This window comes from Malania oleifera, chromosome 2, assembly GCF_029873635.1.
Source record: "Malania oleifera isolate guangnan ecotype guangnan chromosome 2, ASM2987363v1, whole genome shotgun sequence".
Taxonomy (NCBI): Eukaryota; Viridiplantae; Streptophyta; class Magnoliopsida; order Santalales; family Ximeniaceae; genus Malania; species Malania oleifera.
The window spans coordinates 117,593,056-117,665,144 of record NC_080418.1 but is presented as its reverse complement, the minus strand read 5'-3'; the positions used below and the strand labels follow the sequence as shown (position 1 = coordinate 117,665,144).

The following is a 72,089-nucleotide window of genomic DNA, read 5'->3' as shown; positions in this document are numbered from 1 at the left end:
ATAAATGAAATGTAAAATGAGGGACAGTAAAGTAAATGAAGCAAAAAGCATAAAGCATAAAGCAAAAAGAAAAAAAGGGCGCTTTAGGTTACTTTTGGGGGGAATATAAAAAGAATAGAATAAGGTTTAGAGGAGAAGGGATGTCGTGCACAAAGAGAAGAAGGCCATGCACCTACCAAGCAAATTGGGGAGACCTCCATTCGGCCATAAGGGGATTTTTGTCCACTTTTCTACTTTTTTCCTTTCTTCTTCTCCTCCTCTCTTCTTTTGTATTTATTCCTTTACTTTTATTGTCATTTATTTTTATTATTTGCAACGATTTATTGTTATTTTAATTTGTTTCAAAAATTTCGGAATGCAAACATGTTAGGCTAGAGTTTATCTTAAGATTCAAGGAGTAACCTGTGGATGTTTTGTGTTGGATTTTCTCCTATTCCCTAGAACTTTATTATTTAATTTAAAGGATTGTATTACGTTTTATGTTAAAATGCTCTATTTTGTGTTTTGATCAATTGTAGACATGAAGACACAATTGATGCTTGAACTAGTAACAAGATTTTAATAATTTCCTGCAAATTCTCTATTCTGGGTTTTGATCAGTTGTAAACGTGAAGATACAACTGATGCTTTAACTATTATTGTTGAATTTATTATACAATCTCTTAAGTAATTTGGAATATACTAAAATTGCGGGCTAGAATGTTACATTATCTGATCATGATCTCTGGGAATGGGTAAGTGATTGAGAGAATAGGAACTTAGAAGAATATCCATTACCAAATCAAAAACAAACGAAACTTGCTTCTTAAGTATTTAATTAATTGTTTCTTTTAATTGCAATTTAATTTATTTGCGTTCCCCTTTCATTATTTAGTTATTGATAATTTTAGATCTTTAGATTCATCACCATCTTCAATCATATTTGTGTGTAAACCTCATTATTTTTATCTTTCGTTTTTTTTTATTTTTATTTTAACCCGTTAGTTAGTTATTCGTTTTAGGAATCCCTATCACCATAAATGATGAATTGATTTCTTGGGTTATAATTGAAATGTTAATGCTTACATAATTTTCATTGTCCCTGTGAATTCGATCCTAGGACTCAACCTTGTATATTACTTTGATAGCTTCTGTGCTTGGAAGTCAAAAGCAATAAAATTAGCTCATCAGTTATCTATGCTTGTTTGGTCTTTAAATGATCACCAAATGTTGACAATCCAAAAGATTTTTCAAAACCTGATGTCAACAAATCCAGTTCTCTATGGATGATATCAATGAATCAAAATGTAAATTAAAGCATTTTATAAATAAGGCAATGAATAGGGAGGGAAAGGGATCAATACTTACCTTCTTCTCTACATTGTCAATAAGCATCTTGATGAATATATATGTATAGAATCAAGTTTGGCATTTATGAGTGTGTGTTAGAGATTAAAAATAGTGCAAATTAAATGAAATCCTTAATTAATGGACGAGTTTTGTAAAGAATTTTTTTCTTTTTACCTTGGTTTAATCATGTAATAAAGCATTAATTGTGGTTCAAGAACTAATATTAATTACTTGCTTTATTGATTTTTATTCTTAAAATTTTTCTATATGGGTTTGAATTGTTCATGCACCTAAGTTTAATAGCAAAACATGCGGTGGAGCCCTTAATCAATCTCGGGTCTTAAGATATTGTTATGAAAAACGAATGCATAGCGGAATAAAATGGTTATAGAATGCAATACTTAACGGTGAAATATATAGAACAACAATCGCGTAGATTATAATGAAAGCAATAACAATGACACAAGGAATTATGTGGTTCGACAATGCCTACATCCACGGGAGCAATCAGTAATGTGATTTTCACTATCTTGTGTCCAAAGACTTGAACATATAGAGTTACAACATATACAACGTATATATAACCCTCTTGGAGGTTTTCCCCCTTAAACCCAACCTAGCCAATGTTCCAAAATTCAACATTCGAAAACCAGTGCTAGGAACTCAAGCCAAACCGTCCACGGTTTCAGACATACCTTTGATGGTTTAATAGCGAGAGTAAACAAGTAACAGGTTCAGAACTGTTGACTGTTTCACTGAACTGGTCCAAACCATCGACAATTACAGGGAAACTGTCTGGAAACTTCAGCTATTGTTTTCTTCCATGTTTTCTCATTGTACATGCATTCCACTCGATATATGAGCCACATATCACAATAATCTCCACCTTGGCAAATATAGGCCCCTTTAGGAGAATCGAAAACATAAACTCGTTATTCTACCTGGGAAAAAAAATTCGTATAGGTTGAGACCGCCTCTCGTCTAGTAACTGGAGACAAAAACCAAGTCCAAGCAATGCTTGAACTTGTCTGTAGCAGCTTCGACTTCCACCAAGAACCCCGACTCAGTTGTAGATATAAGAATCGGAGACTATACCCTCGACTTCCAACAAATAGGCCTTCCCACAACAGTAAACACATACCCCGTTGTAGATCTCCTATCATCAAAGCCCCCCGCATAGTTTGTATTCACAAATCTCACAACCGATGGATCACTCTATTGCCTGCCGAAACACCCTATTGTACCAACATAGGAGACCTTTGACATATCCTAAATAGTCCTTGTGTACCGAGCGGTAGACAATTACCTAGATTTTCCACAAAACTATCATGAGACAACCACAATCTCCCTGCAATTCTGTTCACAAAGCCACCCTAAGATAACCCCAATCTCCCTGTAGATTTGTCCTTGCAAATCTCCAAATTAGGATTCTCCTTGACCATACCGAAAATTTTCATGTCAAAACCTTTTTCTCAATCGAGTTCCCAATTGATTAACCTCAGTCAAAGCCTTCCTAACAAATAATATGTTATCCACAAACAATAGAAACATCACCCCTTTGCATCCTATCACCTTATTCCCTTCTGGAAGTTCCACCAACTCCCATATTTGATTCTTATACAATAACTCAATTTCCTTAACCATAACACTCATCCATCTATTTTTCCCATTGCTGTGCACCACATCTTGAAAAATAGTAGGAACCTTGTTGGTAGCAATGAATGCATAATACACTAGAACATCAAATTTATACCTAAGTGGTGGCTTGATAGTGCATCTAATCCATTGTGATCGTGCTGGTCTACCGAGCTATAACTCCCTGCATTATGAACAAAGTCATTTTTGCCCTGATTCTGTGACTCCACTGCATCACATGTTCATTGCTATTACAGTTTTCTGGCATTTGTTTCTCTTCCTTTACCTAAGTACATTGCACCATGACTTTCTTACCAAAAATCATGTCTCCACTGATTATCACCTTGTTTGTCATTAGATTACACAGCTTGAACCCACCTTTCTTATACCCCAGAAAGATGTACCGTCCGGACATTACAACAAGCTCATATCTCACCTCACTAAAAATGTGCATGGATGGACATCCAAACACTTTCACACCAGAGAGGTCTACCGCATAACCTGTCCAAACCTCTCCTACAACTCTCCCATCTAGTGATATCATTGGTGATCGGTTAAATGAGAAATGCATCATAGTCATCGACTTTACCAAGAAGTTCCTTACAAACCTTGCATACAACACATCAAGCTGTCACAAAACCCCTTAAACATAACCAACGTACTCAATACTAATGTCTGACCCTAGGATCTCTCTCCTGGTATGATTTTTCACTTCACCCACAAGTTAAACCTGTAAAACATCTCTGACTTGTGCCGCTTGAAGTACACCAAGACCTTTCATGATAAACTCACGAAATTCATATGTCCACCTTGTGATGTTATCCTCACCCATTCCCCAACATTTGAATACATTTAGTTAAGAATGCCCTTCATCTTGTATGTGGTTGTTTTACACAAAACAATATTAATTAACTCATAATCTCTAGTTGTAACTCTACCTATAACTGTTGTACCTAGGGGTGAGCAAACAGTTGGTTCAGCCAAATTCGGGTAATTAACCAAATTAATCGAAAAATTCGGTTAAATAAAATCATTAACCAAACCGACCGAATTGGAAGAGGAAATTGAACCGAACTCGACCGAATTACCCGAACGGGTAATTCGGTTAACCGATTTTAACGGACTTTAACCGAAATTATTTAAAATTGATTATTATACAAAAAATTTAAAAAACCAAATCCAGCTTAATTAAATACCTTATTTATTAATTTTCCATTCTTAACCTTCTAATAATTTCTACCATAAATTAAAAATGAAGCAGCAAAAATGTCGATAAATGCAAACCCAAAAAATGCACATAAATATAATAAAAAAAGTGGAAGAAGAAGAAGAAGAAGAAGAAGAAGAAGAAGAAGAAGAAGAAAAGGAGGAGGAGGAGGAGGAGAAGAGGAAGAGTTACTGGGGTCCGGGTTTGCACGACGAGCTAGTGGCTGAGAGTCTGAGACGCTGAGGACCGAAATGAGAGGCTGGACTCTAGAGAGCCGAGCTTCCGAAGACTCGAAGAGGCTAGAGGGGATTTTCCGACTCTGAGAGGTGGTTCAATGACTCCGATGGAGAGGCAGGAGAACTGTGGCTTGCGGACCTGCACCGTTCGGGGCAGATCGGCAGAGCGCAGAGAAACTGAGAAAGTGAGAAACCCTAACTCTAATCCCCAAGGCCCAATCCCCACTATGAGTGTGTAGTGTGAACGAAGCCTTTTTTACCCCCTCAGGCCCAGGCCCCAAGCCCGAGTCGCCTGACTGCTGTTCAGTGTTCACACATCACTGCCCTGCTCGACCACCCTATTATAAATTATATTAAAAATGTATACTATTAGTAATTCGGTTAATCGGTTAACCGATATTTTTTAACCGTTAACCGAACCGAAACCGATTAATAGAAAATTTGTAGAATTTTAACCGAACAGACCGAACCAAATTTTTTACCCCAACCGAACCGGCCAATTTCGGCCGGTTAATCCGGTTAATTCGGTTTTCATCGAATTATGCTCACCCCTAGTTGTACCCTGCAGTGCATATGTAACGACCCCAAATTTCTATTATGCCCTTCATCTTGTATGTAGTTGTTTTACACAAAACAATATTAATTGACTCATAATCTCTAGTTGTAACTCTACCTATAATTGTTGTACCTTGCAGTGCATATGTAAAAACCCCAAATTTCTATTATATATATTTTTTATACTAATAATACTATGATACCATAAAACGTAGTCAAAGTCAACCTGGACCCATAGGTACCGTGAATTTACCTGTTTATATATACATGTCATCTAAGCAGTGAAGACTATATTATACTTTTATACAATACCAGAGATTCACTGTTCTACATATACACATGTCGCGACGTCCCAGAGCGCGTGTGCCCTGGGCGACGAAATAAAAGATGGATTTTAATATTTTCAAGAAAAAACATGGGATTGTCGGAGTCGTCACTAACCTTTTTGTGTGGTTAGAACACATGATTATTATCCCGTTAGGGGTAGAATGGGTCTACGTTACCAAAGCTGGGGTCGGGAGTTCGGTTACGCAAGGGAAAGGTACAACCACCCCCTACGCGCCCGTTCTTACGAAAGGTACCTAATTAATTTAGAATTATCTCTAAGTTAATCTAAAAAGTCTTTAAAATTACTCCTCTAGTGAATTTACTAATACACAAGCAAAATAAACAAATAAATAAATAAATAAATCATACAAAAAATATACGTAAATATATAAATATTTACATTTTCCTTCACAGCTAAAGGTACGTGAAGCCCGAAGGCTCATACCCCCGCATTAAAATCATAGGGATAAAAAATTAAGAAAATTCTTAAGAAAATACACTCCCAAATTTTGAAATTGTATTCAATTTTTTATAGGAAAATACTAGTATGGGAGGTTTAAATATATAATAATAGGATAATAAGTAACAAATTATCATAAGATAATATATGTATCGAGATACTAAAGACATCATAAAAGGTAATACCATATATATTAGAAATTAAAAAAAAAGAATATCTTAATAGATAATACCTAATATAAGTATAATAATAATACCATAATATTCTAGATAATAGCAACTTACCTAATGGGAACACACAATCAATACATATATAAACAAAATTACCAAAACTAAAGAAACAATCTACTCATCAAATTAAATCAAGTAACCCTAAGACTAGCAGGTAATTATATAAAGGGTAAGCAAGCTGTGAAACTATGGAAATAATTTAAAGCTGATACTAATATGTAAATATCCAATATGACCATCAAATGGGAAATTATGGAAATAAATCAAATCAAAAATTAATGTACATATGATATAAACACTAAATATACAAAATAATAATAACCCCACATGTGAACCTTAATTATGAAAAAAACCCTAAATGCAAAATAATCAACACGTATTATAATAGTAATAAATACATGACAATACGGGAAAAACGAACAGACAAAATTTTAACAATAAATATTAAAACAAATAACGAGAACAACAATAAATCAATTAACATCTATAACAAATATATGTAAACAAGAAAATTATTAAAATCCTACCACAACGAGAATAGACTAGTTAATGTCTACGATAAATACCACAATAATAAAAACTCAAAACTCAAGATAGATATATAAGTGATACTATGACTAAAAAGCAATTAACTTACTAACATATACACCTTAAAAGATCTTATGAATAATACAATATAATAGAAATATAAGAACTTGACAATATTATAATAAATATAATAATATACAGCCTATATTTAGCGTGTGCAGTGTACGTGTAGGCAGTGTGTTGAGTGTGCGTTGTGGGTGTGTGAACAAGCTGTCCAAGAGATGAAGATAAAATTACGAAGCTCAAAAAAATTAATCCAACCAGTAAATATTAACAAGGGAGAGTCAGAAACAACCGAGTAAGGTTTCAGATCGATCAGATAAGAAATCGCTGCTCGATTGGCTTCATCTAGTTGAATGTGCAGACGCCGACGATTCCACTGCTATGACGGTGAGACGGCTGTACAATAAATTAAAATGAAGTCATAAAACTCAAAATAATAATATGAATGGTGACAATTAATACGAAAGGCTCAGAAAGGACCTGGTAAATTTTCGCATTGATCGAATACGAAATCGCCGCTTGATTGGCTTCGTCCAGTTGAATGCGCAGATGCCGATGACTCCACTGCTGTGGCGGTGATACGGCTGTGCAAGAAATTAACACAAAGGGGGAAAACTCAAAAGAAGAATATGAATGGTAACAATTAAGAAGAAAGGGTTAGAAACAACCTTGTAAAGTTTCGCATTGATTGGATAAGAAATCGCCGCTCGATTGGCTTCGTCTAGTGGAATGCATAGACGGCGATGACTCCACTGCTGCAGCGGTGATACAACTGTGTAAGAAATTAACACAAAGGGGGAAAACTCAAAAAAAAATCTGAATGGTAACAATTAAGAAGAAAGGGTTAGAAACGACCTCGTAAAATTTCGTATTGATCAGACAAGAAATCGCCGCTCGATTGGCTTCCTCTAGTTGAATGCGCAGATGCCGATGACTCCACTACTGCGGCAGTGATACGGCCGTGCAAGAAATTAACACAAAGGGGGAAAACTCAAAAGAAGAATCTGAACGGTGACAATTAAGACAAAAGGGTTAGAAATGACCTCGTAAAGTTTCGCATTGATCGGATAAGAAATCATCGCTCGATTGGCTTTGTCTAGTTGAATGCGCAGACGCCAATGACTCCACTGCTGCAACACAAGACTGCAAGGTAAGGTTTTTTTTTCTTTGGTCTGTGCTCCCCCCTTATATAAAAAAAAATTCTGTAAACCCTAAAAAAAAACTTCCTTTTTGATTTTATTTTTATTTTTCTTTTCTTTTCTTTTTCTGCTTTTACTATTATGGTAATAATGAAAATAGTAATAATAATAATAATTATAATAATAATAATAATAATATAAGGATCAATAAGGTAATAATAATAATAATAATAATAATAATAATAATACTAATAATAAATAATTATAATAAAGATGCTATCAATAAAATAATAATAATAATAATACTAATAGTAATAGTAAAAATACTAAAAATAATGACAATAATAAAATACTAATAATAATAATAATAATAATAATAATAATAATAATAAAAGTGATAAAAATAAAAAAAATAATAATAATAAATATATCCAAAATAATAATAGTAAAGTAATACTAATAATACTACTGGTAATAAATAATAATAAATAAAAATACTTATAAGAAAGTAATAATGAAAATACTAATAATAATAAAATAATAATAATAAAAGGTAATAATAATAATAATGAAAAAAATAAGAGGAGACCCCTTGTTCTATTTGGTTAGGGCAAAAATAGGGTGTCTACAACACATATATACCCCAAAAATCCATCCTGTCCCCGACACGATTACTTACCCTGTAGCTGGGGTAATACCAACGAACTCCTTTATCACGAAGCTCACTCCACTCGTCTGTTGGGATTTCCTGAAATATTTGTAATGCTAAGGTGAAACATCTCTCAGTAAAGGAAATAGACTAATATTAGTGTGTGACAACGTAAGTTTCATCATAATGTAAACATATACTACAAATATATAAAACTGTAATATATACATATATCTCAAACTGAATTCAATAAGACATGGAAAACTATACTTTTAAACATAATCTTACTATATCATAATGAATTTTCATATAATTTAAATCATCTGTTAAATCTGTATATTACTAAATTCTTACCCTGGATGTATAACTGCATATCATGAGTTCACCCCCCATGATTCGGGTTGTGCGGCCCATAGGCTAGATTTAATGCTGCCTGGCCTATTAGGTTAAGTCAAACATGACATAACTACGCACGATTGCCCACCCATCCTAGCTTGCCCATCCTACTCACCGTCAAAACCTCTAACAGGTCAGTACATAGAGGGTATCTTACTCACCGCCTACACTTCGGGGCTAATCAACCTCTGACTCACACTTCGTAAATAGTGTGGTTGCACTGTCGGCTATACACCAATCTGGTCCGCCCATCCTACTCTTCGTCAAACCTTTAACAAGTCGACACACAATGGGTATCCTCTCTTCGATCTGGCTAGCTAGCAACGGTACTGCACTCGTAACATACGTAGCCATCTAGGTTTTGTTACTATATAATACATTTCTTTTCATAAATAATATTTTCATATTTTTGAAATAAAATATGGCTTTTACATATTTCTAAATAAAAGTTGTCATTTCAAAATTTTTGAATAAACTGTTATATTAAATTTGATCACGACATTTGCGTGAGCTTATCATATCACGACATCTACGCCTGTTGTATTATCACAGCATTTGCGTCGGCTGTATTAACATAATATACTAAAAAATATCTTAATTTCTATACTGATCATCATCTTTCTAAAGCTATTGTTAAATCATACTTGTTTTGTGAAAACATAAAATATTCTGACATGTTATAAGTCTGTAGTAAAATCATTTATACTCATGCCACTCAAGTGAGTACTACTATATCATATTATCTGACTTGTAAAACATATTTTAGTGAAAAAATAATATTAAATCTGAAATCAAGATTTCCTCAGTTCAACATTAGTATTCCCAAAACTAATTATTCCATATATATAATTTCTGAAATAGATACTGTATAATATACGTATTTTTTTTTTCTGAAAATACCTGACTTAATCTATTCCCTTACCTGTTTCTTGTGAAGCCTATTAAAAGCCTTAAATCACGCATGTGACTTTGCAAATTACAAACCCTGAAATCACATTAACCCCAGTTTAAACAACTCAAACTCCAGTACATTACCATCTAACACCTTTCTTGGGTTCACATATTCCAAATAACTACATAAACCCTAAACTAACTTACTTACCTTGATTTTGAGATGGTGCCCAAGAACTCCAAATTAGCAGTCTACTCCGGTTAAGTTGTAGAGAATCTCCCTAAGATTAATGTGGTGATTTCTGATCGTCGAAACGGGGAAAAACAGAGCCGAATTTGTAGAGATAAGGATGAGAAATTGTGAGTAGAGAGAGAAAGACAAAAAGAAACTGAAACCCTTGTTGAAAATCTGATTCTTGCGTATTTATAGACTGCTGGCCACATGGCTTCATCGACGAGACACGTATACTCGTCAACGAGTCGTAGAAGGGTGTTCATCGATGAAGATGATGAGTCTGTCGATGAACCCTTAACGACTTGAATTCCCTACTCTCAGTATCTTCTCGTTGACGAGACACGTGTACTTAGTCTACGAGATCTAGAAGGACGTTCGTTGACGAGAACCCTGGGTTCATCGACAAACTCCTGCTGAAGCACCTTGATATAATTCCTTTTTCCTTATTTTATTTTCCTTTATTCTCCCTTTTTCCTTTATTATTTTATTGCTATTAATTTTCCGGGTCTCTACAACATGGATATTTCTTGCTAACTTTTGTCCGTTCATCACCATCAATTTGCTTTCACACACCTTCATTATCCCATCTTCAGATTTGTAACTGTACCCGTTACAATCTAAAGTGCCCAATGAAATCACATTCTTCCGTAAATCCGGTATATGCCACATAAAGTTCTCAAAACACCATTATACATCTTAATTCTGATATTTACCATTTCAATTATTTTGTATGTATCATTATTTCCAATTAGAACATAACCAGAATTAACTGACCTGTAGGTGTTGAATCAATTTCTATTTGGTATCATGTGATAAGATCATCCTGAATCTAGGATCCAAGAATCTGTTAGACATTTTGAACCCAATGAACAAATAGCATATCACCATCACTGCTCTATGAGTCTCCTTCTTACACTACATTTTGCAGATTTTGACGAACCCTCTTGATTTTCAACATCCCTCTTCTTCCACTCTGGACACTTCAGTTTTATTTGCCCAATTTTCCCACACTTAAAACACCTTATGTCCTTCTTCTTCCCAAACTGCGACCGAGATCCGCTCCGGAACTTTCTTCTCCCACGATCCTGGTTATCCTTTATCACAAGTCCTTCACTATGCGAAATTTCATCACTGACCTTCTTTCTTTGTGAAAGCCCAAAAATGCGCTTGTTACGTCTTCCAATTCGGGATTTCTTTACTCCATGTTAGAGTTGTAACTAAGTTTTCATACGCATGAGATGTAGGTAGGGAATTCGATAACATTAGCGCCTTGTCATCTTCCTCAAATTTCACATCAACCCACATTAAATCACTTATGATTTGATTGAATGTGTTGATGTGTTGGTTCAAATTCGAACCTTCCACCATCTTAAGCCAATACAACTTTTGCTTAAGAAATAATTTATTCGTAGGAGACTTAGACATATATTGACTTTCAAGTTTCAGCCAAATAACCGTAAGAGAATCCTTTTCCATGACATGATCCAACGCATCATCGGCCAAACAAAGTCTGACAATCGCCACAACCTTTGCTTCTAATTCCTTCCAATTTGTTTCAACCATGCCTTCAGGTTGAACTCCATATAAAGCCTTCAGCATACCTTACTGCACTAACCAATCCTTAATCCTTCTCCGCCATAAATTGAAGTTTCTCGTTCCATCGAATTTAATGACATCAAACTTTGCAGAAGAAGTTCTAGAAGTTATTTACAACAATGATCTAATACCAATTTTTTGTGAAAAATGAATGTACAACGGAATAAAACGATCATACAACACAACACTCAACGATGACATATGCAGAACAACAATCACGTAGGTTATAATGAAAGCAATAACAATGACACAAGGAATTATGTAGTTTAGCAATGCCTACGTCCACGGAAGCAATTGACAATGTGATTTTCACTATCTTGTAACCAAAGACTTGAACATATAGAGTTACAACGTATACAACATATACAACATATATATAACCCTCTTGGAGGTTTTCCCCCCGAAACCCAACCTATCCAACGTCCTATAATTTAAAATTTGAAAACCTTCGCTGGGAACCCACCCCAAACCGTCGACAGTTTAATACCAAGAGTAAGCAATCGATGTGACAGGTTCAGAACCGTCGACTGTTTCACTGAATTGGGCCCAACCGTCGACGGTTACAGGGAAACCGTCGACAGTTACAGGGAAACCGTCAACGATTCCCTCCTGGAAACTTCAACTATTGTTTTCTTTCATGTTTTCTCCTTATACATGTATTCTGATCAATACATGAGCCACATATCACAACAAATGTCATGAAGAGATTTGCTTTGGTGGCTCAATTGGTGTCCATTAAGGGTGACCCAATCTTACTTTGCTATTTTTTAGCTACTTCAAGTATCACCCATGACACATGAAATTTTATTATTATTACTTTTTGTTACGCATACATAATTGGAAACCTCAAATTCTCTTTCATCCATTAGCCAAAATCATAAGCATAACCACAATTCTAGTGTCACCCTTTTTATCATTATATATATCGTGCTTCTCACCTTATTAGGGAATTTTTTCTCTTATTACTCAATTGCATACTTTCCTTCTCTAACCAATACACTCGCTAAAATGCTCATCATCCCTATATCATCCTCTATCACCAGATGCTTGAACTCCTAATGATCAATCTATTCTCCAAGAGTCTCCTCTACATCTCATTATTAGTACACAATATTCTCCCCTCCACATTTAAGAGCATCTATAAGGTTTAGAGTAAAATAAGACTAAAAAATTACTTGTATGAATGCAATTCAACTTTATCATGTTAAGTCTAGCTAAAACAACACAATTAGAGAAAGAAAGAGGGATTGGGCGAGGGATGCAGTTACTAAATAACTCTAAATTTCAACATTAGAGGAGGGTTGGACAAGTGAAGCAATTCAAATAAAAAATAATCCTTGGATGTAATTCACCTTTATGTACCATGTGTGAATTAAATTTTAAATAAGCTACATTTATAAAAGATATTATTGTGATTATAAATATTAGATTTATTTCATTATGGGAGACCTTTTTATAGTAGTTTTCTTCCTCTTTGCTTCATAAGAAAGTAGGGATAGGTAACCATTTTTCAGTTTGATTTATAATTTTTTATTTTTCAGTTATTAGTTCAATTTTTGTTCCACTCATAAGGAAAATGGTTAATCAAATTCAACCAGTATATTATATATAAAATCTTACTTATTTAAATTAAAAAATATTTAATTATAATATTATAAAATTTCAAATTAGATCCAATGGTTCATTTGGTAAATCGTTTGAAACAGTTTAATGAGTTGGGCTAATGAGTTCTACCAAAAAGTATTAACAAAAAAAAAAAGTGAAAAATTTTCCAAGACCAACTGGGCGGGCGAGTCAGTCTGAGTCATCGGGAGACCGATTAATTTCTCACTCCGCTGGACTTCCTGCCTCTCCGTCGGTAGCAAATTCATCCCATTTCCTCACTGCAACAAACAATCCAGGACTTCTCTCAGCCATGGCGGTTAGGGCCACGGTATCGCGGTTCCCCATCGACCCCGACGCCCAGGAGAGCTCGGGCCTGCCGTGGGGGGTGACTGTGACGCCGTTCGCCGGCAAGGACGAGAACGGCGCGTCGCCAGCGTACGGATCGGACGGTCACTTGCTTCCCCGGTGCGAGAATTGCTGGGCCTACTTCAACACCTACTGCGACCTCGATCAGTGGGCCTGGAACTGCTCCCTCTGCGGCACCCTAAATGGTCTCTCCTCCCAGGCCATCGCTCGCTACTCTCTTCCTCGGTCTTGCCCCGAGATGATGTCTTCTTTCATCGATCTCGAATTGCCTGGTGCGTGATCTTCGGTCTCAATCTTCTATGGAAAATAATGCAATCGAAGAGGAGAAGAGAAGGAATTTTTGTGTTCTGTGCCTTACTTTTTTCCCTTTTTTTTTATTTTTTTTTTATTTTTTATAATACTGTCTTGGTTATATGAGCTTATTGGTTAAGAATTTTGACTGAAATTAAAGGTTTCGTTTTCTTTTACACTTTGTTTGGACTGAGTGATTTGGAGAGAAAAGAAAGGAAAAGACACCATCTAACTTAGTCGTAACCATTTGCCTGAAAAATAAATATTTTATTTAAAAATTAGTATACTTTTATACAATATAGACTCTAGCCATTCCATTCACATCCTATTCCATTCAGCAAATTATAAGGTTAGGTTTGGTTTACCGAATCCCTATTCCCAAAAATAGATTAATTTTGGTATGTTAGTTACAATTAATTATATAAGAAATTGTGTTGATATTATGAAGCAAATAAATAATTTGAACATTTTATGAGTTTATAATAAGGAATGGACAAGGAATAACTATTCCTAAATTTCATTATGGGATATCTATTCTTTTTTTATTACATGTTGAATGAAATAATTAAGAATAAATAAGGAATAATTATTCCCTTAATTCCTAAAATTTAAACTATATTTCATCTTATTCTAATGATAGCTATTCCACCAAACAAGCCAACGAGTGTTACACTCAAACTTGAATGTTGCATGTTCAGGACACTAAAACAGCCTCCCCAAATGTGGAAGTGAGGTTGGGTACATCATGTCCTCACCAGGCGTGGGATCCTTGTGCATTGAGTGTCATACTTTAATTTTTTGGCTGGTTTTAGATTGCAATAATTGTGTTTTCTTGTGTTGTAGTGGAAGGAGCCGAAAAGGAAGCAATGTTGGCTCGACCCGTTTATGTTGCAGCAATTGATTTGTCCTGTAAGAGTTTGGTTTTTTATTTTTGGTGTATGTCTGCATTTATGCATTTCTAAATTTTATATAGAAAAGTGCTAATCGTGTAAAAGATTTTGTGGACAAAAATAGCCTTATCTTTGATAAATAAGACACTATATTTTAAAAGAAAATAAGATTCAGGTAAGCTATTAGATAAAATTCTAATATCATTCACACAAACAATTGATATAAGGAGTGATCTAATTTAGTGATCTAATTTATTTGAAAGTAGAAGAAAGTTCCTAATTGGTCATAAACTAAAAAAACAAACGAAAAAACTAGCAATTATAAAAATTTGGTTGTTGAATCACAATTTATAGTAATGTTTTACTCATGATGGCAACTCAAAAGTAAGTCTCTCAGATGTGCAATAAAAATAGTTAATATTGTTCCGATAAAAAAGGTTTAAATTTCATGTACAAAATTAAGTTTTACATAACTCATAAAAAAATTAAAATCAAATTTCCTTACATTGAAAATTTCAAATCCAGCACCCATGCATCTCATAAAATTGATACAAAATCTCTAATAAAATACTAATATGTTAGATATTTTGTCCTTAGATAATAATACCCCCCTTTTTTTAAATATCAGACACATGCCTATCTGTCACGGTCCGACTATTTTCACACCGTTGTGAAGGGCCGTGCGGCGCTAGCTAAAACACTCTTGCTTAACTAGCCAGCCTTTCATTTACCAACATTCATCCACGAAGCATTTTCATTAACATTCATTCAGATAGCAACGGAAACAGTAATCAATTCATGAAAGCCGTGACAAGCAAGCAGTAAACATTGAAGCAAATGTAATTCATTAACAAATCCTTCGTTGACATGGTGTACTTAGCGAGGGAGGCAAGTAGGCTAAGCACATTGATAATTGCTAGTGAGTTTTACAATGATTGATGAACACTCACCCTCCCCTAAAGAGGTTTTTATGTAATTATCATCCCAGCACTAGAAAACATCAAAGTGATCAAGGAGTCATACTGCCTTATTTGGCTTACAAAGACTCTACTAGCAGAAAATAATCCTACACTAGTATTTACATGATGAAAACCCATCCTAAGCACACGAGATAAGCGGTCACAGGCAAGCATAATGCCTTGAACAAGCTTAGCACGTGACACTATCACATGATAGAATGTTATGCCTACAAATGTCTCTTAAAATATTTATCTATCTACCTAGTCTAGTAGCCTACAAGAAGAATGTAATGCAAGACAGCGTCATGGATTTGCTGCGAAGGGAGAATTTAGAAAAATTGAAGAGAGAAGGGAAAGGGAAGTACAAGAAGAAGGAAGGTAGAAGAAGAGAGGAGAGGAAGGAGATACAAGAGAGCCTATAATACATGAAATTACACATGTACCCCTAAAGATACATGTAATTACACACCCACCCTAGAATACACAAATATTACAAAAAATCCTTTACACGTTATCCTATACCAATTAAACTACTAAACTAAGCCCAACAACCCTTGACCCAACTCTTGTGAATTAGTCTCCAACAATGGCCAACTTACCCATGGTTTGGCGTCTTTCCCTATATCAAATCTTCCTAAATAGAAAAATCCAGTCTCGAAATTTGAAATGTGAGTATTAGAAGTAAGTAGCAAACTTGGACTCTTCAAAAGCCGGTGGTTTAGTGATGCAAGAGACCACGTCTCATTGGCAGTACCATAGACTTGAACTGAGAATTGGCATTGATGAATATATTGGGATGACATACTCAACAATGGGAATGTTTGAAAGATTTTGGATGTCTTTAAACATTTTTACTTCCTCGCTTGTATTGTTTTGAAGCTGAGTGACTATTGTTTTCTTTTAGATCAGCAAAGAGGAATATTTTTAATAGTAGGATAAAAGCATCAAGGGGATGCCACCCAAGTACAATGGAAACAATGAAAAATAACGCAACCCTCATTGCAAGTTGTAAAGGAAATCAAGGATTACAAAAATGCTCCTCCCAACTAGCACATTTGTTCTATTAGAAATGATAGTTATTCAATGTTCCTTGATAATCTAAAGTGGTGAAACTGTTCCCTCAAAAGCTCTCCTGTTCCTTTCCCTTCGGCACCACCCAAAAATTAGCAAGGGGATGAGGGAAAGAGACTTTCTTCTATTCTTGTTAGAGCGTATCCTTTAACTTGTCTTCACTGTAGTTGCAGTGACCCACTTCTGCTTGACCGAGATGGCCAAGTTCGAGAGATTTTTAGTCCTAGAAGGATGTGCTCTACCATTTCAGCCTGCTCCAGGATAGTCTGAAGGGGCGAAATCATTCCCTCAAAAGCTCTTATATTCCTTTCCCTCCACACCACCCACAAATTAGCAAGGGGCATGAGGGAAAGAGACTTTTTTCTGTCCTTGTTAGAGCGTATCCCTTAACTTGTCCTCACTGTAGTTGCGGTGACCCACTTCTGCTTGACCATGGAGATGGCCAAGTTCCAGAGATTTTTAGTCCTAGAAGGATGTGCTCTACCATGTCAGCCTGCTGCAGGCATAAAAGGCACCTATTAACGAGGGGTAAGCCCTTTCTCTAGAGGTTGTCAACAGTAAGGATCCTCTGGAGAGTTGCCTCCCACATGAAAAAAGCAACCTTCTGTTGAGGCTGCAGTTTTCCAAAGGAGTTTCCAAGGGAAATTGCTGCTGCACTCTGTGGGGAAATAGATGTTTATAGTATGCGTTGACCATGAAGTTTCCTCTTTGTTTAAGGTCCACTTGGGCTCATTGGAGGTGGCCTTGCACTGGATTTTGTAAAGATGCTGTAGAAGTTTGTCAGATGATCAATTTCCAAATCAAAAGCATTCCTAATCAAGGGAATGTTCCAGAACATCCTTTGGTTAGTGAATTTTAAGAGCTGGCTAATGAGGGCATCTTTGTGATAAACATGTAAAGTAGTGTTATAAATCCAAAATATGTCATAATGCATTGTGGGGGGGGGGGTGTTCTGATGAAGCTGCATATGAGTGACTCCATTTCCAGAAACCACATTCATAGTACATCGTCCATCAATGATGAATTTGTAGACATTTTCTCCATATATAAGAAAGGTATGGATTGGCTTGGCCAGAGTATGACAAAAGCCATTCCTTTTTATAGTAAGCTGTCACCATGTTGCTGGATACACACACACACACACATATACACTGCAACTATGTATCACCAAAAGCCCTTGACACAATTTGACCATAAGATTGACTCTCAATTTCTCAAGAATCATCTTCAATTCACATGCAGTCTTGAGTAAATGCAGAAATTAAACAAATTTACATAAAAAACGCACAAATGCAGCAAAGCAAACTGAATTGCTGGCGGTGACAAATCCACGCTCCAAAGTGCTGATGCTGATGGTACGCTGATACTACAATTTCTAGCCTCTCATATGAAAATCACAGTCAGCAAAATATCATGTCCACAATGAAACTATCAAGTTGAGATCAAAATATCGTGGAAAAAAACCTGAAAATCTCATGGCTGGAATCAATTTAACATGAGTCTGGAAGTTGCAACAATTTCATGAGTGTTCTCCACATGCACAAAGCTAGCATGTGGGGTGCATGCGTTGCTGGTGAGGGTCCTCCAGCAATGAATTTTCGAGTGGTGGTAGATTGAGGGATGGTTAGTAGTGGTGGTGGCAGTGTGAAGAAATAAGTCCAGGAAGTTGGGTATTTTGAATGGGTGATGGCTGGAAGATGCTTGGCCAGCGCATTAGAATTTGCCGGTGATTGGATGGTGATAAAATTGCAGGGTTTGGGTTTTCAGGGGGTTCTGTTTAATGGCATGGGTGGTGTTGTGAAATGTTGGCTGGAAATTAGAGTTTGAATTTGAGGGGCACGACTGCAATTTGGCTGGAAGTAGGTGGTGTATTTTTTTTGGCTGAAATTTCAGAGTAAAGATCAAGAAAACCAGAATCAAGAACAGGAACAGAAAATCAGGATCAAAGAGGCATAGAAGTAAGAGAGAGAGAGAGAGAGAGAGAGAGAGAGAGAGAGAGAGAGAGAGAGAGGAGCTGAGAATGAGAAGAACAAGGGAGAAGGAAAGAGCTGCAGCAGATTAGAATAGAAATTAGACGACAGGGCAGAATGAGAAAAAATAGAAACAGAATTAAAGAGTTAGAATTGAGGGAGAAGCATAGAATGAAGAGGAGATAAGAAGATGATAGAACAAGGGAGAATAGAAGAAAACGACAAGACAGAATTATAGAAAGAACAGAGGAGAAAGTCGGAAATAGAACAAGGGAGAGAGATAGAAAGAGAAGTACAAAACATAATGGAGAAGAGAAGGGAACGAGGAAGGAAGAAGAGGGAGGAAGAAGGAAGAAATGACAGAAAGCAGCAGAGAGAGAGAGAGAGAGAGAGAGAATGCCTCATGGATTTGCTACCAAATGAGAAATTAGAAGAAATCAAGGAGAGAAGGGGAGGGAAAGAACAAGGAGGAGGAAGAATATAGGGTGGGGTGGGGGACTGACGTTAATGTCTCAATTCAAATTCATAAATAACCGCCTCCTACATGGCTTTCACACACTATTTATAAGAAAGCCTATAAAACAAGAAATTACACATATACCCCCCAAAATATATGAAGGTATAGATACACAAATATTATATACAAGCCCCCAAATACGCATAATGCTATACTAATTAAATTAAACACATAATAAACTGTTAACTAGATGCAACAATCCCTTGACTTAATTCTTCAGAATTAGTCTCCTTTACTATGGTTTGGTTTCTTCTCCTACATTAGAATGTCATAGTTACAATGATCATGATGCATTTGCCAATTTGGAGGCTTAGTTTTGCATGCAAGTTTTTTTTTGATTACGTCAGGTGTCCTGGCCTCCCTGGCACATTCAGCTGACACTCTAGCTGACACTCCCGTTGACCGGGCACACTCTGGTGGCGACACAGGGTACTCAGACTATTCCCATGCCCATGCAACAAGGCCCCTCTCACTGTGCAGGGGTAAATACGGGATTTGCTCGCTTGGGGCAGGAATCGAACTTGGGACTTAAACCAGCAAGTGGCCCATCCCAAGCCCGCCCTTGCCACCCGAGCCATTGCCCGGGGGCTCAAGTTATGTTTTTCTTGCTGCATGAGTATGTGGTCATGTTACAAAGTGGGCTTCAAAAATGTGCACAGTCTTCTATCTTAATGATGTGTTGAAATTGAGTTAATTTTTTAGATTTTTAGATGGCCAATAAATTGGAGAATGATGTTAGTATATAGAATTTTATTTTGTTAACTTCATTTAAACACTAGACTAGGAATTTGCCACAATTTTTAAAAAAATTAAAATTGGCCTCATCATGTTCTTTTCCAGTTTAGTATAGTGAAAGGTGCCATCATAGCATTGGGAGCACTATATTGCCTGAATTGTTAGGCCTTAAAGGTGAACCTGCACAAGTGAGGCGTGGTGCTAATTTCTAAAAGTGTTGTGTGTGTATGTAAATAGTAAGCTTGCACAGACACGAAAAAACAATCATAACTTTCTAGTGCAATGAAAAATGTTTTATGTTTAATTAATCGAATGTCTGCCTTGCGCAAATAGGTAGAGGAAGCAAAATAGTAGACATGGAAAATTCTGCAAAATCATGCTTGCAAGGTGCTTTGTGTAGGGTCTTTTTAAGAGAAATTATTAGGTTAAGCTGCCTAACCATGTGAAGTTATAGACAACCAATCAAATCCTTGAATTCTTGTTTTCAATTAATGATTTTTGGTTTCCAATTGGTTGTATGGAATGCTACATGGTCAGGCAGGCTAATCTGATTTTTTCCTCTTTAAAAAGCTAAGCTTTTTTATGCTAGAGCTTTATTTTTATTTTATTTTACCAGAATCCTTATAATAAAATGGTAAAGCCCCTTACTTTTAGGTACTTGCGTGCCCCAGCTCCTGGTCCTTTGCATCAAACATTTGCTGTTGTGATTGAGTGAAGGCACCATGCCTAAGTCTTCATAGGGTGACTTAGGTTGGCTTGTCTCGCTTAAGTTTCTTAGCTGAGGGCTTGAATCGCCATTATGTTGATCAAGTGAAGATGTTTTTATTACATACTTGCATTTAGGGGTGTTCCTGGGCTGAGTTAAGCTCAAATTCTCTCAGATACAATATTTTTGGTTCAATGCAAAGTCAAGCCTATGTTAAATCCTTAAGGACAAGGTTGATTTGGTTTGGTACTCGGTGGATTAGGTTAGGATGGTGACGTGGTTTAGTTTCTTTTTTTCAAGAAAAAAAAATGACACAAGAATATGAGTGAGATTAGAATTTGCAAAATGTTTGCAGCATTGAAAAACTAGTGTCTTTTTATTTATTTAGTTATTTTAATTCCATTGGAGGCCTTGTTGGGCCTATGCCACGCAATGGGATGTAGGTCACTGTCCATCCTATACCTCTTTCTATTCCCTTTCAAGGTTCAAACTCATGACCTCTAACTTGAAATCCCAAGCTATAACCATTGAGATGTCCTCTATGGGACAAACATTAGTGTCATTCAAGTTAAGTATACATGATAAGTACTTTGCATTGACAACATATGAAATAAAGAAAATCACAATTGGACAAACATAAGAATAACTTGCATATTATTGACCACATTAGTCATCAAATGCGAAAATGTCCAACAAAATGAGAAATGAGATGGGGAACTCCAATCCTAATGCAACTGCAGGATTCAATAATCTACCTAGGAAGTTCGCTGACAATACTGACAATATATAGGCAATGTGTATACACATTACCTTATTGGCAGTATGTATATTTACATTTCCTTATGGTCTTAGTGTATTACCATTTTGCATGATTTTGTACCAATGAGTTGTCATATTTTCAGTGTGGAAAAGAATTGAGCTCTTTTTCTTGTTATGTGGTTTATGAACTATTTCTCCCTGCTCCTTTTGAGCCTATTATATACTTGCATTTACCCTCTGTTTTGAAATAATACGTCTTTTTCCCATGCATTTGTAGAGTTTTGATTTTGAGATGAAGCTGATTTCTTGGTTCTTTCTGCAGCCTCAGAGGAGTTTTTGGAACTCACAAAAAGTGCTTTGTTAGCGGCTTTGGAAGGTTTGATCACTGCTATTTATGAAAATGACTCTTCAACTGTTTCCTTGTATTAGTAACATTTAGACTTCTTCTATCTACTTTCACTCTAATTACAGCTCTTGGCCCTGGATCTTTGTTTGGGTTTGCTACATTTAGCCACAAAATGGGGTTATATGATGTTCAAGGGCCTGTACCTGTTGTAAAGAATGTGTTCATCCACGCTGATTCAGAGGGCACCCAACCCATTGAGCTTGAAGATGTCATGCCTTTGTCATCTTTCTTGGCTCCAGTATGTTGTTAATGGATTTTTACATTGTTTGTTTTTTTTTCCCTTGTTGGGGAGGGAGGAGCGGAGGGTTTCATTTATTAAAGTTGTCTCGCCATTTAAAGTGTGAATTTTTTCTTACTATATGATAGGCTATTTGTGCATCTTAAAATGCTTTAATTCTGATACAGGTTGAAACTTGTAAGGATCGCATTGTATCTGCCCTTGAAACACTAAAGCCAACTACTTCTTGGGAAAGAACTGCAGCTCCAAGTCAAGGACTGGATGGTGTTTTGCTGGGTGGGCGAGGATTTGGAGTGGCAATGGAAGCTCTTTTCAGTTACCTAGGTTCAGAATATGGAAACACATTTGCCTTGGGTATGATGAAGTTTAAAGCTTATACCATTGTGCTTCCGCTTAGATATTATGCAAATGGAATTACAGCTTAGCATTGTATTTCCATTTTGTGCTTTTGTGTCTGTTTTTGAGGGAGACCATATCACTATATCAGTCTTATTTTTATCAAAATTATTACAGCTCGGGTATTTGCATTCCTTTCTGGTCCTCCTGATTATGGAGCTGGGCAACTAGACACTAGGCGATATGGTGAGCAATATGCTAGTAAGGGAGAGGATGCAGACCGTGCTTTACTCCCTGAACAGACACCTTTCTACAAAGAGCTGGTAAGTGTTTAAGTTTGAATTATGTGATATTTTGCTAGAGAGGTGTGTTTTTGGGATAAGTTATCATTGACATTTATTTCGCAGGCTGCTGTTGCTGTTCAAGCAGGTGTTTGTGTGGATATATTTGCTGTTACAAATGAGTACACAGATTTGGCCTCTCTGAAGTTTCTTAGCATTGAGAGTGGAGGCATGTTATTTTTGTATTCAAGTACAGAAGATTCAACACTCCCTCAGGACATGTGAGTATGAAAATGTAATTGATCCTGGGAGTCTGGAACTGATATTTTACATCTAAAACAGCATTTTACTTTCATTAGTTCTTCACATTTTGCTTATGAGGCAGAATAAGATAGTTCACATTTTCATTCTTCTTTATATCCAGGTAATAGGATTTGTTAAAATGATTTCTGTATGTAGGTATCGCATGTTAAGTCGTCCATATGCCTTTGGCTGTATACTGCGATTGAGGACGTCTTCTGAATTTAAACCTGGCCATTCTGTAAGTAATTTGTATTTGAAATCCTTGCGGAAATGTTGCAGTTTTTTCATTGATATTTCTTCATCCCAAACCCATTCCACCCCAAAAAGATAAATAAATAAAAAACAACAGTACTTGTTAACATTTATCTCTTTTTTTTTTTCTTTGCAGTATGGTCATTTTTTCCCGGATCCACAGTATGAAAATGTTCAACACATTATATGTTGTGATTCTTATGCTACTTATGCTTATGACTTTGACTTTGCGAACACTGTTGGGTTTTCCAGGTAGAATTATCTTTCTGCCTGTCATCAATCCTTATTATATCTGTGTGGTTCAACCAATGCTTATCTATAGAAGATATATTGCCATGTGGAATTTCATGTATGAGAGGGAAAAAGGGAGTTGGTGTCCCCCACTTGTTTCTGCTGCATCCATCTTATAATAATTTTTTTTTTCCCTCAAAATGTAGCAATTCAGTGCGGCGTGTTGATTTGCACTGTACGGTGCCAAAAAAGTGATTGTGGCATTACCACAACTTTTGAGAACCAACAAAATGGTTTCCAAAGTTGCAGTAATCTGCTGCCATAAGAGACTTGGGACTGTTCACTAATCGTACAACCCACCACAAATGCAGAACCACTCCATTCATCTGGCACTGGTGTGAACTGTGGATCCTTCTCCCCCATCTGCCATCACTGTAGAGGTGCAGATCCTGCCACACCTGCAATAACAACATGCTTATCCTACCTCATTGTCCACTTACAACCATCCCATTCCATCCTTAACCAACCCCAACCACCCCAAACCCATCGCCCATCACCAGCTTGGTTTGGGAAGGGGGTAGCTGGATCAGATTGTGCGCTTCTACAAACCATATAAAATAGTATGAAATGTGTTTGTATGTTATGTTTTCATAATTTTCAAATGTGTAAACCTAGAAACGTGGTAGATGGTGTTCAAAGCTAAGAAACTCACAACTAAAGTAGCTCAAGCGATTGAGGTTTTGTATGATAAAGGGATTGAGGTTCAAATTGATGCATTCGTAGCTCCATATAACAAGAGATTAGGTGGTTGGAAGAGTGCTTAAATGTCAATAGGGGGGTTCACATTATTCTTGTTAGTGCGTGTCTATTGAATATTTCCATGTATTTGTTACTTCTTATTCACAGTTAATGTTGATGGGAGATTAGATACCATTTCTGGAGATTTTTTAAGGTTTGGTATGATGGTAAGAGGGACCATCTTGTTAGGTGGGAAGGGGTTAGGAGACCTAAATCAGAAAAGGGGGTTTAGGGCTTGGAAGTAAGGTGTCTAAGATTATCTCTCTATTGGGGAAATGGTTATTGAGGTTTCCAATTTTCCATTGACTATCTATGACATAACCGCATAAGGTTATAAAAGCAGTGTTTTAAAAAGTGAAGGCATAAGGTGAGGTGTTTTAACCATTTTAACCCACTAGGAACTAACACCAAGAACGTCTTTTCTTTCCATCCAAACCCCAGCTTCATTGGTTGAATTGCACCCCATGCTTCCAAAACAAACACTTAGTCACCACTTCTCTCAATTTCTTCACCTTCTCCACCATTACCACTCGGCAGTTATCATGATGGAAATCCCTATCCAAAGCACAAGATTCTTTCACAAAACACCGCCAGCGATCCCCTTTTAACCTGCTTGGAACATACACCAATAACCTCTTCCTTTTCCATCCAAATCCAACTCCAAAAACTTCCTCAACTTGATTGGTTGAACCACATCTCATGCTTCCAAAACGAATGCTTAGTCATCACTTTTCTGCAACTGAATAAATCCACCTGAACTCATAAAGATATTCTAGATAAACATGGATGTGGTGACATGGGAGTTTCTATCAAGAACAGACTAAAATCTAGAGCAAAAACCCTTTTTGAGGAAAGGATAGCTCTATTGCACATGTCATGAGAATGTAAGACTAGCGTTAAATGGTTGCCTGCTGGACAGCTGTATTGAATGCCCATCATGCATGTGGGATAATTCTGCTGTGCTGAACTCTGTCTGTGTTACTAGTTGTCTGCTACATTGTTGCAGATTTCTTGTGTTCTGTTGGTGAATCTTTTCTGCCTGCAATCATGAGTTTCTGACTGTTTTTTGCTGCCATTGGTGTTGCCCTGCCTGAATTTGCCATCAGAGATGTAAAGCTACTGTATTTTTCATGGTTTCTTCTTGCTGCAAGTACTCGCAGGCTGCTGTAATTGCTGGGATGTGCTGCTGTCTTCTTATAGCTTTTCTCCACCATGATTGCAGATGATTTCTAGGCCCTTATGTGCTTCTCAAGTGTTGATTGTATTGGGGTATGTGGCATGCCCTGTGGAGGGTTTTATTTATTTATTTATTGTGTCAAGGCAGTTTTGGCTAGTCTAGGCTAGTAAGCACCCTTAGCCTATGTTGGGTGCAACAAAGGTGTGGGACTGGACTGACCAAGAGGGAGGACCTTAGCCCATTTACATGGTAGCAGTGGCTAAGCAATAAAAAAACTACTGTCCTTTGTTTTTTTCTTTTTATATTGATTTTTATTGAGGGTATTTTGTTTGTTGAGTAGCCTGTCCTTTATAGATGACAATCCAGAAATTGGACATGATAACTATCAAGTTTAGTCCCTTACTATTCTGTCCTATCCAGTGAACTACAGCCACCAAAACAAACGTACCCTTTGTTTCCTCTTGTGTGATTCTTGTTATTTTTACCATGCTGTCCTTGCTGGTACTGGTGTGTGCTGGATTGCGGTATATTGGGGGTTTTTTGATGCCTTTGCAGAGAAGGCTTTTGCTAATGCTGTTAATGTGCAAATCACGGCTATCATACTGTCTGGATCCTCCAATTACTTCTTGCAGTCTTAAGTAGTTGTGTATATTGATACAAAAGGGAAGTCCAAGCATTTGCTGCATTCTCCACTCTTAAGGATTAAGATTTGGATGATGGAGAATGACATGCTGCTTGTGTGGTTGTGGAGTATCATGGAGCCACTCGCTATGAATGTGAAGTTTTATTAGAATTGCCGAAAAATGTATGTATTGATCTTCATGAAAGATCCTCACAAAATAAAAAATCATACCTGTGTTTTTGACTTGTATGAGAAAGTTTTTCAAATTTGACCGTGAAGTAGGTCCATTATTGAGTCTATAGCACTCTCAAGGGAGTGCGAGAGGAACTCAATATCTACCAACCAGTTAGGTCCAACATTGAGATGACTAAGAGGCAATGAGCAAAGTGCTTTTGATTAAACACATTACAAGATTTTTTCCCCATACTTCCAAATTCTGTTCTGTGATTCAACTGATCACCTAAGATGGCTCTGAAGTCTTTTTAGCAACCTTTGTGAGAAAGTTTAGCCATGGTTGGCATTTCCTCTAACTATGGCAAAGGAATTGTTGGAGGACAAGTTCATGGTTTGGAGGGTGGTCATGGCAGAGGCAATGTATCAGGATGGGGAGTTTTTGGTAGCTATCTCACATTTGCATGATGATTGTTTTTGGGATTTCCATATGAAGCCAACTTGAACCAATAATTCTTTCTCAAGGATGATTCTGATGTTGACACTTCTAGCGCACCTGGCCACTCCACTTGGGAGTTGATCACATCATTCATTGTGTTCTAGGAGGAGCATAATAATCTTATCCGCATGGTTCAACAAATCCAAATAAATCTTCTACTTAGTGCTTTTGCCTTATCATTCATCCTCCTTAACTATGTTATTGATTTTGGTGCCTCCTCCCGTATGATAGGTAGCACTTATTTATTTCAGTCCTTGAAACCTTGTACTTTACACTCAAAGTTACTCTTGCTGATGGTTCAATTATGCTAGTTTCAGGTTTTGGTGATATTCTTTTGTTTCTTTCTATTCCTATTCCAATTGTGTATTATATATGCCTAATTTTCCCTTGGACTTGTTATAGTTAGTCAATTAACTAAATATCAGAAATACTTCGTAACCTTCTTTCCTTCTCATTGGGTTATTTAGGATATGAAGAAGAGGATTGGCGAGGGCTTGTGAAAGGTGGCCTGCACCATTTCAATTGTTGTGGTAGTGGTAGATGTACTTCCTGTCATACGACTTATCCAATTACTACTCAATAGTGTTTATCTAAATGAGTGGCACATGCTCATTTGGGTTATCCATCCCTTCAAAAGGTGCAGCAATTTTTTCCTGTTTTCAATTCTAGTCATCATTTTGAGTGTTCTGCATGTTCGTTAGGGAAGCACATTAGGAATTATTTTTCATCTAGAGCTAAGTCTTGTAGGAAATCATTGTTTCCTCTTGTTCATAAGATATTTAGGGTCTGTGTAGAGTCAAGAATCTGGTTGGTCATAACTGAGCCGTAGCTATGTCTTTCCTCTCTTGTGTGAAATAACTTCCCTTACTCTCTCTTAAATCTCCCTATGGCTATGAATGTAACAGGTGATGTTAAAGTTCATGATTCAGATCAAAGGAAAGACCTTTGATTTGATTTTGGACAACGGGAGAGATATTCAGTTTCTGTTTGTGCTTGAGAAAAATCCCACTCGGAATAGATGGATTAAACTTCCAAAAGAGGCAATTCTCTGGTTTGCCAATGGTCTTCCAGATTTTGTTCAGTTGGTTAGGGGTTCTCGAAAGGTTTGAATGGGGAATATGCTGTTTGGATGTCAACTAAGCGGACTAGAGTGTGTAGGTTTTTGCAGTTGGGGCAAAAGGGGTTGGTTGGTGCAACTTCGTGAGCAATTCTGCAAATTAGCCAATGAGTTTAGGTTTCAATCGTGAGGTGCAGGTGCAGATGCAGGTAGGCCTTTAGAGCCCAGATCGTGAAGTCGAGTGGCGATGAAAGGGAAGGCAGGTGAAGGAGAAGGCTGTGAAAGCAAGTTCCAACAAGGAAAGCAGGATGCTGCGAATGGGGTAGATGATATGTGCATTTGATGTGGGTCTGAGCTCAATTCCAGGATTGCAGAGGAGCTGATGCTAGAAGATTTTGGGTCAAAGGTGCTTGTTTGTATTCTCAGGCAGTCGGGCATGCTGATACTGCAATGGTGGCTAGGGTTTTGGATGATGGTGCAGCTCCAGTTGATGTGTCTAGGTTTATGGTAGGGGAAGAGGAAGATAAAAAATATGGGCTGGGTCAATTGGTTATTGTACTGGACCTGGCCAAGTTAATGGAAAAAAGAGGGGCCTCATTTTTCTATAAAATGTGATTATTAATCGAATAGGCCCATAATTTGCAGGGCCCTATTTTGAATAGCCAGTCTGGTGGAAAGGACAATTGGGCCATTCATAAGGGGTAGGCCCAAGATTTTTACTATTGGATAGCCAACCTAGGGGAAAGGTGGATTGGGCCAATCATAATAGGCAGGCCCAAGATGCCCAATTTTGAAGCCCTAATATGCAGGTGGAGAATATAGGAAGAAGGATTGTCCCCCAATTGTTGATGAGGGCCAAATCTCTCTCCAGTTCCTCAAGATTCAAGTGGAACAAATCATATTGTGGAGCAATTAAAGGAAATGGCAGCTCGATTTTGGAAAAGTTTCTTGACGACAATAAGGAAATATCTAAAATTGTCAAAGTGGTTGAAGATTTTGGTTTTGCAGAGGGGTAAGAGGATGTTGCAGCAAAGGTTTATAAAGGTGATGGTGTTTTGGGTAGGTTATATGATGCCTTAGACATTAAGGCAACAGGATGTAAGGCTCCCACGGTTTATACTCATCGGAAGGTTGTGTAGATGGGTGCGGGAATGAAAAAAATTGTTTGAAGATAAGAGAAAGCACTCTGGAGAAGTTGTGCCAAAGATTTTAAATAGGAACTTCAAAGGAGAGTTAGGTATTGTGGAAGACATAAATGCTAAGAAAAAATGGGAAATTCTTGTGATAGGGTTAGCAAAGGAAAAGGAGGTAATGAGATGGGGGGATTTATCAAATAATGAAAGTGATGGTTTTAGTGAGTTTTGTGGCGGGGGTTTATTGGTGGATGAAATTAGTGAGCAATGTGGATATGTTTTTGATTCTAGTGATGGTTTAGGGGACTTATCATGTGTACATCCATCCCCTTTGAAAGCATTTGGTTGGGGGGGGGGGGGGGCTCTATATATGAAAATGAGGATTTGGTTAATGAGATGTAGTGCAGGAACGGTATTTTACCAACACCAGCAGAGGAGATTTCAAGGAAGGATTTAGAAGTTCAAGTTCACATGGATAAATTGGATTTAAAGTTTTGTGATACTAGGGGAAATGAAATGCGTTTTGATGGGTGTAAAAATAAAACTAACAAAGGTCAAAGTGAGTTAGCTAACTTGAAGTGTTTGGTAAATTATAACGGAAAAGGATTGAAGAGGGGGTTCCTTGTTTACTTATAAATTTTATTTTTTATTATTATGTTTTTTCATTTTATTTTATTATATTTTTGTGGGGTGGACTGTGGACTTCTTGTGCTTTTTGTTGTAATTTTCTCTTTTTGTATCTATTATACCTCCTTTTATCATTAAAAAAAAAAAATTACGCCCTTGGTGGATGAATTTTTGTGTATGGCTGGGATATATTTGTTAAGAGATAGGTTTGAGTTTCTTAATATGTTCACTCAATTCTACCAAGAAATAAAATCCTAGTTTGGCATTGGTGTTCAAAACTTTGGATAGGATAATGCATTGGAATTTGTTCAAAATGAGTTTCAGTCCCCTTTTTTTTTTGGTGTTTGTCTGAGCCTGTTATCTATCATGCATCATGTCTACATAAAGCATAGCAAAATGATTAGTTGAATGGAAAAATAGACATTTACTTGACACAGATCTTTGCTTTTCATTAACGCCTTCCCCAATACTTATTGGATTGATGCTCTGTGATTACGAGGATGCGTTCCAATTTTCTAGGAGGGAAAATCTCCTTCTCTACCGTGTACCTAGAAACACCCATATTCTTTATTGTGCCTTGTGTCTTTGGGTGCCCATGCTTTGTTCATGTTCTATATATTGGTTAGGCCAAGATATCTCTTGCTGTAACATGTGTTTTTGTTGAGTACTGAAGAACTTAGAAAGGATGCAATTGCTATAATCCTCATGCTTGCAGAAACTATGTCATTGTTGATGTCATGATTATTTAGGGACTACTTGGGTTTTTTAGTGCTAGTTCTCTTTAGATGAATTTATTTTTTGGGTTTATTGATGATAGTTGGTTCCCTTTGGTGTGTTGATCCTCTTCTTCCTACTCTTATTCCTCTAAATAACACCTCCGTTCCTTTAGACATCATTACCACCTCGCAAGCCTCTTCCCTCCATGATCTGGACCTTTGGCTCTAGATATCTATTCCAACTTGACTTGGATTTACTTATTGCTCTCTTGAAAAGTATGAGAACTTGTATTTAGATATTGTTGTCATATCCTTATGCTAATTATGTTTTAGTTCTTGACTTTCCTGATAATATTTGTTCTATTGCCTTGTCTACTTTCTCTGTTTCTCTATCGTTCAACATGTTGAAGCTTTTGCTAACCCGGGGTGGTGGAAGCATCCCATGGATGTAGAAATGGATGCCATGACTTCTCAAAGGAATTGGTTTAGCGTCGTGAGGTCTACATCATCAAATATCTTCCTAGTAAGGAGTTGGTTAAGTGTTGTTGGGTCTGCATCGTCAAATGTGTTCCTAATGGTTCTATTAAACAGATTAAGGCCCGATTGGTTGCCAAGGACTACGGCTGAACCTATGACATTAATTATTTTGAGATCTTCTCCCCTATTGAATAAATTTTGTTTGTGTTGATTTTTTTGCACGTCAATTTGATTGGTCCTTATATTAGTTGGATGTTAGGTTGCTTATATGGGAATTTGTAGAAAAGGGTACACATGGGGCAACCTTTGGGTTATGTTGCTGAAGGGAGAGTGGTAATGTATGTCAGTTGCACATTCATGGTCATAACTCTTAAGTTATCTCCTTGAGTTTGGTTTGATAATTTAGCATGATGGTTTCTAAATTTGGTTTTACAAATTGTTACTTCAATAATTTGGTATTTGTTAGCAAAAAGTAGATAGATGTGGTAGTTCTAGTAGTTTATGTTGATTCATCAGCACTACAATGATTGTAACGGGATTGGCTGAGATCAAGCATTGGCTTCAAGAAAAATTTCAAATAAAAAATTAGGTACTTTGCACTACTTTCTTGGCATTGAAAATTGAGATTGATTCGAGTAAGAAAGGGTCGAACCTAAAATATACCTTGGAGTTGTAAATGAGATAGGTATAACGTGAAGTTGCCTAGGGATGCTAGATTGGACTTTGAAGATGGACATTAGTATAGGCAGTTGGTTGGCAACAAATGGCAAGTTGATCTAGTTGATTGTCACTAGACCTAACAGATTAGTTGTTGTGGGGTTGACGAGTTAGTTTATGGAGAATCTCAAGTGGAGATAGGATTTTTTTGGTATCTTAATGGCAACAGATTAGTTGTTGTGGGGTTGACGAGTTAGTTTATGGAGAATCTCAAGTGGAGATAGGATTTTTTTGGTATCTTAGTAGCTCTCAATAAATATAATAGAAATTGTGACATTGTGGGATACTCTGTTGCAGATTGGGCTAACTCTATTGAAGATCGAAGGTTGGATACTATACATTTATGGGTGGTAATCTTTCTACCTGGCATAATAAGAAACAAACTATTGTAGTGAGAATGTTAGATCAAGTGCTGAAGCAAAATGATGCAAAATATCAACCTATGCCTTACATTTTTGGTGAGCTTGTTTTGAAATAGAGACTCAATTTGGTTTGCCTCATATATTTTGTGCCTTTTGTTTTGAAATAAAGACTCATTTGGATACTTTAAAATGATAATGCTAAAGAGCGCTTTAGTACCCTGTTCACTACTAATATGATTCAGTTTAGTATTGTTCATCCACCATCCTGTGCCCACACTCCACAACAAAATGGAGTTGTAGAGAGGAAAAATAGACATATCCTTGAAGTCACTCATACCTTCATCAAATGCATGTTTTTATATTTGTTTTGGAGTGATGCTGTACTCATTGTTCGCTACTTATGAAAAGGATGCCATCCTCTATTCTTGGTGGTAAAATTCTCTACTCCATTGTCCTCTTGAATGCTCCTTTGCTCTTTTCACCTCCTTATATTTGGGTGTGTGTTATTTGTTCATCAGTTAACCCCCGTGGTGGATCCTTGTGCTATAAAATGTGTCTTTCTAGCAATGTGTGTATTAAAAGGGATATCGTTGTTGTAGTCCTACCTTGCATCACTTCTTCTGTGTTTGCCGATGTTATCTTCTTAGAGTCCACACCATACTATTTTCAATCCTTGAGTGCTTCTGACTTCGATGAGTCTCTTTCTTTGCCTAATCTTCTTGATTCTCATTTGTTGTCTTTGCCGAGTCATCCACCTGTCTCTCCAAGTCATTTGAGGCATTCTCATCACCTTGATTTTCCTAATTTGTAGGTGTATTTAGGACAACGACTCAAGGGAAGAGAGTACACTATAGATTCTTTTGCTATATCTTTTGGTTCCTTGTTTGATGATCTCATTGCCACAAAATTTATCCTCCTATTATTTTTTTTTTATTATAATTTTTTAAATTTATATATAAAAAAAAGGCAGCCTAGTGCACAAAGCCCCCTCGTATGTAGGGTCCAGGGAAGAAGATACATTAGATAAAGAGAAGGCACAACGTGCAGATACAAGGAGTCCACCAAACAAAGAAAAAAGGAAAAAAGAAGCAACGATGTTGATCCTCCCATTGGTGTTCGGAAAGATAAAAGCAAAATGTACATAGCATCCTATCTCCAGCTTTGTTTGCTATGACTTTGTGTACCCTCATGTTATTGTTTTGTTACTACTATGTCTTTCGTTGCTCTTCATAAATTTGTCAACTAACTTGTTTCAGTACTTTTATTCTTCTTCTTAGCCACCACTTGCTTCTGGCCTTCGTGTAGTTATATGTCAAGAATGCCTTCTTTCATGGTGATCTTTAGGAGGAGGTCTATATGGAGCAACCACCCAAGTTTGTTGCTTAGAGGGAGTCAGGCTTAATGTGTTGGCTCAAGAAATCATTATATGGTTTGAATAGTCTCCTAGAGCATGTGTTGGTTGATTCATTGTTGTAGTACTTGAGTTTGGTATTCGATAGTGTGTTGTAGATCACTCTGTGTTTTATCGTCATACTCTAGCCAATAGGATTTTGCCTATTGTGTATTTGGGTGATATTCTGATTACGGGTGATGATCATTAAGGTATCCAAGGCCTAAAACACTTTTTGCAGACTTAGTTTCATACCTAAGATTTGGGACCATTGAAGTACTTCTTGGGTATTGAAGTATCCAGATGTAGTATAGGAACCATTTTGTTACAAAGGAAGTATGCTCTTGATCTTTTGGATGAGGTTGGGCTGCTGGGATCCAAACCCATTGATACACCGATGGATCCTAATAGCAGATTAGTGTAGATATGGTTGATTTGTTGCCCGACACAAAATAGTATCAGAGACTTGTTGGAAAGTTAAATTACGCCACATTCACTCAATTGGATATATCTTTTGCAACAAGTGTCATGAGCCAGTTCCTAGATTCTTCGAAACAATTCACAGTCTGTAGTAATTCGAATCTTGAGATATCTCAAAGCTGCACTTGGGAAAGGTCTCTTATATTAAGATAATGGTCACATTTGAATGGGATATGTAGTTGCAGGTTGAGCCAGGTCACCTTTCGACAAAAGATCCACAACCAAGTACTATATATTTGTTGGTGGTAATTTGATTTCCTAAAACAATAAGAAAAAAACTGTGGTGGCCAAGTCAAGTGTTGAGTTAAAGTATAGGGCCATGGCTTACACTACATGTGAACTTGTTTTATTGAAGACATGTTGGAAGAATTGGGCTTTCCATATTCTTGGTCTATGGAGTTGATGTGTGATAATCAAGTTGCTATTTGTATTTCCTCCAACTTGGTCTTCCATTAGTTGATTGCCACTTTGTTCAGGAGAAACTTGTGCAGAAGATCATATTACAACCACTTATCTGAAGTCTGATTTGCAGCTTGTTCACTAAAGCTTTGGGGGGTGCTTGTGTTAAATTCATTTGTAACAAGCTAGGAGCATATGACATCTATGCTCTAGCTTGAGGGGGAGTGTTAATGGTTATTTTGGTCATTTAACATTTTTAGTCCGTGCTATTGTTATGTTTGTAAGTGTGACTTAGTAAGGGTATTATGGTCATTGTCATGTACTTGACATATATTATAAATAGAGGGAGAGGCTTTCTGCTGTGATTAGGTCTTCCATTTTGACCAATTTCTCAACAATTGTAACACTCACGCTAATCTTCGAGTATTTCTTCTGCGATAGAAGAAACACATAAATTATTTATTTTTCCCACTTAGCTTCAAAACTGATGGGGATCAACATGCACCTCGAGTATCTTTCGCAGATATTGTGACACGTGAATGACCACCTGAAGTCCACCATTGATGTGAACTTTATTTGCTGCAATGGAAGCTTCTCTTAGAAGCTAGCTTGGAAAGAGGATGACAACTTGCAAGTCAAAGAGTCTTGGGTTTTCAAGAAGCATTTATTTCATTTTAAGTTCCTAGTCTCCACTATCATAGTTATTCTAGTTCCTAGGCACCTATTTCCTATGACAAACTATTTCCTAGGAACCTCATTACCTATGTTTTAAATGTTTTATTTTACTTTTGTATTTTCTTTAACCTTTTAAGATGCCATGTGCAAGTCATGTGCATGTAAGGCTATAAATATGCCATCACTTGTATTGTAAAAGGCATCTTGCATTATCAATTAAAAAAAGAAGCTTTTGCTTGAACTTGTGAATCTTGTTCCTCTCCTTGTGAGTGAGTAGTGTGAGGCTACATTCCGTCTCCCCGGAGATTGGGTGGTGAGAGACTACGACAACATCAACATCATCATCAACACTACACCCACACCTCTTTCATAGCTCACAGCCACAACCACCTCAAGCTTCATTCTTGTCTCAAGTTTCCTAAGGATCAACAAGCTTGTTCATGGTGCGATCGAGTACTCGTGTGTCTTGGTGTTTGACATTCCGAACCTTTTGGTAAACTCGTTTCAATTCCTTGTTTGTGACCATCTAAAGCAGCCCCTAATAGTACCTTGTAAGCCTTGAAACTCTACCCGAATCCTTGATTGAAAAACCTTGTTCATTCTCTTTGAATCTTCCTAGATTTTCAACATGACAATGCTTGCTAGTACCATGCTTAGGGATATTTGATTTTTATGCTAGGACTTGTGATCTAAGATTTCTAATATAACATCTTTTAAAGTGAACTTGATTACTTGAATGAAATGATCAACTAAGGGCTTTTGAACCAAATTATATATGTTTTCAAAATCTCAACAACTTGTGATCATTATAATATGTTTGTGATGTTTATGCTTGGTTAATTCAATTCTTCTCATAGATTGTGATATTGTGTGTTTGCTACAAAGAGGGTCATCCGTAGGAGTTGGGCTACTTAGAACCGTCCTACATAAAAAACTTTATGTTGTTTGCAAAATACAATTATTTTACTGGTGTGTGATCAAACAAAAGCTATGGAATCAGAATAGTTTGTAGATTTTGTCCCTGTTTTCCTCCAAAGTAAAGACTTATTATTGCAAATGGAAAATGATATTTAACTAAGTTTTATTCCATGATAGTATATGCCGTTTTGCTAGGTTTCAGTTTATTTTAATGTCTTGACCCATCAATTTATGGCTTATGAGTAATTATTATATGCAACATGATTTTTGAGAATGACAAGTCCTTTTTAGTTACTCTTGTCAGGGTCAAACGATGCTTTTTCTGTTTTTATTTTTTATTTTTTATTTTAGTTTTTTCTTATGCCACTCTTATTTACTACGTAGTTCTAAATTTCTGATTAGGATTTCCTCCTCCCAGCTACCTGCTGCTGCAGACCTTTTAACGGCTTTACTTTTAAATCTATCAATTATATTCTTCTTGGAATGTTTGTTTATCTAGAAAAAATCTCTGGCAAGTTACGGAGGATGGTGAAATGTAATCTGAGTCATCTGACTTGCTTAGGCATTGTGAAAAATCAGCACATTAGGCTGAGTACTGAATATGGTTTATTGATCACTCAATTTTTGATTTGAATTCATGATCTAGTGTCCTTTATATAAAACCTATTGTCTGTGTAGAATCTAGATAATATGATAGTTGCAGGCCTTAGGAAAGGGAAGCCTGTCACTAAATTCTAGGCTGGTGCATCTATCCTGTTTCTAGCACAAGTTGTTCATGTAATTTTTTTTAAAAATAAAATAAAATAAAATAAAAACCCTGTTTTGGAAGGGATATGGAGAGTGTCTGCTGGGTCCAATTCATTTGAAGATGACATGTTCTTCCTAAAATATGAGTGCTGCTGTGTCATATATCTGTTGTGCTGAGGAGATAATGAATGCGGTAACAGTTGGTTAGCTTTCAAATTTCAGTCTTCCTTAGTTGTACTAACCATACCCTGATTATTAATTGTTTCCTTAATTTTCATCCAATTGCATGACTATTAGTTTCTATTGTGATCTGGATTTAGTTGTGCAACCTGGAATTTCTGTTACAAACAGGCAAATGATCCATTAGAGATCATTGAATTCTATCTTTTAGATATAATATGATAATTGTTAAATATTCATTTGCCTTCCCCGCACCCTGCATACATGGGAGCTTTGTGCACTGGGCTGCCCTTTTTTTAAATATTCATTTGCCTGAACCTTAAATACAGATGGTTCACTGGAATTTTCTACTTTTTGATTTCATATACTTTTTTAGCATTTCTTCAATCTTGCATTTCTTTTTGTCTGAACAAGTTTCAACTTTCATGTGGCATTGATTGCACAATGATATTTCACTAATCTATGAAAATGGTTGTAACATTTGCAGGCACACCTCAGAACCTCCAATGTTACAGATTGCATTTCAATACACGGTTGTTGTACCTCCTGAAGAACTCTCTAATTCAGGATCAATTTCTGCAAGTAGGTATGGTTAGTTTTACTCAATAGCATTTGAGTAGTCCATTCTGTTTCTGGTCCATTTTTTGGATTGATGAGTAGGATTCTACTTTGTGTTTTAATTTTGAATGTGATGTTTGAAATGTAGTTAGATTAATTGCTGAAGCATAAGCATATTCTCACTTATCCAAAAATCTGAATAAAATAAAACTAAAATCACTAAAGTGTATTGGTAGAAGCACTTGTCTCTGGAACCTTAAGTCAGTGAGCATGCTTCCTGTTTTCTGGAGCTTCATTTACAGTCTTTGTCCATTGAATTTGGATGCCATTGGGCAAAGAAGTGTGATTAGCAGGAATTAAGAATGTGAAAATGTCCAAAAAATTGAAGCTTGCTGCACTGATGTGAGGTACAGGTGTTCAATGGATGTCTTAGGGTTGTGAAACAGGCAGCTGCATGGTATATGAACACTGTACAAATTATGATATTGGACTAATGAAATTTCATTGCTCTGCCTTTCTAAAACATTAAAAGCTACCAGGGCCTGTAAAGGAGGGGTTATTTCTATTGTCATGGTGAAGCTATCCAATTGAGACGAAATGGTGATTTCAAAATTGATTTCAGATGACATGCATATACTGATACAGGTACAATGAACAAAATAGTAGAATGCATTAATTTTAACACTTAAAAATAATGTTTCATGTGTATGCTTTCTCTAAACAAAAAAAAAAAAAGTGCGGGAAGGAGTCGAGAAAATTTGACAAAAAACTGAAATTTATGTTGTTGAACGGAAGGAATAATTGGAGAAAAAAAAACTGACGTGAGTTTATCAACAATTAAAAAACATCAGTTCATGCATAAGACAAAAGCAAGTAATTTAAAAAAAATGAATAAATAATTGTCCAAACTTCTAAAAAAAGCTACCTTTGATTAAGATTCTTAACATATAGTGAAATGTGAGTACCTCCTTAGCTTACTAGTGTTCAGCCCCTTCTCAAGGGCAGAAGCAGAACACTAAATTCCAAGAGTGAAGAATAATATTGTGAAGGCAACAGAAGACCCACGATTCTGTTTTCTCCTTTTTCGCAGCACAGAATCAATTTTGAGAGGATTGGAAAAAAAAAAAAACAATAAAAAAGGAAGGCTGTTTTTTGGGTTTTAAACCAGTTGGTTTTGGAGGGGAGGCTAGGAGTAACGGTAAAGTTGTCACCGTGTGACCTAGAGGTCACGAGTTCGAGGCATGGAAACAGACTCTTGCAAAAATGTAAGGTAAGACTGCATACTTTAGACCCATTGTGGTCTGCCCCTTCCCTGGACCCCACATACATGGGAACTTTATGCACCGGGCTGCCCTTTTTTAAAACCAGTTAGGTTTGACTGGATCTGATATAGGCAGAATTATGTAAATCTATTGATTTAGATGGATTTGTTAAATTTTTTTTTTTGGGGGCGGGGGTGAATCGATATATTCGGAAGCAATTTTATTGGTTTTTGATTCTCTAGTAGGATTCAAATTGATTTGGTGTGGATTGTGGAATAAATATGAATAGTACAACTCTGATCGTGAATTGTAAGATTCTAACAACTATGTTATGTAATGGGTCTCTAGAATTTTTATACATGTTTTAAAATTCTTAATAATTTTTGTCTTAAACCTGCTGTACACCTGTAAATTGTAAACTTGTAATTATCTTAATATGAAACATAGAGTATGCCAAAAATTCTCTTGAATTCCTTAAAAATTCAGGAGTGCTTATTTTAAGAGCTGTTTGTTATGTTAGAGCCATTATTTAGAAGTATTATATAGTCTTCAGTATGCAATATGCAGAAAAATGTTTTTAAACTTTTAGTATTTCTTGAATTAAAAATTAGCTTTTAGAAATGAGATGCTTAATTGCTTATTGTCTTAGCCATTTCTATCCAATTTTGATTGACTTTGGCTCTAAACTTAGTTGCATGGATACAGATGTAGGTGGTAGCACATGGATATTATGAGTACAAGTGGAAATTTTTTGAATAATTGGACATAAGCATAGGTGCCTGCACAGCAACACATGTGCATCCTTGCACATCCTTCAAATATAACCCTTTCTCATTCTTTTACCCAAAATTTCTCTTATTTTATCCTTTTCTCTCATTGTATAACTTCCACCATGGTCATGCAATTCATCTATGGTCATTTTGCTGTTGGCCATCTGTTCAATGTCAATTTTTTTCCTTCTAAATAAATTCATTGACACATCTAAGGTGTGTATTAAAAGAGTGCTGTGTCATAGTGTCAGTAATGTGGACTGCAGTAGGTTCAAGAAAATGCTGGTTTTATAATTCAAGAGGGAGAAATTGAATTTTATGCAGGGCAAATTTGGAATGATCTGAAATCTACTTTAGGTACTTCTGAATTTTATGTTAAAGTTACTTATATTAGTATGCCACTGGTTTTTATTTGTTTAAGTTTTATTTGATTTATTGGACGTGTTGGGGGATGTCTCTTATGTGCTTTCTTCTCCACTTGAAGGTTTAGAGGATGTTTCAATCTTTGAGGAGGGGGGGGGGGTTGGGGGTTAAGTAATCAATGTAATGATGGGATAGTGCATATTCCTGTGGAGAAGATTATTGAGCAAGATGTTTCTGTTCAAAATATTTTGGATAGAATGGGATTGTGGATGGCTGATCATGGATGGAATGAAGTTTGATTGCATGGAGCTAAAAATAAATCAATTAAAGATCACAGGGAATTAGCAAGGCTCCAAAGCTCCATCAATTATGAAGGGAAGGAGTTAAAAGGGGTTTCTTAATTAGGATTTGTTTGGTTTTTTATTTGTTTTTACTTTATTTTTCTATATATATATATATATATATATTTCATTTCTATTTTTTATTTTTGTTTTTGTGTTTTTTATTTTTGAGAATGTCTTATCCTTCCTTTGTAATTTTCTCTATTCTCTTTCTTTATATATTTCTTTTTGCGATCAAAAAGAAGATGCTAGGTATGTACTGCATTTTTATGCATGAATGTTTGGGTTTTGTTGTGTTTTCATTACTCTGCGTTGCCTATAGTAGTACTTAGCTTGTCTAACAAGTCAAAAGTTATCTTTATGGTTTATTTCTTAAAGAAATTATTCTTTTCCTATAATTTTTTTTGCAAAAAAAGAGAGAGTAGTCTTAGTCTTATTGTTTGAATTGGAAGTTTTCCATTTGCGTGTATTTGTGTTCTTTCAATTTTTAAGTAAGTTTTTTGGCAATTTAGGAATTCAGAAATTAGTATCTAGAATCCATATTATTGTTTCTGGAAATGTAACGGCGAGTTGTATTGCAAAAATTTTGTATTTGGAAATGTTTTTGTTAAATTTGACATGAATTCTGGAAATTAAATTGTGGAACCCCGCTTAGCCTTACAAATCTAAATTCAAAGAATGCTGTGGAAAGGGTGAGTGAAAAATGTTTAGCGGCCTTTTAATTCAATAAAGAGTAAGTTTTAGAGAGATTTTTTCTGCCAATTAAGCTCCCATTTGGTGAGTGATCTAGAAATTAGTATCCAAATTATTGTTTCTGAAAATGAAATGGTGATTTGTATTGCACATACTTTGTATTTGGAAATGTGTTTACTTTTATACTAGAGTTTTGTCAACATCGTGTTTTGAAGACCCGTTTGGATTACCAACATTTGGTGACTGTTGACAACCAAACAAGTATAGATAACCAAACCATTGGTTCTTTAACTTGTCCTTTTCATTTAGAAAATAGAGTCGCCACTTTTAATTTTTTAGAAGGCAAAATAATTGAAAAATATTTTGTTAAGGGATTAGGTTCAGGAGTACATTTGTGAGTAGGGAAGGTGATGCTTTAAGTTCCCTCTAACTGGAATTCAAAACATTAGTACCCTAGAACATCCATTCCTTTGAATGGTTACCGGACTTACCTTGTGTGTGTGTGTATGTGTGTATATCTCCCATTTTTGAAAATAATTTCTGAAAGATATCATTTGAATTTGAAAAAATATTAAAGAAGGCCATTTTTGAGAAAAAACTAGGTGGTCGGCTGCCCTTGCACTTTCCATTTCTTGTATTGTTCATTTCAGAAAATTATCCAGCCCTTAACCCCTTTTGAAAAGGCTTTCTTAAGATTTATCAGATGAATTAACCTCATAAAAATCCTACTACTTGAGTGCCTAATCAAAATGAACATATAAAACATACAAATAACATAAAATGAAGAAGAAAAGAAGAAAGGATTTATTTATTTACTTTTGTTTGGTATGGCTGAATCGACTAAGTAGATTGCTTATATATCCTCAAAAGAGGAATCAAGCCAGTAGTTCTCAAAAACATATTTCAAAACATGTTTGGAAAACATTTTTGATGAGTATTTTGCAAAAACTCCTCGAGAACGCTTGAAAACTCTTGAGACTATTTGAAACATTCATTGAAAAACCTATCATTCTTTTATTAGAAGCATATTTTCCAATGGATTCTTTGTTTTAAACAGAAATTAAAAACAAGCTTTACACATTTTGAAAATCATTGTTCTATCCTTAAGCCACTTCATGGGTGATTGCTTTAAAAAATGATTTAATCTTTTGTGAATTTTTGGTGGGAGAACCACAAGCCTGCCTTGAAAACTTGATTTGAAACCTGGAGAGCACCCAAAAGCCACATCATGGGCTTATGACTCCAAGGTTTTTAAGAAAACTTATTGAATACTTGAACATATTTGAAATATCATGGATGAGCATGTTGAAATCACATAAAAACTTCGGTTTTTTTTTTTTCCTTTTGTAGAAAACCATGAAAACCCTTACATAATCATTAAACGACTTGACCAACTACACTTAGACGAGTTTAGAGACTCAAAACAAAGCTAAACCCCGGAGAAAATTGCAAAAAAGGTGCAAAAAGGCACCTTTTGGAATTTGGCGGTTGATTGCCTTTAGAGGGTCAGTCGACTGTTTGGCAGCCAATGACTACCGTTTCAAAAAGATGACTGGTCCACCGGCTCGTGGTCGACAACCTACATGGGCTGATCAACCCCCTGCACTTAATTTTCTCCTATTTGTGTCATTTTTGACACTTTGTGCGTGCTTCTTTTCATACATCTGAAAGATAAACATTCAAGCAATAGAATGACATAACTTACAACACGAAAACACAAAAGAAATGATGTTGTTCACATCAAAACCTAAGTACATGATTCAAAGGAACATGCATACCAAATTTACAATAATGAATAAAATTTGACAAAGGGAAGGTTTGACACTGACCTTGTCATGTACAAGGAACTTGTAAATCAAGTAAGGACCCTTCTCTCTTCAAAACACTCCCTAAAAGACTTTGCAAGAATGAAGGAATGAGTTTATTTCTGGTTTCTTTTCCAAACAAAATCCCCTTTAGAACCCTTTTTACATAGAAAATCTTTGCCTTGCCCTCACTTGGACGTGTCCTAAACTCTCCCACTAGGGGTCCTTTTATAGATTTATTATAGAGTGGAGGGAAACCTCTTTGAATTTGAATTTTGAAAATTTTAATTCAAAAATGAACTACCAAAAGCTACCAACTACTAACTACCATTGTCGGTAGTTGATGGGTGGCATCAAAGGGTTGCCTGGTAACCTCAAAATTCCCAATCAATTAGAGAAAGATAACTAAAAAATTCAAAAATTGGAAGGGCTGGTCGACAGCTGACAGAGGCCGGTCAACCGCTTGTGGGTGGCACCCATGGTCTTGAATTTCCATGAAATTGTCGAAATTTCTATTGAAATTTCCGGTTTCTATCACCCTCGAAATCGAAATGGCAATCGATTTCCGTCTTGCATAATTTCCATAGAAATCTCCATGAATCTTCCCGAAATTTATCGAAATCTCAAAATTTCTGCGAAACTTGTCGAAATTTTAACCATACTATGAAATTTCCTTGAAATTAAAATAAGAGATTTAGGAGTGAAGTGAAATTTCTCTCTTAATTTATTTTATTTATTTTTATCGAAACAAAATATCATTACAAATGCTTTTGAAATTACATGAAAAAATAAACTTACAGCAGCATTTTATTTAGCCATTTATGTCTAAATTATCATTATTTGTATAATAAATAATATTTAAATGATTTATGAATTTCATTTGTATTAGTTGAATATGTTTACTGTATATTATCTTACAAATATGCTTGATACACATACTATATCACAACTTTTCCACCTCATACACACCATAGATGTATTTAACTTGTAATATATTAGTCCTAAAACTTATATGATTATGTTTGTTAACCATTTCTAAAGTTTCACAAAGAATTCCATGCTTTACTACCGATCTTCGTTATTTTTTCAAATCGAAATCGAAATCGAAATCGAAATTTCTGTCGAAATTTCTATACTTTTGGAGCTTCGAAATTTGAGTCGAAATCGAAATTTAATACCTTGGTGGCACCAACGGTCATTTTTGGAGGGAAGGCTGGTCGACCACCCAAAGGGGTTGGTCGATTGCCTTAAGTAAATTTTCTTCTTCTTCTTTTTTTTTTTAAATTTTCTTCAACTTTTTATATATTCAAATGGACCTTTGTTTTGGAAGGGAGTATCTACAAGTTCAATTCTGGGAAAAAAAAAAAAACAGAAACCTACTTGGCCTCACACTTGGATTCCAAAATGTTGTGGAAAAAAAATTGTGAAAACATGTTTGGTGGTGCATGTTGAAAAACCAATCTCTTTTCTCTTTTCTTTTTTGCACACTTTTACAATTTACCTTCCATACAAAATAGACAATTGGCTTGATTATGGTAATAACATAGCATTTATAAATGCTCACTGAAATGCCTAATCAAAGCTTTTCACAATGTGCACCACCCGCCATTGGTGGTGCTTTTGTGATATAGAAGCTGGATTACACAAGATGAACTCTTGAAGATGACCTCATAGGGCATGTACTATATTAGACTTCATTCTAATATGTTAATTTAAGAAAAATAGAATAGTAGTACAGTTGGTCCCTTTAGAGATATAATTGGCTAGAAAGGAAAAATTGTAGTTAAGTGAATATTTTGTACACTTTTTACTTAATAGAAGTATGAAAAAAAATCTTTTATTTTACATTGTTTATATTTTACCTATTCTCTGTAAATGCATTTGTATTTATAGGTTATTACCGTCATATCCAAAAATATAAGAGTAACTTTTTTTTGTTTAATAGCTCCTAATATTTTACCAAACTAATGATCTTAATTAATAGTATTATTGTTATTTTTTTGGTAGTTGGTAGTGGTATAACATTAAAAGATAAATTAAGAAACATATATTTGTGGTAAGTTAGGCATAGCTCCTGTAGAACATAAGATATGGGAGGGACAACGCAGATGGTTTGGACACTTGCAACGTAGGCCACATAGTATGCTAGCGAGGAAGAGTGAGTTAGTTATCGTGAGGGGTAGTAGAAGGGGTAGGGGTAGACCTAAAATAACTTGGAGTAAGATAGTAAGGATTAAATAGCTGTGAATTTGTTGAAGGAAATTGTCCATGATCGCATAAATTGGAGGAAAAGGATTCATCTAGCCGACCCCTTAAGGCTTGGTTTGTTATTGTTGTTGTTGTATTATTACTTTTAGTGAGTCATTATACTTTGTATGTCCTATAATTAATTGAATAGTGATATTTTGATGTAAAGATTAACTTTCAATTTTAGCCACCAAATTCACCTCCTAAAAGTATTTCATAACTTGTCTCTTTCAATGGGGTTTTCCTTATATTTTTACAATATAAAAGTCTATTCTTGTGAATGAAGTGAAGCATACTATATTTTGTGTAGTTTAATAAAATTGAACATTCTAATATTATAAAGAAAATTTGCCAAAAACTATTAGTTGATAGATATTAGGAATTTAGTCATAAGTCTTGGAATGAACTTGATAGGAATGATTAGTCACAAGTCTTGGAATGAATTTGATCCGTGAAAGTAATTATCAACTACTAACAAGGATGAAGTTTGGAGGGGGCTTGGCTGGGGTGGGGTAAAAGCTGAGTATAACATGTATTTTTTTAGCTTTTAGCTTTTCCAGAGAACTTTTGAATGTTACAACTTTGGAGCTTTTAAAAGCTAAAGGTGACTTTTCTCAAACAAATTATTCTATTCCATGAGCATCCTTGGTTTTTTGGAATATTACAAAATTATCCACATATTAATTATTATGTATCTTAACATGAAATCAATTTTGTCCATTTTAAACATTTAAGACATTTTCAGGTTTTTACCAAGCATTTAAGATTTATTTATTTATTTATTTTTGTAACAATTCTTTTTCTTTTGGGAGGCAAACAATGTTTACATGAATCAACTCCTTTACGTCTATTCTCAAGGGGGCCAAACTATGCCTTAATTTTTTTTTTTTAAAACTATATGTTTATCTTATAATATAGTTACATTTTCTTGCAATTTTATGTTTTTGGTTTTTATGTTAATATAAGAATTTTGTTTTTACGATCTTCCTACTTTATTCTTTAAAAGCTCAATGTCTTTTTCAATAGCATTATCTAAATTAAGAGATAAATTGTTGAAAAATACAAATACCCTTTTAATTTTTTTAAATAATAAATTTAAAGGAATGTTTGAATTTATTTATTTATTTATTTTTTCAGTCTTTCTTTGACAGGAATTTTCTTTTATTTAGACATGTAATCTAAACAAACATTTTGATACTTCTTTTTTCGTATGATGGTTTCCAAGACCCTTAGGATGCTTGTCTCATCCACTAGGAGTGAATCTACTTAATCCACCATTTTGATACTCTAGTTTTACCTTGTCTTATTTGAGGGACCATTTCATATCACTTTAAAAAATTATGAAGATGAAAACCAGAGATGAAAACTAAAAATGAGAAACAAAAACTAAAAACTAATAACCAACAATTTGGTTCATGTTTCTAAAAATAAAACAAATTAAAAATTGATTAAAAACATGCTTATTTTTTTCTTTGAACCAAATAACAATTATAAACATAATAGAAATTATAAAATATGAAAAATAAAAATTTTAAAAATATTATAATAAAAATAGAAATTATTATGATTATTTTACTTAATTATTATATTTCAAAACCCATTGTTTAGTTGCAATGAAAATTGAATATTTGTAAAGATATTTTTTAAATGGCTCTTATTATTTTTTCAATTTTAAAAAAAATGATATTATATTTTAATAAAAGATCATGTATAAAATGAATGATTTAATCCACAAAAATTAATTTTGCATATTAAAGTTTTTTGGCTACATGTTTTCAAATTTTTTCTTCTTTAAGAAAAGCTAAAAACCAATAACAGAAACAGAAAATACAAATGCATGTGATGGATCAATGTTAATTTTCATGTGTATTATATTATTGTTTTATATTTTTCTTCATTTTTTTTTGATAAGAGAATTTGTCTTATCTTATTACTAATTGATATAAAGTGGATGAAATGCACTTACAAATTAATATTTTTGATACAAGTTTTCAGCCTTCCTTGAGATTAAATTCTAGCATTGTCCCTAACGACAAGGAATTAGTGTACTGTAGATTATTATTTATTAGGGGACTCGATGCATATGTTATATATGTATTCATATGTTATTAGTGTACTTAATGACATTTCTAAAATTACCTTGGAGTACGAGTCTTTAAACTAACCACAAAAAAGTATTATCATTTGTTTAAGAACATAAATTAATTATAAAAAAGGGGCGTACCCGGCGAAATGCGGGTGTTAAGGTGGATGAGTGGTATAATATTAGAAGATAAACTAAGGAATGAGCATATATGCAGTAATTTAGGTATAGCACCGGTCAAAGACAAGATAAGGGAGGGGCGGCTTAGATGGGTTGGACATTTAAAATGCAGGCCTAGTAGAGCATCTGTGAGAAGGAGTGAGTTATTTATTGTTTTTGGCATGAAAAGGAGTAGGGTAGGCCTAAAATAACTTGAAATGAGGTAGTGAGGAAGATTTAATAGCTCCTAATCTAGTAGAGGGAAATGCTCTCAATCAGATGAACTGGAGAAAAAGAATTCAGGTAGCCTACCCAACCTAGTGGTACATAAGGCTTGTTTTTGTTGTTGTTGTCGTCCCTGACCTCAAGGCTCCGCGCTTTGCGAGGATAGGGGGAAGGTCGTCACAGTATACATAGCCTTACCCCTACTTTTATGTTGAGAGATTGTTTTTGTGGACTTGAACCTGTGACCAGCCGGTCACAAAGGAGCAACCTTACCATTGATCCAAGGCCCACCCTGAAAAACATGAGTGAAAAATGCAAGAATTGATTAAAACGAAAATTTCAACTTGGATTGGATATTTTCTATTTTTTATTTAGCTTCTTCACCTTTATCAGCGTTTAATATATTCATAATACTCCTATCTTTTTCTTTTATATGATTTTTTTTGGCGCCGGCGGGGGGGGAAGGGAGGGGAGTTCTTTCTGTCGTAGTCAAAGGCGCACTTTGGTGCAAAGGGTACTTGGAGCCTAGGTGCGAGGTAGAAACACAAGCTTCATGAAGGTGATGCGCACATTTATTAAAATTGTCTGTAAATTCCGTATATAATGGATTCTTGATTGTAAACACATTAGACCTAATATTTGAATTTAAAATGTCAAAATATTCAACACTAGAACCTAAGTGAATACTATAATACAAATTTTCGATAATATGCGATGTTAATGCTGTAAGTTCCACATAATAGAAGCAGAAATAAGCAGCAGGAAAAGAAAAAAAAAAAAAAAAAAACCAGCAAAAGCAGCAGCACTGCAGCTGCGACTGAGATGCCAGAAATTCCAGATGGTAGAATCAGGGATGCGAAAAAGAAATGCTTCCAGAAAAGATGGCTCGGTTTCCAAATAAGACAGCAGGAAAAGGAAAGAAGAAGAAGAAGTAGAAAACTCAGGAGCAGAAGAGCAAAAATTTTAGGAAAAAGGAGCAGAAGTCCCAGACACCCAGAAAAGGCAAAAAGATAACAGAAGAAAAAATTCAAAAAGGGTGGTTGCATCTCTGACAGAGTGCACAGCATGGCAGGCCAGAGGAAGAAGAATGGAAGAAGAAAGAAGTCTGAGGGAAGGTGAGCAGAAATGTCAGGAAAAAGTTGCAGAAATTCCATAAAAACAGCAAAAAATAAAGGAAAAAGGTGTTCACAGAAGCTTTAACTGATACCAGTGGAGCAGCACATTCACTGATTTTTGTTAATTGAGAAGAAGAAAGAAGAAAAAGGAAAGGACTCCTGGTCAATCAAGAAGAAGAAAATGATGAAGAAAAGACTGTGAGTTGACCTTTACTTAAAGCTTGATAGTCTGCTTTGGGAATCTAGGGTTTGCCTTTTTGATTAGAGATCTTCCTGTATCATGCTGAGATTTTTTTTTTGGAGATAATGCTGACTTGAAAGCTATTGGATGCAAGATAAAGTCACATAATATATTGTGCGTTTCATCTTTTTTTTAGTCACGCACAAATCATATGGATGAGATTAAAAATAAGGGGAAAAAAAAGCAATGAATAAGGTAAACATTTGTGGGGCAAGCATCACAGCGCCTTGCGCCTCAGTGTGCGTTGGTGCGCCTCTTAAAAGTTGCCTTGCCTTGATCCCTACGAGGTGCAAGCTTCATTGCTGTGCACCTTTGACTATGGTTCTTTTTTGTGAGATTTTTCAGTTTTTTTGAATCTTGGTAAAAGAGAAGTGGATGAACTAGTTCGTATCCTGGATGTGTACTTCATTCTTTTGGTAATTCATTATCTTTCTTGAGGATGTTTTGGGGACGAAAATTCATTTTGATAATTAGACCATTCTCCTGACGGCATTTGGGGATAAAAGGATCAAGGAAACCCCTCTCAACTCAAATTCCAAGTCAATTTGTTTATGTTAGGCCTAAGGTTTTGAGGAAACCTAAAAAAGAGTGAAAACAGAGTGAAATTTTCAAAAGGAAAAGAGAAAGGGTGAGTAGGGTGGTGGTAGGGTTACACCTCTCTTTTCGATTTTTTATCTTTTATTTGTTTATTTATTTATTTTTTCACAATTTTCTGCCTTTGTCTCTTTATTGTCTTTGACTTGATCTCTTATCTTGCCCAAACACCCAATTTCTGATCATTTTTATATTCTAAAGTGTTTTGGGTTGTTGGATGGCTATATTCTCTTAGGACTGTTAATGGTTATTTAGTCTTTTAGCATTATTATTATGTGTTAGAGTTTTGTTAGTAATAAGTGTGAGTTAGTAAGGGTATTATGGTCATTCCAATTGTACTCACATATATTATAAATAGAGGGAGAAGACTATATTTGAGTTTAGGTCTTCCATTTTACCCAATTAATCAACATTGTATTAGAGCATGATCCAAACTAAACCCTACTCTCAGCTGTTGCCAGAAAACACCATTCCTATGGCTGTCCTTCCTAGATTCACCTCCATCCCATATTATTTCACAAAACCAACCATTCACCTACAAACAGAACCCCCCAATGACTCACCCCACAAAACCCCATTGCGGGAGGAGCCCCCATGCGCTGGCTAAATACTGGCAGGGCCAACCCCATCCACCGGTGCATGAGTGAATTTCCAGCCACCTTTTTCTTTTCTTTTTTCTTTTTTTTCCTCTGCCATGCTCTGATTCCTTCTCTAGACTATATTATCAAGCTGTTAGGTCTTTTTTTTGCACAAAAATTCAACTTTTCCGAGTATGCACTTGCGGCATTCCGTTAATGTCTGTTCTAGGCCTTTGAAGGCTTCTTTGTGAGTTTTTATTTGGAGTTGTGGCAGCATTCATATGTTCCGTTGTGAGGCTGTGGCGGTGCTATTTCTGTCAGTGAGTTGTTCACCTCGTCCGTGCTAGTGTGGCACCCAAGGATTGGTTATTTGATGCTTCATGAAACTGTTTAACATTTGTTAATGGGTTTATTAGATCTGAAACGGTGGGATTTGCTGTGTTTTTTGAATCATTATTCTAATTCCTTCCATATACCAAAATATCAAGCTGTTGGGCATGTGCTTTTGCTGCAAGATCCAATCTTTGTTGTGACAATGCACTCATGTTAATTCATTAGTTGTTGTTCGGTGATGGTCATTGGTGACCTTCTTGGGGCAGTGGCACTGCTCATAAGCTGTTTTTTGTTTTGTGTGAGGCTGTGGAAGTGTTGGTTTCTTGGGGCTGCATCTGAGGTTGTTGGTTGTTCATGGTAGTTTCAGTGATTCACCTCTCCAATTGTTCCAGTTCTGAGTGTTGCTTTCTTGTGGCTGTATGTGAGTTTATTGGTGCTATGGCAGCCTTGTACTGGTTTATCTGTGGTTTGTTCATGGTGGGTCACCTTGTTCATGGTTATTCCCATTGTTCCAGCAATTAATCTTACTATCATTGGTCTGAGTTCATGAATGTTAGGATGACATTTACAAATTCCAAAATTATGATTCCTTCGTTAGTCACTTGTTTGAGTGAACCACGTACTATGACTATATCAAAGGAGGAGTATTCAAGGTTTCTACAGTATCAATTTTCTCAACAAGCATCTTATCACATTGCTTCTTTCGCTAAGAAAGGTAGTCTTAGTCTGCATGTCATCTAGTATTCTTCCTACTAGTCCTTGGATTATCGATCTTGCTACAACTTAACATATAATAGGTGCAACCAACATTTTTATGATCACCAATATCCTAAAAATCTCCCTCAAGTTACCCTTGGGTCCACTATTGCTGTTAAGGGGATAGGAACAGTAAATCCTACTCCTTCTATCCCTCCTTCTTCTGTTTTATACATTTGTAAAACTTTCAATCTTATGTCAGTTAGTAAGCTTACAAAGTCACTAAATTGTTCTATCATATTCCTTCCTGATTCTATGGTTATTCAGGATCTGAACACGGGAAAGACAATTGACACAGGACATGAGGCTCGTGGACTTTACTATATTGAGTCGCCTTCTCTACTCATTGCCTGCACAGTCGCAGCTACACCGCTTCAAATCAATGTCACCTTGGTCATCTGTCCTTGGACAAGTTGAAACAGCTAGTTCCTACATTGAGTTATGTGTCTAATCTTGAGTGTGAGTCCTATCAATTAGGCAAGCATCATCGTGTTCCCTTAGCTCCCCAGGTTGATAAACAGGTGGTTAATCCTTTCATGCTTGTCCATTCTAATATTTGGGGTCCTAATCGTGTGACGTCAAAGTTGGGGTTTCAGTACTTTGTTACATTTGTTGATGACCATTGTAGGATGACTTGGTTATATTTAATGAAAGATCATTCCGAGTTGTTGTTATCTTTTGTGCTTTCTGTTCCCAAATGAAGACTCAATTTGACATGCTAGTCAGAATACTTCATAGTGATAGTGCTAAGGAGTACTTTAGCACCCAATTTAGTACTTATATGACTAACTTTGGTATGATCCATCAATCCTCTTATGCCCACACTTTTCAACAAAATGAAGTTGCAAAGAGGAAAAACAAACATATTCTTGAAGTCACTTGTACCCTATTGTATCAAATGAATGTCCCTAAAGTCTTTTGGAGTGATGTGTGCTCATACCTTGCTCCCTCATCAATAAAATGCCATCCGTTGTTCTTGGTGGTAAAATCTCATATTCAGTTATCTGTCCTAAGGCTCCTTTGTTCTCTCTTTTTCTTCGTATATTTGGTTGTGTCCTTTGCCCATCAATTATCTCCCGGAATGGATGAGTTGGATCCTCGTGCCATCAAATGTATTTTTCTAGGCTATTCCTAAATTCAAAAGGGATATCGATGTTATAGTCCTACTTATATCGATTCTTTCTCTCTGCCCTTTTTTGAGTCTACACCATACTACTTTAATTCCTTGAGTTTTGTTGACCTTTGATGAGTCCCTTACTCTGCCTTGACTTCTAGATCCAAGCCTAGCATCTGTGCCTAATCCTCCTACATCTTCATTCAATTTGAGTCCTTGTCGCTTAAATCATCCCAATTTGTAGGCATACACACGGCGACTCAAGGTGGAAGCGCCTCCTCCAGCTTCTATTACTATGCCTCTAGTTCCCTCATCGAATGATTTTATTTCTCGTGATGTTGATCCTCTAATAGCTGTTCGAAAAGGTAAATGCACTTGTACCCAATATCCGATCTCTAATTTTGTTTGTTATGGTTTCTTGTTACCCTCATATTACTGTTTTGTTAGTAATCTGTCTTCTGTTGCTCTTCCAAGATCTATTTTTGAAGTCCTATCCCATTTTGGGTGGAGGACGACAATGGTTGAAGAGATGCGTGTATTACACGATAATGATAATCAGGATTTGGTACCTCTTCCTCTTGATAAATCTGTGGTTGGTTGTCGCTGGGTGTACAAAGTGAATGTCAATCTTGATGGTTCTGTGGCTTGTGTGAAGGCCCGCCTTGTTGCTAAGGGGTATACTCAAGTGTATAGTTTGGATTATTCAGACACATTCTCCCCAATTGCTAAACTTGCCTTGGTACGTTTGTTCATTTCTTTAGCCACCACTTGTCATTGGCCTCTACATAAGTTAGATGTGAAGAATGCTTTCCTACTTGGTGATCTTCATGAGGAGGTATATATGGAGCAATCCCCTGGTTTTGTTGCTCAGGGGGAGTTAGGCTTAGTATCTTGGCTCAAGAAGTCATTGTATGGACTAAAACAATTTCCGAGAGCATGGTTTGGCCGTTTTAGTGCTGTAGTACATGAGTTTGGCCTTCATCGATGTGCAATAGATCATTTTATATTTTATCATCATACTCCATTAGGCTGTATTTTGCTTATTGTATATGTGGATGACATTGTGATCATTGGTGATGATGATTGTGGCATCCAAGACCTAAAGATTTTTCTATAAAGTAAGTTTCAGACCAAAGATTTGGGACCATTGAAGTACTTCTTGGGTATAGAAGTATCGAGATCTCGTACGGGAATGGTCTTGTCACAAAGGAAGTGTGTTCTTGATCTTTTAGATGAGATGGGGCTGTTGTGATCCAAACTTGTTGATACACTCGTGGATCCTAATAGTAAGTTAATGCCAGCTATGGGTGATTTGTTGCCTAACCTAGGTTAGTACCGAAGACTTGTTGGAAATTTGAATTATCTCAGAGTCATTAGACAAGATATATCCTTCGCAACAAGTGTTGGGAGTCTGTTTCTCGATTCCCTGAGAACAAGTCCGTGGGATGCAGTAATTGCATTTTGAGATATCTCAAGGGTGCACCAGGGAGAGGTCTATTATATCAAGATAGGGGTCACACTCATATTAAGGGATATACAGGTGCGGATTGGGTCGGATCACCTTTCGATTGAAGATCCACAGCTGGATATTGTATCTTTGTAGGTGGTAATTTGGTGTACTGGAAAAGTAAGAAACAAACTATGGTTGTCAGGTCGAGTGTTGAGTCAGAGTATAGGGCTATGGTGCACACTACATGTGAACTTGTTTGGTTGAAGAACATCTTAAAAGAACTAGGTTTTTCACATTCTCAGCCTATGGAGTTGATGTGTGATAATCGAACTGCTATTCATATTGCCTCTAAGCCTATCTTCCATGAGAGGACAAAGCACATTGAAGTTGATTGCCACTTTATTTAAGAGAAAGTTGTACAAAAGCTCATTATGACCACTCATGTGAAGTCTGAGTTTCAGCTTGCTAATTTGTTCACTAAAGCCTTGGGAGGTACTCATTTGAAATTCACTTGTAGCAAGCTAGGAGCATATGATATGTATGCTCCAGCTTGAGGACGAGTGTTAATGGTTATTTGGTCTTTTAGCATTATTATGTGTTAAGAGTTTTGTTAGTTATAAGTGTGAGTTAGTAAGAGTATTATGGTCATTTCCATTGTACTGACATATATTATAAATATTTGTCTAAGGTTATTTTGGTCTCTTAAAGGCACAATTAAGGTTTGTTTAAATACCCTGAGGCATAGAATAAATTCTTAAATTCCAAATTCGGGAAAGGTAAATACATAATACTGCAAGGCTTATGCATTTGTGCAAAAGGTGTGCCTTTTTGCATTTATATTTGTTTTAGATATGCATTTGAATTTTGGAGTTAGTGCTCCCGGGATCGAATTTGGTTTTAAACTTAGCAAATTTAAACTAATGTATATAAGAAAGTATTTAGGAATGCTCTAATTTGGGTGAATTGCTAAGATTTTTAAGCCTAAAGCTTTCCCAAACAATTTAATGTTGCACCTTGGATCATCATCCCATTTGAACTTTGTATTATTATGATGATCTCTTACTATAATTTTAAAAATGACCTAAAAGTAATTTACATTTATTTACTTGCGTATAAAAAATATGAGTTCCAAAGGCTTAAGCCTTGGCATGTTGATGCTCAGACCTCGTCGCAAGAGTTAAAATGCATTATATTATGCCTTCGTCTTTTAAAACATTAGTTATCTTTCTTTTTTATTCTTGGGCAGGGAAAAAAATGGCCCCCTTTTTTCACCTTTTCTTCCACTTTTCCCCGCTTCTTTTCTTTGCATTTTATGTGAACCAAACTCGATAAGTGGGGAGGAATCCATTGCTTTTCTCTTCTCTTCTGTCCAACCTATACAGACCTTCAATGTCCCTTTTGTAATTCTTTTTAACTGTTTTTTTTTTTTTTTCCTTCTTTTGGAGTTGGGGGAGAGGGTGTTCCAAAACAGAAAGTACCGCTGGAGTGTCGCTCATCCCTAAACTTTATTGGACTTTTGCTTATCCAGTTTTATTTTATTTTATTTTTTTCCATTCAATTGTGATTTTCTTCACTTCCAAAGCATGTTGTTATTATATCCAATTTGCATCATTTGGAGCATGCTTTGTATTTCTTAGTTAATGATATGCCATTTAGTTTGCAGGATTAGAAATTTAGAAAGATGTTTTGGATGTTCTATTGTCTTAATGATTTGTTATTTTTATTGATTTGTTAGTAAAAGCAAGATTAGGATTTCTAACTGTTGTTATTTAGGAACATGTTCAGGATGTATTTTTTTGGCACAAAGTATGATTAGAATTTATTTTTTTGATTAAAAGCATGATTTGAATTCATTTTCATAAGAGGTATGTTTATGAGTATGTTTGTAGTTGATAGGGAAGCTTGTGTATTATTTTACAAGAATCATAGTGTGTTGTTCTCTTCATCTTGAGCATGTTTATGTGCATGTGCTCGTTGGTATTTTGGCCCTCATAGGGGATTGTGAACTAGTAGGGATTTGATTCTTCTTTCGAAACAGGGATAAGTAGGCAGGTTTGAGGTTTCGTCCTTATTCAAATCCATAGCCTAAATGTTTTTGTGTTTTTAGAATAACTTTGTTGTCATTTAGATATTGTGCTTTTCATTGTTATTTTCATTTTACAGTTAGGTTTTAATTAGGGATTGAAGTTGTTAGAAGAGAATATGTTATTATAGTAATTAGTTTGTGGTAATGGGGGTATTTTGTCCTTGAGACTTAATTATTATTAATAATATATAAGAGGGCAGACCTGGAGCTGCACGTAGACTCCAGGAAACTGCTGCCAATTTTTCCGCCCCTTCGCCGGACCCCACATACGTGGGGAGCTTTGTGCACCGTGCTGTCCTTTATTTATTTATTTATTTATTTTTCCTCTTCTCCTCCTCTTCTCTTCTTCTCTTCTCTATTCCATTTCTAAATTTACAACATGGTATCAGAGTGTTGATCTCCTTTAAATCTGATTAATTTGTATTGATTTTGATACTCTGTTTTTTGGTTTTTTCTTTATCGTCCCCTAATCAATCCTCAAAACCAATTTTCTGGTTGGTTTAAGAGCTGTTTAAGAACACCCTTCTTCTTGGTTAAGTTGTGCAGCATCCTTGGTAGGAAGCTGTGTTTTCATGGTGATTTGCTGGTGTGATGTCAGTTATACTCTTTTTCTAGTATGCTTTTGTTGCTGTTCCTATGTTTCCACAGGCTGCTATCAGTTGTATTGTGGTTTGCTGATAAATGCTGTTTTGATACCGTGTGTTTGTGATGGATTGCTTGCAATCCTGTTCTAATTGCTGGTTGGTTTTGATAGGTGTTCAAAGACTTGTTTCCTGTTCTTGCCTGCATTCGTTTCCTGTTGCCGCCAGCCATAATGCCTACAGCTGCTGCCAGATTGTAGTACTTTGCTGTGTCTGCCCTGTTCTTCATGGTTAAGTTATTCCTCCTAGGGTGTTGTAAGCTGAGTTCTGTAGTCATAGCTGCTGCTTGTAGTTCTGAATTTTGGAAGATCTGACGTTTTTTAAGTTTTGGTTTTTTGTCTTAGCCGTAATCATGGTCTTAAATTTCCACGAAATTGTAAAAATTTCTGATTTCCGTCACCCTTGAAATCAAAATGGCAGTCAATTTCCGTCTTGCATAATTTCCATCAAAATCTTAACGAATCATCCGAAATTTATTGAAAACTCAAAATTTTAGCGAAACTTTTTGAAATTTTAACTATACAATGAAATTTCCTTGAAATTCAAATGAGAGTTTTAGGAGTAGAGAAATTTCTCTCTTAATTTATTTTATTTATTTTTATTGAAACAAAATTATTACAAGTGCTTTTAAAATTATATGACAAAATAAACTTACAACAACATTTTATTTAACCATTCATGTCTAAATTTTCATTATTTGTATAATAAATAATATTTAAATGATTTATGAATTTCATTTGTATAAACTGAATATGTTTAATTACATTATCTTACAAATATGTTTGATACACATACTATATTACAACTTTTCCACCTTATACACAACATAGATGTATTTAACTTGTAATATATTAGTCCTAAAACTTATATTATTAATTTTCACAAAGTTTTCGATGTTTTACTATTGATTTTTGTTATTTTTTCAAATAGAAATCAAAATTGACTTCAAAATCGAAATTTCCATCAAAATTTACGTACTTTTTGAGCTTTGAAATTTGAGTTGAAATTGAAGTTTAAGATCTTTGCCGTAATCTAACAAATTGGCCTACTTTTGGAATTTTGGGATAACTTCTTGTTATGAAAAAAAGACTGAAGCATCCCTTATTTTGTTACGTAAAAAGATGGACCTGGTTAGGCACGGCCTGAGGTCTGAAAGTGCTGTTTTGTGCTGCCTGATTTTTTCTGAAGCTCCTTACTGTGTTAATTCAGCTATGGATAGCACGGTTTGGATTGTGGTTGTGGCGTGTGTTAGGACTTTGGGCAAGGTGTTTGTCATGGAAATTCTCACATTTGCACACATTGTGGCAAGAAAAATCATATCGTTGGTCATTGTTGGGATCTCCTTAGGAAACCAACTTGTGCTAGTAAGTCTCTTGTGAAGGGTGATTCTACGATTGACACTTCAAATGCACCTAGCCACTCCACTGGGGAGTTGAGTGCATCATCTACCATGTCTCGAGAGGAGTCTTTTTTGCATGATTCAACTACCGTGTTCCGAGAGGAGTTTTTTTTTGCATGGTTTCAACAACTCCAAACTCAGTCTTTTACATCTAGTGCTACTGTGACCGATTCAGGTGCAATTAGGCTTCTTGCCTCTTCATCCTCCTCACCTTGGATTATAGGTTCTGGTTCCTCCTCTCATATGATAGGTAGTCCTAATTTGTTTGAGTCCTTGAACCCCACTGCTTTACACTTTAAGGTTACTTTTGTTAATGGTTTTGTTACATCGGCTTCTGATTCTGGCAATATTCTTTTAATTATTTATATTCCTATTTCACTTGTGTTATATGTGCCTAAATTTCCCTTAAACTTGCTATCAGTTAGTCAATTAACTAAGTCTCATACCTGTTCAGTGATTTTCTTCCTTCTCATTGTGTTATTTATGATCTTTGAATGAAGAATAGAATTGGTGGAGGGCTTGAGAAGGATGGCTTGTGCTATTTCGATGGTGGACCTAATTCTTGTCATACTGCTTCCTCAATTTGTACTCATGGTGGTTTTTTGATCAGTGGTACACTTGTTTGGGTGATCCACCCTTTCAAAAATTACTACAAGTTTTTCCTATGTTCAAGTCCATTTCTCTTTTTCAAGTCCATTTCTTGTTTTGAGAGTCCTATATTAAGACATCCTTTTCCTCTAGAGTGTCACATTGTAGTAAATCATTGTTTCTCTTATTCATTCAAATATTTAGTGCTTGTGTAAAGTCAAGGATTTGACTGGCCATAAATATTTTATGTCCTTTGTGGATGTTTTTTTGTGTATGGCCTGGATCTATTTGTTAAAAAATGGGTCTGAATTTTTGGAATGTATTTACTCAAGTTTTTATTAGGAAATAAAAAGTTAGTTTGGCATTGTTATTCCAATTTTTCGATATGATCATGCACTTGAATTTGTTCAAAATGAGTTGCAGTCTTTTTGCTTGACCAAAGGGATTATTCATTAAACATCATGCATACATAACCCCTTGGCAGAATGGAGTAAAAAATAGGCATTTACTTGGCATGGCATGGTCTTTACACCTTCATATACATGAGCCTATAATCTTTTGTACAGTTTGCCAATCTTACAGCCTATTTTCCTGCTCAATATGGTGCCCTCAAGTGTTTTGGGAGTACAAATTACTTGTCCGTTGTGTACCTAGAAACATCCATGTTCTCTGTTGTGCCTCGTGTCTTTGAGTGCATACGTTCTATTCATGTTCTCAAGACTAGTTCTCTTGTGCTTTTTAAATATGTCTTTGTTTGGTACTCAAGAACGTAGAAAGGATGTAGATGTGATGATGCCCACACTCATATGAAATATGTTAGTGCCAGTGTCACCTTTTTTTGAGGGGAAACCTTAGTTCTCTAATGCTGGATCCTATTTGGATGAATATATTTTGATTCCATCCACGATTTATGCCCCCCCACCCCTTTTGTTGATCCTCCTGCTTTTACCTTTATCCCTCTCGAGAAATCTTGTATTGCTCTTTCAAATCCATCAGTTATTGATCCAGAGGGACAATTAAGGGTATATGAACGATAGAAAGAACCATCATGCACGCGCCTCCTTTGCTCATCATTGTTTCGACTTTTGATGTTTTTCCATTCAAATATGACTTGGATTTAGGCTTGGTATAATGGATAAAATCGATTAATCCGAACTGATTCCGATCCAATTAAATTGAGTCGTATCCGATCTGCCTGTCGAACGAGCTGTATATAGATTACAATTTGGCTATCCGCCTAATCTGCCACGGATTATTCAACATGATCCACTTTGCTAGGTTTATGGTGAACAATTTGATGTTACAAGTTAAAATACTACAACTAATTACATAGACTTTCACGGTTTAAATTTATTAAGGAGTGTGCATTGGTCAATCTGTTTAAGAATTCATTTTGAAAATATTTCTGCATTTTATATTTAAATTTGGACCAAAAATTACATTTTCAAAATTTAGTTTTTGAGTATTATATGTTAAGAATAGTTATTCTTTTTAAATTTTGATGGATTTACATTTATGATTGTAGTTTTATGAATAGTTATGTTTTCTATTTAGTAAATGTTTTATAATTTACAAAATTAAAATTATATGAATTCAAATGCAACTATAATTACCATGCTATGAAATAAGTTATCTGCCAAATTGAAAAAATATATGATTCTTAGGAATGACGGATTATCTACCAACTGCCATAAATTATCCAATTCAAACCACTAAATTGAGTTAGATATGGATTTCAATTTGCTCACCCAATAATCAACCATTTCCTCAATGGATTATCTAATTCAATCCACTTTGTAAGGTCTACTTGGATGCCTGTTGCTCACTGGAGAGGTACTCGGACATGTGCTTTGCAATCCTTGGTTTATCCTATTGCTCATTATGTTTAGCTCTTCAACCTCCTAGTCCTATACGTTCTTTTGCTTTGTCTATTTCCTCAATTTCTATTTCTTTCCTCGCGTGTTGAAGCACTTGCTAACCCTGGGAGGAAGCATGCAATGGATGTAGAAATGGATGCCTTGACCACTCAAGGGACATGTGACTTGGTGGATCTTCCGATCTTGCTCTTGGTAAGGAGTTGTTTTGGTGTCGTTGGGTCTACATCATCAAATATCTATTAATCTGTAGAAAGGAGACCGGTATGGTACTTCTAGTAGTTTAAGTTGGATGATATTATCATCATTGCTAGTGAACAAAGTGGCATTGCAGATGTTAAGCAATGGATTCAAGCAAAAGTTTAAATCAAGGATTTGGGTACTGCGTTACTTTTTTTGCATTGAGATTGTACAATGTAGGAAAGGGTGAATCATTCTCAATGAAAATATGCATTGGACTTGCTAAGTGAAACTACTTTGTTGGAAGTTAAACTAGATCCTAATGTGAAGTTGTCCAAGGGTATTGGGCCCGAACTTTCCCGAACTTTGAAGACAAACATCGATATAGGTAGGTAGTTGGCAAATTGATCTAATTGATTTTCACTAGACCTAGCATATCTTTTGCAGTGGGGGTTGTGAGTCAGTTTATGTAAAATCCTAAGCAACCAAATTAAGATGCTGTTTGTAGGATTTTGCGGTATCTCAAAGACTATTGGCCAAGGTTTTTAATAGAAATTGTGAGATCATGGGATACTCTGTTGCAGATTGGGCTGGATTGTTGAAGATCGAAGGACTACTATTGGATGTTGTACATTTATGGGAGGTAATATTTTTACCTAGTGTAGAAAGAGACAAATTATTGTAGCAAGATCTAGTGTTGAAGTAGAATGTTGAACTATTGCTCGTACTGTCAGTGAGCTTATGTGGCTGAAGGCTTTTATGTTAGAGATGGAATTCTTGGTAATGAAGCCAATAGATATGTTTTGTGATAATCGAGCTGCCATTTGTATGCTTGCAATCCAATGTTTCATGAGAGGATAAAGCACATAGAAGTTTACTATCATTTTGTGAGGGATACTGTTTTGAAGAAAGTCGTGAGGACTCCCTTTATGATATCTATGGATCAGTTGGTGTTTTTACGAAACCTTTATATAAGCATGCCTTGTCTAATGGTTGTTACAAGCTGGGGTTAGCTGATATTTGTACCTGTCTAGCTTGAGGGGGAGTGTTTTGAGTGTTTGAAGATAATATGTTATTTTAGTAGTCAGGTTGTGGTAATGGGGGTATTGTTGTCCTTGAGACTTTATTATAATAATTATAATAATATTAATAATAATAATAATAATAGGGCAGACCTGTAGCTGTATGTAGACTTAAGGAAACTGCTGCTAGTGTTTCCTCTTTTTTCCCTTCTTCTCCTTGCCTCTTCTCTTCTTCTTTCTTCCATCTCTATCTTAACAACAAAAGTTAATCAAGCATTAATGGGGGTAATATTTCTTGTAATTTTTGTAGTGTTACTTAATTTTATGTTTTTGTTCACTTTTTTGTTTTTGTTTTAATGCTTAGTTTAAGGCTTGTTTCTTTCATTTATTCTTTTAGCTTTGAGTCATTTATTACTTACGGTGAGTCCATGTTTATTATTGTATGGTTTTGTGTATTGTTGTTATGATGGTTGGATTTGTGTTAATTTAGTTAAGAGTTAGAAATACCAATTTGCCGAGAAGACCTGGGAAATTGCAGAGCTTAATGAACTTCTCCTGAAGTTCATTAACCTTCTCAATTGTAACGTAATTCTTGGACACTATGCCTGTATATAAGTTTTTTAGTTTGGAGGTCAATTAGGTCATTTGCTTTTTTCTTCCTCCGTAAATATGATAAGATGGCTACTCCATTGATTAATAATGGCTTAATTTATTTAATTTAGTGATAGTAAATTAGGCTTAAGAAGGTGGTAAGCGAATCCAAATATTATTATTATTATTATTATTATTATTATTATCATTATTATTATTATTATTTTTGGCTCAAACTCATAATTTCTAGTAACCGTATTTTTCATAAAATCAAAGAGAATTTTTCTAACTAAAAAATTAATTTTTTTTTTTTATAAAAAAGTTTGGTGGGCCCAAGGGCAAGGTTTACAAAATATGGGTGGATTCTGATAAGAGTTGAGTTTTGGTAGAGATAAGTATTGATCGAGTGTAAGCGTATGTGTCTGTCTTGACACGATTATCTTTGTTTATAAAAAAGAGAACTGTATGATATGAATTTATTCTATAACAACGGTTTGGAATATTTTATTACAATATCATTGTTGGCTATGGTAGGCCCATATAAGAGTGGCTTTTTAAGCATTTCCAAAAATAAGGATACCTAAAAAATAGGTATACTTTAGTCCAATGTTTTGCACCCTCTCAGCACACTTGCACATCTATATAGTAAAGATTGATTTTCCGTGACATCATATCCTAAATTCCCAGCTGTTTTCCACAAACTTATTATTTTTTCAACTATTAATATTTATTTTCATAATTTCCGGGTTTGGGTTTATGTGATTCTATTTATGCAGGTCCAAGCACTCCCTCCAACGACGGCTAAGAATTCGTACTCTGCAATTTGCAAGTGCTCAAAACATCAATGAACTTTATGACAGTGTCGATCCTGAAGTGGTTCTATCATTACTCATTCACAAGGTTATTTTCTTGTTTAGCCTGCTTCTCTGCTGGATTTATTTTCCTTTTTCCTCAATTAGCATTTAACTACTTAATTAGACCATCTCACCCTGGAACTGAGATCATTGGGTACAACTTTGGATGGTAAACTAGTTGGGTGCAGTCCAGCAAAGAGTTAAAGATTCCAAAAGGGGTTATACATTACTCCCTTTCCATTCTTCTCCTTTGTTTACTCTCTTAATGCTGTCAGATTCCCAAGGGACTCTATTAGACATTTTTCAAATCATCTCCTGGACTGGTCCCTCTTAATGCTTATTATTTTTCTCTTTCACCACATCTAAGTCACAACAGGCATTTAGAATTAAAACTGTGCTAATTGAAACATAATGTCCCAGGACTATGCAAATTGTGTAGGATAATCCTATGATCCTATCTTGAAACTGGAGTATGGATTTCCAGGCAACTGAAGGTAGCATCTGTACATGGATTTGGAGGGGTTGGATTTGATTTAGACACCTGAAGTCAATTAATTTCCCTGAAGATTTGATATTGCACATTTGGATTTTGGTGAAATTCTCTTACTTCAGCAAACCTGATGACTTTGAAACTGTTTTTTGCAATTTCATCAAAATTCAGTTTCTGTACCTAAGTATATTGGATTTGTTCCCTCTAGGACATTTCTCATATCAGGCAAAAAAAGGAAATATATTAGATAAACACATACTTTATATGAATTCACCAAGATATTTTGGGTTTGGTCAATTCCTGGTCTGCAGCATTTCATTTGGTTCCTCATTCGGGCAAAATTCCATTCTTTGATTGATTCATGGAACATTTCTAAATATGAAAATGACTAGTCCATTTTGGCCGAACTTCATTTTAGGTGAAATAGACACATCTTTCCATGGTTAAAGTGCAGTATGGTTTTTTGCTACCTATGTTTTGTTATGTTGAATGATAGTATTATTACGTCAAGTATGTTTCACTCTTCAGGTTATATTAGGCTCTTTGGAGCAAGGAGTGCGAGAGGGCAGGATGTTGCTTCATGATTGGCTAGTGATTCTCACAGCTCAGTATAATGATGCTTACAGACTTGTGCAGTACAATAATGGAAGTTCAACTTCTCAAATAGATGTGGCATTTTCGCAATGCCCACAACTGCAACCTTTACCGCGTCTAGTTTTTGCTTTGCTTCGCAGCCCTCTTCTCCGCTTACATGAAGAAGGTGTACACCCTGATTACCGTATCTACCTACAATGTCTTTTCAGGTATTTGTGATTCATGTTGTGGCAGAAGTATTATTTTTGTAGGATCATCTTTTAATGTTTTAAGCAACTAAAGATTATACTCAGCAGAACCATATAATAGAGATTATAACTTAAGGTGGCATTGTTGGATCAGATTATGGAAATGATGGACTAGCTATAAACCAATTTGAGACTCACAAAAGTGGGAGTGAATATCATTGCAAATTATAAAAGCTTCTTACATTGACACAAAATATAGCTTCTGTTACATATTTATGCTTGCCTCCCTGCCCACTTCTTATGCGTGGAATGTTGATTAAAGGTGCTCTTCCTCATAATTTGAACCTAAATTATTGCCTAATTTACCTTCCCAGCTTCTAAGATTGGTGGGCACTGGATATTTGTAATGTGAAACTGATCCAAACTTTGCCTGCACTTGGTTATTGCATTTTTAGTGTTTTAAGGCTGAAGCAGCCCCCTCTTATGATTATTGGAAAGAGGGGGGTTGGGTACAGCCCAGTGCACAAAGCTTTCGCATATTAGGGTCTGAAAAAGGGTGGGCCACAATGGGTCTATAGTATCCAACCTTACCTTACATTTTTGCAAGAGGCTGTTTCCACGCTGTGAACCCATGACCTCCAAGTCAAATGGCGACAACTTTACAATTGTGCCTATTCTCCCCTTCACCTCTTATGATTATCTAATTCCAAATTACGTGGTTGGAGTTCAGGTCTTGAAATTAATAATGCTTGTATAATTTCTTATGCTTTTATTCTATTTTACAAATTACAATTATTTTGAAAAACTGAGACTTGCTTAACATTTTTCTTTGTTCTGTAGCAGAAAGTCTTCAATTGAGAATTAATTGCAAAATTTGCCTTTCTGAAACTCGTGATGCAGTGCCTTAGAACCAAGTTCACTACATCGTGCAATTTATCCAGTGCTGACATCATATACTACTCCTGATAAACAAGCATATCCACGCCACTCTCTGAGTCGTGCTGCACTGATTACTAGTGGCAGTCCAATATTTTTCCTGGATGCATTTACTACTCTCATTGTTTTTTATTCTTCAACAGCAGAGGCTACCCTCCCCTTTCCTCCACCCCAGGATTGTAAGTGTTAATTTTTCCTGGCTTGTTGCTTCTTTCCTGTAACTGAGATTACTTGATGTCAGGGGATGTTATTAGATCACTTGAATATCTGATGAGACTTTTTTCTTTCAGGTTTATTGCGGATTTCTATTAACGAACTGAAGCGAGAGCGAAGTATCACTCCTAAACTTATTTTTATCCGAGCAGGACAGGATGACGCGACACCATTTGAGAACTATCTTATTGAGGAACAAGATGTTGATGGAAGTGGCCTCAGTAGTGTCATGGGGTTTGTTTCCTTCCTCGAGGATGTCACCCAGAGTGTGTTGGAATACATGAAATAGAACTCTGATAGCGGATCCCATACCTTGCACACTGTTGATTACCCAAAATGGTTTTGGTTAATTGGGTGTGGTTAAATCGAGGGAGTGTTTTGGTATGAGCTTCTTGTATGCTTTGGGCTCTAGCATAATGGATAAAGTGGTGATTTGTCCTCAAAATGCACTCAGTTTTTACAGGTTGGATGTTGGAAGCTCCTCTTAGGCGCAATCTATAGTTCTACACTAATATGAGCAACAAAGTTGCAGGCATTGATCTGCTGCTCCATGTTTTTGGGTAAAATCAATACAGGCGAATCAAATTGCTCAAAGAGCTGCTACAATTACAAATTTCAGCCATTTGCCCTTGTTTCCTGAGAATACATGTTAAGAGATGGGGAATAATTGATACCTTTTTGGCAATTGAATGTAGGATTTGAATTGTTTCTGTTTTGGAATCCACATGGATGGCTCTGGTTCTTGTACCTGAAGATGAGCTTTCAAACCCTTGTTCACCCGTCAGTTTTATTTTATTTTATTTTTCCAGTTGTACAAATTCAACCTGCTTTAGAGGAATTCATTAAGCTACTTTTGGGAGGTTTTCTTTTCCCTTTTGCTAGGCTTTTGCCCCTTCCCTTTTGATTTCTTTTGATACTGCCGTTGGATGCATTGTGGTTGGTAGTCATGCTTGGGGCATATGGTTCACGGAATTTGAGTATTAATGTATAATATTCCAATAATGGGATAATATATCCATATTTGATTTACAAATAAAATTTAAGATTTTAAGCATCTCACATACCAATTATGTTATTTGACCAAATTCTAGGAGAATTTTATTACCATTTAAGAGGCGATGTTATAATTCTAGTGGGATGAGGTAATGCCTCTCAATAAGAGAAACAGGTGGGGGAAGCAGGGGAGGATTGGGTTGGTGGCTGGTGGGTGGAGCAACCAGTCTATAACATCCCAACGGTATTTAGATTCTGGTGGATGGCTGTGCAGTGATTTGGCGGTAGGGAGCTGGGCCCCCATCCTCGCCATGATCTCCGACACATTTATTGAATATTGTGATCTTAAATTGAATTTCATGATTGTAGGAAGTGTCGACAATGAAGTTCAATCATCATTGTCTCGTTTAACGGTCTGATGATGAAGGTCAAGGTCTTAGAACTTTCCATCAATTGCCTCCTAGAACTCATTGATGCAGAGGGGCGTTTCAGCTCTGCGGAAATTCATCAGCTCGCTATTGTTTGTCGGCCACACCATGAGGTTGAGCTTCGCAGGCAGCGGGTCAGCCTTGGAGCGAACCAAACTCTTGTCGAGGTCGAGGAAGATTGTCTTCTTCGGTGATAGCAGCCAGGAATGTTTGGATTAGAGTGCTGAACTAATGATGCATTCAAAAAATGAATTTAGTGATTAGTGAACCAAATGGAAGAATGATGCGTGGACAGTAACATGGATACAAAAATCCAAGATTTCAGCAATCTGAAGTTCTGCTGGAATGTTTGATTCATGAACCAGGAATTTATTTCATCGCACCCATACTTCATTTCCAACCTGGGGAGTTGTCTTCTTTCTCTTGTATAGCTTAAAGAAGCTTTATAAATAAAGTTGACGTCTTCAGGTTTTCCAGCTTCAGTCCAACTCTTGACCAATGTTTCTGGGGTTCCATCAATTCGGCTAATGCAAGACAATGTATGTGTTCTTACTTCTTATTTGCCTTTCCAAATCGGTTGGGGCGAATTTGATATTGGTTTTATCACTGTTATTTTGAATTTTGAAATCTTTTATTGCTAGCTAGTTTTTATTGTGATAGATTTGGCTTCTGTCTGTTATAATGCTTTACATATTCTGTTAATATTCTTCAACATCCTGTGTTATCTTTTATTTATTCTTTTTATTTTTATTTTTATTTTGCTTTCTTTTTTTCTTTTGATGGAAAGAGCGAATTGATGGGTTTGGAGATGGAGGACCTCTGTCAGCTCTGTTAGTATTTAGCGGTGCTTTAATTTGTTAATATAGAATAGGTGAAAACTTGAAGGCAAGGGGTTTTCTTGTTGAGAAAGAATGAGAAATGCCACTTCTCGTAGTGCAATGTAGTACATGTAAATTCTCAAGAACAATGACTGGCTTAGTGCATATCTACAAATTCAGTCAGCCTTTGACGACATAATCCTTCGGTGACTAGATGGGTTCAAACAAAAACGATGTTTACATAATCTCAAAATTTTCTCTTTAGTTTTCTTACTAGGTTGTTAACAATGTACTCTGGTTGTGGTCAATGATTTCCTGTGTTCGTTTTTCTAAAAGGTAAACAACAGAATCACTGCACCCTTTGTTGGGCTTTTGTAAAGCCTAGTTGCGTTAAATCTGAATGATGATATGACTTTTCTTTAATAAGAGATTTCTATCCTAAGGCTTAGTCCATGGAGCGAAGGATTGGGCTGTAAGGGCCGTACTTGTGGGGGTCCGGGGGCAACGGCCCTGGGAAAATTTTTGGGCCCATTTTGTAATCCATTCAGAACCCTATTCATAGCATATAAAATGATTGTTTTTGGATGATTAGGGTAAGCGGTCACACTTCGCGAGAGAACGAGATAGAGAGAGAGAGAGAGCATCGTACCGCCGCACTCTCTGTATTTTTCTTCCTGATAATAGTGAAATCCCTGCAACTCTGTGGACGTAAGCAAAATTGCTGAATCACGTAAGTACTGTCTTATACGTGTGATTGATTTTTCTTTAGCGTGTATTCTTTCTCTATTTTATTTCTCACAGGTTTCGGGAATTTGTTGTTAATTCCCAACACTATTCTTAATATACAAACAGATTAACCTAACAGAACTCACTCTGATTAGTTAACTCGTACTCTAGTAACATGGCAGGCCAAAACTTATAGGCAGATGGACTAATAGCCTCAGTCCTGGTCCATCAATACATGTCTCCTGTCTAAACAATAGACAAATGGACAACGTGGAGGGGTGGGTCTTCTATATAATTTTTTGGGGCTTGCCTCTTGCCCCTCTCTCTCTCTCTCTCTCTGGACTACTAAAGCCCAAAAATCAAATCAACAGGACTTAAAATTTAAACTGTTGGTACCACAGAAAGTCGCTTCAATACTCAATAATTTTGAATGCAGAGTCATTTTGATTGGTAATTCAGGTGCTATGTTCTTATGTTATTATTAGGTAGTTATGTGATTTCAAAGATTTTTTCCTCTTTATATTGAACCCAGTTCTATTGCTATTATGAAGTTTCTTAGCTTTATTATAAAATGTAATAGTGCTAAGTGAAGTTAACATAGTAGTTAATTATTATCTGGATGCAAAAATTATAGTTTTAATATGTTCTACACTTTATGAATGAAGTGTCTCCAAGCAGAACCACAAAAAAAAAAAAAAAAAAAAAAAAAAAACAAAACAAAAGGAAAAAAGAATTATCCTTAATGAAATTTACAAGAGGATTGTACAAATTATACATATGCATGGAAATTATTTTGCTTACATTGTACTGGATAGCAATTGCAAAACGCCTAGGAATAGAGGAGAGAGTGCTAAAAAATTACTGAAGGCCAAATTTATTACTTTCAGCAGTTGAATATCCTGAATATTAGCTTTCCCAATTCAAGAAATTTTTATTGGGCAAATACCAAGTGACCATCCTTTCGAAATATTTGAAACATTTACTTCCATATTGTTTTTTAACTTGTATTGAGAATAAGCCAAACTCAATTTTGAGAGAGAGAGAGAGAGAAGCAAACATCCAAACACAAAATATATGCATCCAAACACAAAATTTATGCATCAACACAAGTAGAATTTGTCGTGAGTAATAATGCCAACCAAATGACAAAATCTTCACATACAACCTTCATCAACTTACTAGTACTGAATTCCTATGTGACTATGTCATGTCATCAAAAGACTCGAAAGCTTATGCTATCAAAATATGAGGAAGCTGGTAAAAGTAGATTGTCAAACGGACTCTAATCTCACTTGTTCATGGAGCTTTTTTGATTTCTTATGTTGAGTGGATCGAATAAATAAGATGCATAGCGAAATAAATACAAGTAAATGAAACACAACCAGAATAAGAATAACAACAAGATTCACATGGTTCGGTAAAGCCTACATTCGCGAAAAAAATGACACAAATTTCATTATGGAAATTACAAAGTACACAACACACTTCTCAAATGATCACCCTCTCTATCAATATATGCCCAGAATGACATATATAATAGTTCCTCGGAGGTTTCCCTTTGATTACCCAACCACCTCAACGTTCAAATTCAAAATTCAAAATTTAAAAAACTGCTCGCAGCCCAGAACTTCTTGGTGACGAGAACATGAGATTTGTCGATGAGACCAAGAAGAACACTCGTCGACGAATCATTCCATTAATCAACGATCCCATTTTTCTATTCTCGGTATCTCAGAAACTCTGAATTTTTGGACCTCTTAGGATCTTCTCATCAACGATCACAAGACACTCGTCGATGATTCCTTACTATCTCCTCATCGACGATCACAGGGCACTCATCGACGAGCCCCTGCCATGCTGCCCCTTCATATTTTCCTTTCTTCCTTCTTTGTTTAAGAAAATCAAAGTATAAGAGCCACATCTCAAACAACAATCTCCACCTTGGCGATTATACGCCCCTTAGGAGAATCCTAAAAAACATGTCTAACTGCTCCACCTTGAACTTGAAATGCTTGGTTGGGTATGTCTCCCTTCTATTATTTGGAGACATGGAGTAAGTCCAAGCAATGCTTGAACTTCTCAGAAGTAACTGATTTCGTCAGAATATCTACTGCATTTTCAGACGTGTGAACTCTCTCCAACACAAGTTCATCTGAAACAATCAATTCCTGAACCCTGTGGAATCTCACATCAATGTTGTTGGTTCTAGCATGGTATATCTGATTCTTCGCCGAGTAAATGAGACTCTGACTATCATAATGCAGCCCCACCCCATCTTGTTGTAACCCTAGCTCTCTAACTAAACCAGTAAGCCATAAGACTTCCTTTTCAGTTTCGGTAACTGCCATATATTCTGCCTCAGTCATGGATATTGCTACTAGAGACCATATCATGGATCTCCAACACACCGGTCCTCCTACAAGGGTAAACACATATCCCTTTGTAGACCTTCTGCATCCATATCTCCAGCATAATCAACATCAACAAACCCCATAATTGAAGGACAATCCTGTTGCTTGCCAAACATGATGTCATATCTCGATGTACCCCCTAAGTATCTAAGTATCCATTTGACTGCTTCCCAATGCTGCCTTCCTAGATTAGAAAGAAACTTACTTACCACGCTCACCGCATGAGCCAAATCTGGCCTCATAGATACCATGGCATACATCAAACTCCCCACAGCACTAGCATAGGGGACCTTTGACATGTCCCAGACTTCCGCATCCGTACTTGGGCAATCTGCAGCAGACAACTTGAAATGATTCGCTAGAGGTGTACACACCGGTCTTGCATCAACCATGCTAAACCTCTCCAACACCTTCTATACATAACCGTCTTGAGATAACCATAACCTCCCTGCAATTCTATCATGGCGAATCTTCATCCCAAGTATTTTCTTGGCTGAGTCAAGATCCTCCATGTCAAATTCCTTATACAACAGGTCCTTTAATTGATTCGCCTCAGTTAAATCCTTTGTAGCTATCAACATGTCATCGACATACAATAATAAGAAAATAAGAGAACCATCCTTAAGCTTGTTCATATATATGCAACAGTCATACTCACACCTTTTGTAGCCAATCTTGATCATGTAAGAATCAAATCGTTTATACCATTGCCTTGGAGAGTGTTTCAGCACATAAAGAGATTTCTTCAACTTGCAAACAAAATTTTCTTTTCCTGATTCAATGAATCTTTCTGGCTGTACCATGTAGATTTATTCTTCCAAGTCATCGTGAAAAAAACGTCGTCTTCACGTCCATTTGTTCCAAATGAAGATCATAATGTGCTGCCAACCCCAATGCAATTCTAATAGAAGTATGTTGGACCACTAGAGAAAAGATCTCATCATAATTTATCCCCTTCTTCTGTGAGTATCCTTTTGCCACCAATCATGCCTTGAATTTCTTTCCTTCCTTTCATCAAATTGTCTCCTTCTTCCTATATACCCATTTGCAACCTATCGGTTTCTTCCCATACGGAAGCTCCACCAAATCCCAAGTTTGGTTCTTATGTAGCGATTCCATCTCCTCAATCATCGCACCCATCCACCTATCTTTCTCTTGACCGTGCACTGCCTCTTGAAAAGTAGTTGGATCGTTGCAACTAATAAGGAAAGTATAAGATACTAACTCTTCAAATCCATACCTTGGTGGAGGCCTAATAGTGCTTCTGGATCTCCGTATAGGAATATCATCTACTTGATGGTTTATCGAGTTAGAGCTCCCTACAACTATAGGATTATGATCATTTCCGTTGCCCTGAGCTTCCAACTCCACTTGCACAACATGTTCATCATTGCCCCAGCTTTCTGGCTCCTATTTTTGTTCATCATACTCTTGAGTACGCTTCGCCATAGCCTTTTCATCAAAGACTACATCTCTACTGATCACCACCTTGTTTGCCATTAGGTCTCATAGCTTGTACCCCTTCACACCCTATGGATATCCAAAAAAGATGCAACAATGAGACTTTGTGTCAAGCTTAGACCTCTCCTCACTAGATACGTGAATATAGGCTAAACACCCGAATATCTTCAATCGGTAGTAGTCTATTGCATTTCCCGTCTAAACCTCTTCTGCCACTCTATCCTCTCGTGATGCCCTTGGTGATCGGTTTATTTAGAAAAACAAGACATTCTCACTGCCTCAGCCCAAAAGTTCTTCGGTAGCCCTGCATTTAATCTGAGACACTAAGCCCTTTCATTAAGAGTTCGGTTTATTCGTTCTGTCACACTATTT

At 36.0% G+C, this 72,089-nt stretch overlaps 1 protein-coding gene across 1 annotated transcript; it reads left to right on the top strand.

Annotated features, from left to right (window-relative positions):
* The first annotated feature begins 13,198 nt into the window (after positions 1-13,198).
* LOC131149192 (protein transport protein SEC23 D) lies at positions 13,199-65,761 on the top strand. The gene is made up of 14 exons (XM_058099417.1): positions 13,199-13,719; positions 14,582-14,647; positions 21,668-21,721; positions 21,817-21,989; positions 22,157-22,343; positions 22,503-22,648; positions 22,733-22,887; positions 23,066-23,147; positions 23,298-23,413; positions 37,025-37,123; positions 62,382-62,505; positions 63,478-63,752; positions 64,632-64,846; positions 64,958-65,761. Exons 1-14 carry the CDS (start codon positions 13,392-13,394, stop codon positions 65,167-65,169), a joined length of 2,232 nt encoding a protein of 743 aa, XP_057955400.1. The 5' UTR covers positions 13,199-13,391; the 3' UTR covers positions 65,170-65,761.
* Positions 65,762-72,089: the final 6,328 nt, after the last annotated feature.

Bases quoted from the DNA above. Each gene is read 5' to 3' on its own strand.
- LOC131149192 (XM_058099417.1), top strand. From the start codon at position 13,392: ATGGCGGTTAGGGCCACGGTATCGCGGTTCCCCATCGACCCCGACGCC. The intron at 14,648-21,667 runs GTAAGAGTTTGG...TTCTTTCTGCAG, and splicing joins TGCAGCAATTGATTTGTCCT to CCTCAGAGGAGTTTTTGGAA. The intron at 22,344-22,502 runs GTATGATGAAGT...AAATTATTACAG, and splicing joins TGGAAACACATTTGCCTTGG to CTCGGGTATTTGCATTCCTT.